This window comes from Rutidosis leptorrhynchoides, chromosome 3 (genome assembly GCF_046630445.1).
Source record: "Rutidosis leptorrhynchoides isolate AG116_Rl617_1_P2 chromosome 3, CSIRO_AGI_Rlap_v1, whole genome shotgun sequence".
Lineage (NCBI taxonomy): Eukaryota > Viridiplantae > Streptophyta > Magnoliopsida > Asterales > Asteraceae > Rutidosis > Rutidosis leptorrhynchoides.
Window position 1 is genome coordinate 75,061,339 of NC_092335.1, and position 72,089 is coordinate 75,133,427.

General features: G+C 35.2%; 3 protein-coding genes and 2 non-coding genes across 5 annotated transcripts; 2 read left to right on the forward strand and 3 right to left on the reverse strand.

Annotated features, from left to right (window-relative positions):
- Nucleotides 1-18,170: 18,170 nt before the first annotated feature.
- TRNAA-UGC (transfer RNA alanine (anticodon UGC)) lies at nucleotides 18,171-18,243 on the forward strand. Its single transcript has one exon. It is a non-coding gene; the product is annotated as a tRNA-Ala (tRNA).
- Nucleotides 18,244-21,603: 3,360 nt separating this feature from the next.
- LOC139896366 (protein CHLORORESPIRATORY REDUCTION 7, chloroplastic) lies at nucleotides 21,604-22,802 on the reverse strand. Its single transcript, XM_071879000.1, has 3 exons — nucleotides 22,726-22,802; nucleotides 22,032-22,159; nucleotides 21,604-21,942 (listed from the first exon to the last, which is right to left on the reverse strand). Exons 1-3 carry the CDS (start codon nucleotides 22,778-22,780, stop codon nucleotides 21,670-21,672), a joined length of 456 nt encoding a protein of 151 aa, XP_071735101.1. The 5' UTR covers nucleotides 22,781-22,802; the 3' UTR covers nucleotides 21,604-21,669.
- Nucleotides 22,803-26,215: 3,413 nt separating this feature from the next.
- Nucleotides 26,216-26,287, reverse strand: TRNAT-CGU (transfer RNA threonine (anticodon CGU)). The gene has a single exon. It is a non-coding gene; the product is annotated as a tRNA-Thr (tRNA).
- Nucleotides 26,288-26,449: 162 nt separating this feature from the next.
- LOC139896367 (uncharacterized) lies at nucleotides 26,450-27,984 on the forward strand. The gene is made up of 2 exons (XM_071879001.1): nucleotides 26,450-26,624; nucleotides 26,710-27,984. The coding sequence occupies exon 2, from the start codon at nucleotides 26,851-26,853 to the stop codon at nucleotides 27,934-27,936; it is 1,086 nt and encodes a 361-aa protein (XP_071735102.1). The 5' UTR covers nucleotides 26,450-26,624; nucleotides 26,710-26,850; the 3' UTR covers nucleotides 27,937-27,984.
- A 787-nt stretch (nucleotides 27,985-28,771) lies between these two features.
- On the reverse strand, nucleotides 28,772-31,884 carry LOC139896369 (protein LONGIFOLIA 1-like). Its single transcript, XM_071879002.1, has 4 exons — nucleotides 31,701-31,884; nucleotides 31,321-31,373; nucleotides 29,600-31,205; nucleotides 28,772-29,496 (listed from the first exon to the last, which is right to left on the reverse strand). Exons 1-4 carry the CDS (start codon nucleotides 31,852-31,854, stop codon nucleotides 28,772-28,774), a joined length of 2,538 nt encoding a protein of 845 aa, XP_071735103.1. The 5' UTR covers nucleotides 31,855-31,884.
- Between the last annotated feature and the right edge of the window lie 40,205 nt (nucleotides 31,885-72,089).

Here is a 72,089-nt window from a genome sequence, read left to right on the forward strand (position 1 = left end):
TCTGTCATTTTAGCTATGCACTACAACTAAAGGTTATGTGTAGCTATGTCGCATGTCGCTGTGAAGTTTCATTGTCCCTTTGTGGGTCTTAGTGGCTATCAAAATGGGAGTGGAAATGGGCTAGTTAGAAGTTCTCTTATCAAACATCTTAGTGATCGTCATTGTGGTATCGATGCGCGGGATATCACTCGACATTCTCTTACTTCTAATTTGGGTGTTTATACTGAGGCTGATGTTACTTTTAGGCGTATGGGGATTTGGTTATGTGGTGTTTGCTACAAAACACACACGGTACGTGCTAAGTGCCGTCATGGTAGGGGCCCGGATGTGCCGCCCCCCGATGATGGAAATGGTGTTGTTCGTTTTGTGCTTCATAATTTTACCAAGCCATTAGCTCCCTCTTCTCCTGCTCGACTTTGTATTGAGGATGGTTCGGTGTGTGATCATAACGATGGTTTTAATGTGGCTCTCCTTGATTGTTTGTTCTCTAAGGGGTTTCGCACGGTTAAGTCTATCCCTCCCAAGTGTCATTTGGGGTTTTCTCGGGTTTTGAAAGGTGCTCTTGATAAGGTAATCTCTAAGCCTGATGACATTTCTAGTTGGGTCTCTTTGTTGGTGTTACCCCTTTGTGCCCTTAAAACCTTCCGGCCACGGAGTAGTCCTGAGTCTAGGTCTTCGATAAAGCGTCGACATCAGGAAGAGAATATTTCCCGTGCTATTTGCTCTTGGGGGACAGCGGGTGGAAGTTTACAGCTTGTGAGGGAGTATTTGGCAGAGGATTGTAGTGACCCGAACTTTTCCATGTTTATATATATATTAAATGAAATTGTTATTTTACATGTTTAAGTGTTTCCAACATGTTAAGCAACCAAACTTGTTAAGACTTGATTAATTGAAATAGGTTTCATATAGACAAATGACCACCCAAGTTGACCGGTGATTCACGAACATTAAAACTTGTAAAAACTATACGATGACATATATATGGTTATATATATAGTTAACATGATTTTATTATAAGTATGTATCTCATTAGGTATTTTAACAATGAGTTATATACATAAAAATGAGACTATTAAATTAAGAAACTCGAAAACGATATATATAACAATTATCGTTATAACGTCTTACTAGGTACATATGAATCATATTAAGATATTGATACACTTGGTTAATTATGTTAAATGATAAGTAAATATATCATTAAGTGTATTAATAATGAACTACATATGTAAAAATAAGACTACTAACTTAATGATTTTGAAACGAGACATATATGTAACGATTATCGTTGTAACGACATTTAATGTATATAGATCATATTAAGAGATATTCGTACATCATAATATCATGATAATATAATAATTTAAAATCTCATTCGAGATTATAAACATTGGGTTAACAACATTTAACAAGATCGTTAACCTAAAGGTTTCAAAACAACATTTACATGTAACGACTAACGATGACTTAACGACTCAGTTAAAATGTATATACATGTAGTGTTTTAATATGTATTCATACACTTTTGAAAGACTTAAAGACACTTATCAAAATACTTCTACTTAAAAAAATGCTTACAATTACATCCTCGTTCAGTTTCATCAACAAATCTACTCGTATGCACCCGTATTCGTACTCGTACAATACACAGCTTTTAGATGTATGTACTATTGGTATATACACTCTAATGATCAGCTCTTAGCAGCCCATGTGAGTCACCTAACACATGTGGGAACCATCATTTGGCAACTAGCATGAAATATCTCATAAAATTACAAAAATATGAGTAATCATTCATGACTTATTTACATGAAAATAAAATTACATATCCTTTATATCTAATCCATACACCAACGACCAAAAACACCTACAAACACTTTCATTCTTCAATTTTCTTCATCTAATTGATCTCTCTTAAGTTCTATCTTCAAGTTCTAAGTGTTCTTCATAAATTCCAAAAGTTCTAGTTTCATAAAATCAAGAATACTTCCAAGATTGCAAGTTTACTTCCAAGTTTTCTAAATCCATTCCAAGTAATCATCCAAGATCAAGAAACCTTTGTTACTTACAGTAGGTTATCTTTCTAATACAAGGTAATAATCATATTCAAACTTTAATTCAATTTCTATAACTATAACAATCTTATTTCGAGTGGAAATCTTACTTGAAATTGTTTTCGTGTCATGATTCTGCTTCAAGAACTTTCAAGCCATCCAAGGATCCTTTGAAGCTAGATCCATTTTTCTCATTTCCAGTAGGTTTATCCAAGGAACTTGAGGTAGTAATGATGTTCATAACATCATTCGATTCATACATAAAAAGCTGTCTTATTTAACGTTATAAACTTGTAATCACTAGAACATAGTTTAGTTAATTCTAAACTTGTTCGCAAATAAAGTTAATCCTTCTAACTAGACTTTTAAAATCAACTAAACACATGTTCTATATCTATATGATATGCTAACTTAATGATTTAAAACCCGGAAACACGATAAACACCATAAAACTGGATATACGCCGTCGTAGTAAAACCGGGGGCTGTTTTGGTTGGGATAATTAAAAGCTAAGAAGAAATTTGATTTAAAAGCTATACTTCTGGAAAAATGATTTTTCTTATGAACATGAAACTATATCCAAAAATCATGGTTAAACTCAAAGTGAAAGTATGTTTTTCAAAATGGTCATCAAGATGTCGTTCTTTCGACGGAAATGACTACCTCTTTCAAAAACGACTTGTAACTTGTATTTCTGACTATAAACTTATACTTTTTATATTTAGATTCATAAAGTTAAGTTCAATACGAAACCGTGGCCACTGGAATCACTCAAAACGGATTAGAAACGAAGAAATGGCGAGTAAAAGATTGATAAAAACTACTCATTTTACCTACGTGAAAGTTAGTAATAAATCTATTCCAACCATAACCTAATCAACTTATATTGTATATTATGTAATCTTGAGATACCATAGACACGTATACAATGTTTCGACCTATCATGCCGACCCATCTATATATATATTGCGGAACAACCATAGACACTCTATATGTGAATGTTGGAGTTAGCTATACAGGGTTGAGGTTGATTCCAAAATATATATATAGTTTGAGTTGTGATCAATACTAAGATACGTATACACTGGGTCGTGGATTGATTCAAGATAATATTTATCGATTTATTTCTGTACATCTAACTGTGGATAACTAGTTGTAGGTTACTAACGAGGACAGCTGACTTAATAAACTTAAAACATCAAAATGTATTAAAAGTATTGTAAATATATTTTGAACATACTTTGATATATATGTATATATTGTTATAGGTTCGTGAATCAACCAGTGGCTAAGTCTTACTTCCCGACGAAGTAAAAATCTGTGAAAGTGAGTTATAGTCCCACTTTTAAAATCTAATATTTTTGGGATGAGAATACATGCAGGTTTTATAAATGATTTACAAAATAGACACAAGTACGTGAAACTATATTCTATGGTTGAATTATCGAAATCGAATATGCCCCTTTTTATTAAGTCTGGTAATCTAAGAATTAGGAAACAGACACCCTAATTGACGCGAATCCTAAAGATAGATCTATTGGGCCTAACAAACCCCATCCAAAGTACCGGATGCTTTAGTACTTCGAAATTTATATCATATTCGAAGGGTGTCCCGGAATGATGGGGATATTCTTATATATGCATCTTGTTAATGTCGGTTACCAGGTGTTCACCATATGAATGATTTTTATCTCTATGTATGGGATGTGTATTGAAATATGAAATCTTGTGGTCTATTGTTACGATTTGATATATATAGGTTAAACCTATAACTCACCAACATTTTTGTTGACGTTTAAAGCATGTTTATTCTCAGGTGAATACTAAGAGCTTCCGCTGTTGCATACTAAAATAAGGACAAGATTTGGAGTCCATGTTTGTATGATATTGTGTAAAAACTGCATTCAAGAAACTGATTTCGATGTAACATATTTGTATTGTAAACCATTATGTAATGGTCGTGTGTAAACAGGATATTTTAGATTATCATTATTTGATAATCTACGTAAAGCTTTTTAAACCTTTATTTATGAAATAAAGGTTATGGTTTGTTTTAAAAATGAATGCAGTCTTTGAAAAAAAAACGTCTCATATAGAGGTCAAAACCTCGCAACGAAATCAATTAATATGGAACGTTTTTAATCAATAAGAACGGGACATTTCAATTGGTATCAGAGCGTTGGTCTTAGAGAACCAGAATTTTGCATTAGTGTGTCTTATCGATTTTGTTAGGATGCATTAGTGAGTCTGGACTTCGACCGTGTTTACTTGAAAAATGATTGCTTAACAAATTTTGTTGGAAACTATATATTTTTAACATGTGAATATTATGTGATATATTAATCTCTTAACGTGTTTGATATTATGTGATAGATGTCTACCTCTAATACAAGTCCCATTGACTCACCTAATAATAATGAAGAGTCAAATGTAATTTGGAATGATTCGTGGACTGATTCACAAGTTCCCGAAGAGGAACCGGAAGAAGAATCGAAACCGGAAGATGAATCAGAACCGGAGGAGGAGGAACCAGAAGAAGAAATAGAACCGGTGGGGGAAATAATAAAACGGTTAAGTAAAAGAAAATCCTCAACCAACCGACCAAGGTTAATTATGATCAACGATGTTTCCGCCAAGGAAGCAAAATATTGGGAGGATTACCAATTCTCCGATGAATCGGATCCCGACGAGGATTCCGATGATGTTATAGAAATTACCCCAACTGAATTAAAAAAGGCAAAAGAGAACAATAAGGGAAAGGGCATAAAAATAGAGAAATCTGATTCCAACCCCGATGAACTTTATATGTATCGTCAACACCCGTATTTCTTAAGTTGTAACAATAACCCGGGAACCTCTAAACCACCAGGTTTTTCTAGACCAATGTGGAAAGCGACGGCTCGTATTAGGGAAACATCATATATCCCTAAAAACTTAGCAAAAAGAACCAAGTTTGAAAAAGAAGAAACGAGTGAGTCGGAATAAGATAGTTGTATTTATGCGGTGTAATATATGTAATATAGTGTGCTTATGCTCTACGATATATGTAAAAATTGCTTGTATTAATAAGTATCTTTTATGAATCTAACTCTTGTCTATTTTACAGTATAAAAACACAAAATGGATAGACAACCCAATATTTTAGAAGACTTACCCGGAGACATGATTGATGAAATCTTGTCTAGAGTCAGTCAGAATTCCTCGGCACAACTATTTATGGCAAAATCAGTTTGTAAGACATTCGAAGAACGTTCCAAGAATGCCTTGGTTTATAAAAGGCTTTCGTTTGAAAGATGGGGGATATCACATTGGGAAACCCATAAGTTACGATGTGTTTACTTTGACGCATATATTGCGGGGAACCCAAATGCTATTTTACGCAACGGGTTAAGAAATTATTTTGACTCAATGTATCCGAATATAGGACTTCATGATTTAGAAAAAGCGGCTAACATGCAACATAAAGAAGCATGTTATGCTTACGGGTTAGTAATGTTCGCTTCTCACCAAAGCGAGAAAAAGAACACCGGGCTACAACTATTAAACAAAACGTTTCCACAAGTGACGGAGTCGGTAATTGGGGTAAGAAATGAGGTTTTTAGGTTATTACGAGACTGTTGGTCATTACGTAACCTTCGTCCTTTTTACGATGTTACAATACGTTGTCATACTATCAGTCACAACGGTTACGTTCCACAAGACCAAGGATGGGAAGTGGTATTAGTAAAACCAGAATGCATGACTTGTTTCTGGACGTATGAATTATGTGTCTTTGTTGCCTTTGCTGAACGCCTTATTTATTAACTAGAATTATCTTCGCAACTACTTTGTATCAAAGTTTTATGTGCTATATTTCATGCTATATGTAAAATAGCGGTATTGTAAGTTTGCAAGTTATTGTATAAAGGTTTGAATATGATATATATTTTTTTGTGATTAGTTTTTCATATAGAATTGTAGTAGTTAAAATGGTATGTTAGCTACTAAGTATGAACTTAACGGGTAGGTACTACCCGAATTAAAGAGTATAAAACGCTAATATGAAGAAAGAGCTTTTATAAATAAGTTCATATTACGCTACGAAATACTATTGACTACTCTTGATATTCTATATGATTAACTCGTTTCATTTGACTATTTTGAAGGAAATGGCACCGACTACTCGACACACCTTGAATATGAGTGAAGAGGAATTTCGTGCCTTTCTTGCTTCAAACATAGCCGCAGTACAGGCCGCGCTACATACCAACAATAACCATGGATCTAGCAGTACAGGAAATCGTGTAGGATGCACCTACAAAGAATTCACTGCCTGCAAACCTTTAGAATTTGATGGAATCGAAGGACCGATCGAATTGAAACGGTGGACCGAGAAGGTCGAATCGGTGTTTGCCATAAGTAAGTGTACTAAAGAGGACAAAGTGAAGTATGCTACGCATACCTTCACAGGTTCTGCGTTAACATGGTGGAATACCTATCTAGAGCAAGTAGGACAAGATGATGCTTACGCACTACCGTGGTCAGCATTCAAGCACTTGATGAATGAGAAGTACCGTCCCAGAACCGAGGTCAATAAGCTCAAGACAGAATTTAGAGGGTTATGAACCCAAGGATTTGATATTACCACGTACGAAAGACGATTCACAGAATTATGCCTATTGTGTCCGGGAGCGTTCGAAGATGAGGAAGAGAAGATCGACGCGTTTGTGAAAGGATTACCGGAAAGAATCCAAGAAGATATAAGTTCACACGAGCCCGCCTCCATACAACAGGCATGTAGAATGGCTCAGAAACTAGTGAACCAGATTGAAGAAAGAATTAAAGAATAGACTGCTGAAGAGGCCAATGTGAAGCAAGTCAAAAGAAAGTGGGAGGAAAATGGTGATAAGAATCACCAATACAACAGCAATTACAACAATAATCGCAACAACTATCCTAACAATCGCAACATCAATTGCAACTACAACAAACAGCCCAACAACAACAACAACAACAACAACAACAGCAACTACAACAATCATCTTAACAACAATAATAACCGCAACAACAACAACAATCAGAAGCAGCTATGCCAAAGGTGTGAAAAGTATCACTCGGAGTTCTGCACCAAATTTTGCAACAAGTGTAAAAGAAATGGTCATAGCGCGGCGAAGTTTGAGGTCTACGGACCAGGGGTTAACAGAACGAAAGGAACAAATGGTGTCGGAACGAGTAATGGCGGAGCAAGTAGTGTCGGAGCAAGTTATGCCAATGTAGTTTGTTATAAATGTGGAAAACCGGGCCACATTATTAGAAATTGCCCGAACCAGGAGAACACGAATGGACAAGGCCACGGAAGAGTTTTCAATATTAATGCGGCAGAGGCACAGGAAGACCCGGAGCTTGTTACGGGTACGTTTCTTATTGACAATAAATCTGCTTACGTTTTATTTGATTCGGGTGCGGATAGAAGCTATATGAGTAGAGATTTTTGTGCTAAATTAAGTTGTCCATTGACGCCTTTGGATAGTAAATTTTTACTCGAATTAGCAAATGGTAAATTAATTTCAGCAGATAATATATGTCGGAATCGAGAAATTAAACTTGTTAGCGAAACATTTAAGATTGACTTGATACCAGTAGAGTTAGGGAGTTTTGATGTGAAAATCGGTATGGACTGGTTGAAAGAAGTGAAAGCAGAGATCGTTTGTTACAAAAATGCAATTCGCATTATACGAGAAAAAGGAAAACCCTTAATGGTGTACGGAGAAAAGGGAAACACGAAGCTACATCTTATTAGTAATTTGAAGGCACAAAAACTAATAAGAAAAGGTTGCTATGCTGTTCTAGCACACGTCGAGAAAGTACAAACTGAAGAAAAGAGCATCAATGATGTTCCCGTCGCAAAAGAATTTCCCGATGTATTTCCGAAAGAATTACCGGGATTACCCCCACATCGATCCGTTGAATTTCAAATAGATCTTGTACCAGGAGCTGCACCAATAGCTCGTGCTCCTTACAGACTCGCACCCAGCGAGATGAATGAACTGCAAAGCCAATTACAAGAACTTTTAGAGCGTGGTTTCATTCGACCAAGCACATCACCGTGGGAAGCTCCTGTTTTGTTTGTCAAGAAGAAAGATGGTACATTCAGGTTGTGTATCGACTACCGAGAGTTGAACAAACTTACCATCAAGAACCGCTACCCACTACCGAGAATCGACGACTTATTTGATCAACTACAAGGCTCGTCTGTTTATTCAAAGATTGACTTACATTCCGGGTATCATCAAATGCGGGTGAAAGAAGATGATATTCCAAAGACTGCTTTCAGAACACGTTACGGTCATTACGAGTTTATGGTCATGCCGTTTGGTTTAACTAATGCACCAGCTTTGTTCATGGACCTTATGAACCGAGTGTGTGGACCATACCTTGACAAGTTTGTCATTGTTTTCATTGATGACATACTTATTTACTCAAAGAATGACCAAGAACACGGTGAACATTTGAGAAAGGTGTTAGAAGTATTGAGAAAGGAAGAATTGTACGCTAAATTTTCAAAGTGTGCATTTTGGTTGGAAGAAGTTCAATTCCTCGGTCACATAGTGAACAAAGAAGGTATTAAGGTGGATCCGGCAAAGATAGAAACTGTTGAAAAGTGGGAAACCCCGAAAACTCCAAAACACATACGCCAGTTTTTAGGACTAGCTGGTTACTACAGAAGGTTCATCCAAGACTTTTCCAGAATAGCAAAACCCTTGACTGCATTAACGCATAAATGGAAGAAATTTGAATGGAAGGATGAACAAGAGAAAGCGTTTCAGTTATTGAAGAAAAAGCTAACTACGGCACCTATATTGTCATTGCCTGAAGGGAATGATGATTTTGTGATTTATTATGACGCATCAAAGCAAGGTCTCAGTTGTGTATTAATGCAACGAACGAAGGTGATTGCTTATGCGTCTAGACAATTGAAGATTCATGAACAAAATTATACGACGCATGATTTGGAATTAGGCGCGGTTGTTTTTGCATTAAAGACTTGGAGGCACTACTTATATGGGGTTAAAAGTATTATATATACCGACCACAAAAGTCTTCAACACATATTTAATCAGCAACAACTGAATATGAGGCATCGTAGGTGGATTGAATTGTTGAATGATTACAACTTTGAGATTCGTTACCATCCGGGGAAGGCAAATGTGGTAGCCGACGCCTTGAGCAGGAAGGACAGAGAACTCATTCGAGTAAAATATATGAATATAATGATTCACAATAACCTTACTACTCAAATAAAGGAGGCGCAACAAGGAGTTTTAAAAGAGGGAAATTTAAAGGATGAAATACCCAAAGGATCGGAGAAGCATCTTAATATTTGGGAAGACTGAACCCGGTATAGGGCTGAAAGGAATTGGGTACCAAAATTTGGAGATATGAGAGAAATGGTACTTAGAGAAGCTCATAAAACCAGATACTCAATACATCCTGGAACGGGGAAGATGTACAAGGATCTCAAGAAACATTTTTGGTAGCCTGGTATGAAAGCCGATGTTGCTAAATACGTAGGGGAATGTTTGACGTGTTCTAAGGTCAAAGCGGAGCATCATAAACCATCAGGTCTACTTCAATAACCTGAAATCCCGGAATGGAAATGGGAAAACATTACCATGGATTTCATCACTAAATTGCCAAGGACTACAAGTGGTTTTGATACTATTTGGGTAATAGTTGATCGTCTCACCAAATCAGCACACTTCCTACCAATAAGAGAAGATGACAAGATGGAGAAGTTAGCACGACTGTATTTGAAGGAAGTCGTCTCCAGACATGGAATACCAATCTCTATTATCTCTAATAGGGATGGCAGATTTATTTCAAGATTCTGGCAGACATTACAGTAAGCATTAGGAACTCGTCTAGACATGAGTACTGCTATCATCCACAAACTGATGGGCAGAGCGAAAGGACGATACAAACGCTTGAAGACATGCTACGAGCATGTGTTATTGATTTCGGAAACAGTTGGGATCGACATCTACCGTTAGCAGAATTTTCCTACAATAACAGCTACCATTCAAGCATTGAGATGGCGCCGTTTGAAGCACTTTATGGTAGAAAGTGCAAATCTCCGATTTGTTGGAGTGAAGTGGGGGATAAACAGATTACGGGTCCGGAGATAATACAAGAAACTACCGAGAAGATCATCCAAATTCAACAACGGTTGAAAACCACCCAAAGTCGACAAAAGAGCTACGCTGACATTAAAAGAAAAGATATAGAATTTGAAATTGGAGAGATGGTCATGCTTAAAGTTGCACCTTGGAAAGGCGTTGTTCGATTTGGTAAACGAGGGAAATTAAATCCAAGGTATATTGGACCATTCAAGATTATTGATCGTGTCGGACCAGTAGCTTACCGACTTGAGTTACCTCAACAACTCGCGGTTGTACATAACACTTTCCACGTCTCGAATTTGAAGAAATGTTTTACTAAAGAAGATCTCACTATTCCGTTAGATGAAATCCAAATCAACGAAAAACTTCAATTCATCGAAGAACCCGTCGAAATAATGGATCGTGAGAATAAAAGACTTAAGCAAAACAAGATACCAATTATTAAGGTTCAATGGAATGCTCGTAGAGGAACCGAGTTCACCTGGGAACGAGAAGATCAGATGAAAAAGAAATACCCGCATTTATTTCCAGAAGATACGTCAACACCTCCAACTGCTTAAAATTTCGGGACGAAATTTATTTAACGGGTAGGTACTGTAGTGACCCGAACTTTTCCATGTTTATATATATATTAAATGAAATTGTTATTTTACATGTTTAAGTGTTTCCAACATGTTAAGCAACCAAACTTGTTAAGACTTGATTAATTGAAATAGGTTTCATATAGACAAATGACCACCCAAGTTGACCGGTGATTCACGAACGTTAAAACTTGTAAAAACTATACGATGACATATATATGGTTATATATATAGTTAACATGATTTTATTATAAGTATGTATCTCATTAGGTATTTTAACAATGAGTTATATACATAAAAATGAGACTATTAAATTAAGAAACTCGAAAACGATATATATAACGATTATCGTTATAACGTCTTACTAGGTACATATGAATCATATTAAGATATTGATACACTTGGTTAATTATGTTAAATGATAAGTAAATATATCATTAAGTGTATTAACAATGAACTACATATGTAAAAATAAGACTACTAACTTAATGATTTTGAAACGAGACATATATGTAACGATTATCGTTGTAACGACATTTAATGTATATAGATCATATTAAGAGATATTCGTACATCATAATATCATGATAATATAATAATTTAAAATCTCATTCGAGATTATAAACATTGGGTTAACAACATTTAACAAGATCGTTAACCTAAAGGTTTCAAAACAACATTTACATGTAACGACTAACGATGACTTAACGACTCAGTTAAAATGTATATACATGTAGTGTTTTAATATGAATTCATACACTTTTGAAAGACTTAAAGACACTTATCAAAATACTTCTACTTAAAAAAATGCTTACAATTACATCCTCGTTCAGTTTCATCAACAAATCTACTCGTATGAACCCGTATTCGTACTCGTACAATACACAGCTTTTAGATGTATGTACTATTGGTATATACACTCCAATGATCAGCTCTTAGCAGCCCATGTGAGTCACCTAACACATGTGGGAACCATCATTTGGCAACTAGCATGAAATATCTCATAAAATTACAAAAATATGAGTAATCATTCATGACTTATTTACATGAAAATAAAATTACATATCCTTTATATCTAATCCATACACCAACGACCAAAAACACCTACAAACACTTTCATTATTCAATTTTCTTCATCTAATTGATCTCTCTTAAGTTCTATCTTCAAGTTCTAAGTGTTCTTCATAAATTCCAAAAGTTCTAGTTTCATAAAATCAAGAATACTTCCAAGATTGCAAGTTTACTTCCAAGTTTTCTAAATCCATTCCAAGTAATCATCCAAGATCAAGAAACCTTTGTTACTTACAGTAGGTTATCTTTCTAATACAAGGTAATAATCATATTCAAACTTTAATTCAATTTCTATAACTATAACAATCTTATTTCGAGTGGAAATCTTACTTGAAATTGTTTTCGTGTCATGATTCTGCTTCAAGAACTTTCAAGCCATCCAAGGATCCTTTGAAGCTAGATCCATTTTTCTCATTTCCAGTAGGTTTATCCAAGGAACTTGAGGTAGTAATGATGTTCATAACATCATTCGATTCATACATAAAAAGCTGTCTTATTTAACGTTATAAACTTGTAATCACTAGAACATAGTTTAGTTAATTCAAAACTTGTTCGCAAATAAAGTTAATCCTTCTAACTAGACTTTTAAAATCAACTAAACACATGTTCTATATCTATATGATATGCTAACTTAATGATTTAAAACCCGAAAACACGATAAACACCATAAAACTGGATATACGCCGTCGTAGTAAAACCGGGGGCCGTTTTGGTTGGGATAATTAAAAGCTAAGAAGAACTTTGATTTAAAAGCTATACTTCTGGAAAAATGATTTTTCTTATGAACATGAAACTATATCCAAAAATCATGGTTAAACTCAAAGTGAAAGTATGTTTTTCAAAATGGTCATCAAGATGTCGTTCTTTCGACGGAAATGACTACCTCTTTCAAAAACGACTTGTAACTTGTATTTCCGACTATAAACTTATACTTTTTCTATTTATATTCATAAAGTTAAGTTCAATACGAAACCGTGGCCACTGGAATCACTCAAAACGGATTAGAAACGAAGAAATGGCGAGTAAAACAAGATTGATAAAAACTACTCATTTTACCTACGTGAAAGTTAGTAATAAATCTATTCCAACCATAACCTAATCAAATTATATTGTATATTATGTAATCTTGAGATACCATAGACACGTATACAATGTTTCGACCTATCATGTTGACCCATCTATATATATATTGCGGAACAACCATAGACACTCTATATGTGAATGTTGGAGTTAGCTATACAGGGTTGAGGTTGATTCCAAAATATATATATAGTTTGAGTTGTGATCAATACTGAGATACGTATACACTGGGTCGTGGATTGATTCAAGATAATATTTATCGATTTATTTATGTACATCTAACTGTGGACAACTAGTTGTAGGTTACTAACGAGGACAGCTGACTTAATAAACTTAAAACATCAAAGTGTATTAAAAGTATTGTAAATATATTTTGAACATACTTTGATATATATGTATATATTGTTATAGGTTCGTGAATCAACCAGTGGCCAAGTCTTACTTCCCGACGAAGTAAAAATCTGTGAAAGTGAGTTATAGTCCCACTTTTAAAATCTAATATTTTTGGGATGAGAATACATGCAGGTTTTATAAATGATTTACAAAATAGACACAAGTACGTGAAACTACATTCTATGGTTGAATTATCGAAATTGAATATGCCCCTTTTTATTAAGTCTGGTAATCTAAGAATTAGGGAACAGACACCCTAATTGACGCGAATCCTAAAGATAGATCTATTGGGCCTAACAAACCCCATCCAAAGTACCGGATGCTTTAGTACTTCGAAATTTATATCATATCCGAAGGGTGTCCCGGAATGATGGGGATATTCTTATATATGCATCTTGTTAATGTCGGTTACCAGGTGTTCACCATATGAATGATTTTTATCTCTATGTATGGGATGTGTATTGAAATATGAAATCTTGTGGTCTATTGTTACGATTTGATATATATAGGTTAAACCTATAACTCACCAACATTTTTGTTGACGTTTAAAGCATGTTTATTCTCAGGTGAATACTAAGAGCTTTCGCTGTTGCATACTAAAATAAGGACAAGATTTGGAGTCCATGTTTGTATGATATTGTGTAAAAACTGCATTCAAGAAACTGATTTCGATGTAACATATTTATATTGTAAACCATTATGTAATGGTCGTGTGTAAACAGGATATTTTAGATTATCATTATTTGATAATCTACGTAAAGCTTTTTAAACCTTTATTTATGAAATAAAGGTTATGGTTTGTTTTAAAAATGAATGCAGTATTTGAAAAAAAAAGTCTCATATAGAGGTCAAAACCTCGCAACGAAATCAATTAATATGGAACGTTTTTAATCAATAAGAACGGGACATTTCAAGGATTCTCCTATGTTGTCAGTGGTTGATGATGAGGTCCTTGATTTGGAAGTGCGTAATATTAAGCAGTGTCGTAGGAAGATTTGTGATGGCCATTACACCGCTGCAGTTCGTGTTCTTTCTTCATCAGGCGTTGCTCCTTATAATGACGACACACTGGCGGACTTGCTCTCTAAGCACTCTTCTTCTATAGCTCCATCCTTGCCTAATATGCCGGTTGATCACCTTCACCTCGTTACGACTTCTGCTGTTGTTTTGGGCCAGATTAAAAGTTTTCCTCGAGGCACATCATGTGGTAGGGATGGTTTACGTGCACAACACCTTATGGATTGCTTGAGTGGTGCTGCTGTGGCAGTCTCGGATGAGTTGGTTGGCTCTATTACTGGGGTCGTTAATCTCTTTCTAGCTGGAAGGTGCCCTATGGAATTAGGAGAGTATATAGCTAGTGCTCCCCTCACACAGCTTGTCAAGCCCGGCGGAGGTCTTCGTCCTATAGCTATGGGTACTGTTTGGCGACATCTTGTTTCGAAGGTTGGCGCTGCTATGGTTGGCCAGTCTTTGGGAAGTTACTTCGATGGTCTTCAATTTGGTGTTGGTGTTTCTTCAGGTGGCGAGGCTATTCTTCATACAGTGAATCGGTTGATTGAGGATCGTGGCTCTGATGTTGGCCTCTCTATGTTATTAGTTGATTTTCAAAATGCATTCAATCTAGTTGATCGTACGGTCATGTTACGTGAAGTTCGCCGCCTTTGTCCGAGCATTTCTCGGTGGGTTAAATTTTGCTACTCTAATCCAGCCAGATTGTATTATGGGAACCACACCTTATGGTCTTCTCAGGGGGTGCAACAGGGTGATCCCCTTGGTCCGCTGCTTTTTGCTTTGGTCTTACAACCCTTGATTTCTAAAATCAGAGATAATTTTGAGGTTTGTCTTCAGGCGTGGTATTTGAATGATGGCACTATTATTGGGGACACTTTGGTGGTGGGGAAGGTTTTGCATTTGATTATGGAGGATAGGCCTCGTTTTGGGCTACATCTCAACGTTGAAAAAACTGAAATTTTCTGGCCTACGGAGGACCCTCGCAGCAGGCAAGTAGGTGTATTTCCTCCTAATATTGCTCGACCTTTAAATGGTGTTAAGTTGCTTGGGGCCCCCGCAAGTTCCGATCCTGGTTTTAGTAGTGAACTGGTGATGCAAAGGGTGACCAAGTCCATTGCGCTTATGGATAAGGTTGCTAAGCTTGATGATCCTCAGTGTGAGTTGTTGTTGCTTAGGGCATGTACGGGAGTTTCTAAACTCTACTTTACCTTGCATACTTGTCCTCCTAGTATATTTGAGGCGGCTCAACGCGCTTTCGATGGAGCCCTTCGATCTTCCTTGGAGCGTATTGTTACTGCTTCAGGGCCTGGGTTTGGTGATTGGCAGTGACGGCTTGCCACCTTGCCATTTGCATTTGGAGGGCTTGGTGTTTATTCTGCGGGAGATGTTCGTCATTATGCTTTTCTGGCTTCTCGATTACAGTCTGCTGGGTTGCAGACCAAGCTCCTACGTCATGCGGGTATTGTTGGTCTTGGCCGTGCTTTTGAAGATGCATTGGGTCTGTTTAATAAAACGATTGGGTTTGATATTTTAGGTAATCCGAGTGAGGTCGCTGCCCCAATACTCATGAAGAAATTGGCAGATGTTTATTTTACAAAGGTTACCGCTTCTGCATAATCCTCTTTGTCGTTATCTCCCCGACAATCGGCCTTATGGAAATCACAACAGGGTGATCACACCTCTGATTGGCTAAGGGCAGTCCCTATTTTGGGGTTGGGTCAGACGATGAACGCAAAGACTTACCGATGTGTGTTGTGCTACCGGTTGGGTGTTCCATTGTTCTCTATCTCGACGGCATGCTCTGCCTGTTCAAGGGTTTTTACTGGGGATATTTTCGGGGATCACGCGGTGTCTTGTGCTGGTGTGGTGGGTATTAAGCATCGACATAATGTTGTTCAGGATTCCTTTGTTGATGTTTGTTATCGATCTGGGATTTCAGCGAGAAAGGAGGTTGACATTGGGTTGTCTGGAGAGAACAACAAGGCCCTCAGACCTGCAGATGTGTTACTTTATTCCTGGGATTGTGGTCGCGATGTTTGTGTTGACTTGACAGGGTCTTCTCCTTTGACACAATCTGGGCTTTCTGACTTTGTCCCTGGACGTGCTGTGGTTGATGCGGCTCGTCAGAAGCGGGTCAAGTACGGATCTAGCTGTCAGGCGATTGGTTATGGTTTCATTCCTTTCTCATTTTCTTCCCTTGGGGAATTAGAAAAGGAGGCTGTTTCTTTGCTAAAGCGGGTTCAGAAGAGTTCGATGGCGCAAGATATTGGTGCCGGTGCTGCTGCTCATATTTTTACTAGGATAGGTTTTGCTATTGCTAGAGGTGTGGGGCCCAGATTGTCTCTAGGCTTCCTACTAATTTTTTGTAAGTTTTAAAACTTTTAAGTTTATTATAATTATAATTATAATAATAATAATAATAATAATAATAATAATAATAATAAGTTCTTGTTACATTATTACTTTTTGTTGGTTGTACAAGCTTTGGTATGACCCTGATATTCTTCACTAATTTACCTCTCATCAAAAATTGCAAATTTAAATTTTAATTATTTCTACAACCATTTCATCATCTCGATCTTTCGTTAACTTATGTTTTTATTTTTTGGACAACTGTTAGGATCACTCAGGAAGACTTAACCACACACGCGTTCATCTCTTACACAGTTATACCCGCCCCCAACTGCATACTCAGGAGAAAAACCGCACCAATCTCATACGGGGTATGGACGGTAACCCCCCTCCCCTTACTCCCCCAACGCGATGTGGGAAAGGTGTCATGGCTGGAATTTCATGGCATAGATGAAATTGTGGGTTAATATGTAGCCAACGGGGGTCGAACTCCTGACATCCCCTAAAGGAGGCAGGCCACCAACCGCTGGACCATATCACAACTTCTTCATTAACTTATGTTATCATTTAATTCTTGGGTTTTTTTTTTTTAGACAATTTGGCGAGTGTAATAATATGCCAACAATAATAGTTATATTATCTTCTTGATTTATATACTATAAAGTAGTTAATATCGTTTTGATCATATACAGAACTAACATGTTATGCATATTTCCTACAACCATAGGAAATATTAGGATATTGCACCCAAAGAAAATTCCCTAGAGAACCTTGTTAGATAGGGCAGAACCCACTATTTCCCAGAACTCCCAGATGACTTCATAACAAACTGTAAAGCAAATTGCATTATGAAATTTTTTTAAGTGAGACTCGAACTCGAGGCCTCTCAGACACCTACAATGACGGTAACTCCTCAGCTAAATGGAGATGGTTAAAAAACGAGTGTAATTATAGCGAGGTCAATAATGTATAATCTAGTGCCATTTAGAAAAGAAGGTTAATGTTTTGTAAATATCATGTTAGAATAGTCATTCAAGATAGTCTTCATGACTTGATCAATATTCAAAAACATGGAGTAATATATTTGATTGTTACATTACACGACATAAGAACAAATTTTAAAGTGCATAAGGAAATTTTGTGTGTGGGTTTTTCAGCTACTTCATGTTTGATATTATGTAAATTTGGTGTGACACACCCAACCCTTCTAACCATTTCTCACGTCAATGGTATTGCTTTTTTCATAGGTTAAATAGTTTTCAACAACATAAACTATTGGAATGTTTTCTGATAGAATGTTTGCAGCTTTCAATATTTTATATGAATCTTATGTTACTGTTATCATCTAAAGTACCATCAACATAGTTACCTTCATTTTCTTTATACAGAGTAGAAGAAAAAAAAAATACATCAAATATAGCAGAGAAATAGAGTACAAATATAATTGAATTATGCATCTAACAAATGGGGATGTAGCTCAAATGGTAGAGCGCTCGCTTTGCATGCGAGAGGCACGGGGTTCGATCCCCCGCATCTCCATTTATTTTTTATACTATCATATCTACAAAGCCATCTTTATTCAATTCGCATGGTACCTGTTCATCTTTTTTTTTTTTTTTTTTTTTTTTGTTGTCGTCATTTTACTATTATCATATCAAATTGATATACGGAGTACAAGACAAGGAGGCCTATCGGCCCGGGTCGATTTGGAAAGAAGAAAAAAAATACACTAATTTTTGTTTTATTACTAAAATATAAGGGTTTTTTTTAGTGTTACCCATCTTTCATTAGTTTCGCCCCATCTCAGGTTGGGTTCAAGTTCCGCCACTGAGATCGGATAATGTAATGTCATATGTTTCTGTAGGACTTTAGAACTAAGCCCAGGAAATCGTCCACTCGGTGTTGGTTAGTAGAAAACAATAGGAGAAGGTATGACCTCATGATTTTGGTGAAATCTGCATATTCAAGCTTTGATGTTTTAAGATCTGACGGCTGTTAGAACTTGACGAGACCTGCAGAATGTGAAATCCCGAATTCCTAAAATGGATTCAGATATTGTTAGTATTTCATCGTATTTGATAATCTTGAATCACTTTTAAAATTGATATGATGCTTGTAAAACTTGAATGGTATCAAGTGATTGCTGTTGCTCTCTTTCTATGCTCGTATTATGGATTGATGTTAAATTAGATTAAAGGGAAGAAGCTTAGCTTATGAATGAGATTAAGGGTTGCATTTATACGATTATTGTGATGACCCAGAAATTTCGACTAAATTTAAACTTAATCTTTGTATGATTAACATTTCCGACACGATAAGCAAAGTCTGTAAAACTGAATCTCAAAATTTTTGAATTACTTTTATATATTTAAATACCCTTCGGTTGTTTTCGACGATTCGCGAACAATTATATGTAAATAGATACATATATACTATAACATGAAAAGGTAACAATGTATTAATTGTTTGATACCGTACATTAAACTTATTGGTTTAAATATCTATTTGAATGTATATGATAAGTTGAAATATTTATTATTAAAATTTATTTATAAATAACTTCCAATGTGTATTTAAAAACTGATTTATGTATATTAAAAAGATATATACATATATATAATAAACGATAGTAACATTCGTTTATTGATTCAATTGATATTTAGATAAGTTAACTAAAACGTTTAAGATGAACCAGTTAAACACTAATTTGTTACAGTGTTTTCAAATTGCCACATTACTCAAAATGCTACAGTGTTTTCGAAAATCACTATTTGCTACAGTGAAATTGACTTTGCTACAGTAAAACGCTATTATAAAAATGTATTTTAACAAATAGCGAGACGATGATTTATAGAAGTAAATGACCAAAACACTCGAAAGTTTAAGATACACTTTGAGTGATATAATTAAGGGATAATTTAAGGCTATTGATAAGGCTAAAAAGGAACATATATTTCATAGCATTATCCCCCAAGAAAGACAGGATTTTAGTTGTAATTGTTCCATATTCAAGTAATATTCGTTTATATTTAATAAGTGCGAAGACAAAAGGCGAAAACGAAGAATTGAAGACGGAAAGGTCCAAAATGCTCAAATGTACAAGATACAATTAAAAAGGTTCAAATTATTGATGAAGAACGTCTAAAAATGACAAGAGTACAAGTTGCGGAACGCAAAGTACACGATATAAAATAGTACGCAAGGACGTCTGAAAATCCGAAACCGGGACCCGAGTCAAGAAGAAACGCCCGACGCAACGGACCAAAAATATCTAGTCTACTATGCACAAGAATAAAATATAATATATAAATAATTATATTAATTATTTATATATTTATATTTATTTTATATTATGTCGACAAGCTAGGAGCCAAAACAATGTGAGCTGTCTCTGGTCCTCATGCGAGTCGCATGGCCAGAAGGCCATTTCCATGCGAGTCGCATGACTCCAGATTTCAGGCCAGGTTCTATAAATTGCAACATTTTCTGCCGAGTAAAGAAAGAAAAAAAAAAAAAAAAAACACACACACATACATATTACTCCGTATTTATTTTATTTATTATTTATATTATTATTATTATTATTATTATTATTATTATTAATAAGATTATTATTAATCTTATTATTTTTTTTATTATTAGTGTTATTATTTTTGCGATACAAAAATAATAATGTACATCAAATATTACGACGGAGTGCTGTCCAAGTAATTTTCAAAATGAGTTTTCGAGCAAGCTAGAGCTAAGGAAATTATGGGTTATTGCCAAGGAGGTTATGGGTAATGTTCGGGGGTATTTTTTTGTGAATCAAACCTCGTGTTTATCATCTCCGATGCGTCTACGTGCTTTCCTGCAATATTGTATATCAATATTAAACAGTGAGTTTCATAAGATCCCTTTTACTCTCTACATTTTTGGGCTGAGAATACATGCAAATACTTTATTAACCGATATACAATATTTATATGTGTGAGTTTCATTTGCTCCCTTTTTAATTGCTTTTGCAATATATATTTTTGGGCTGAGAATACATGCACTTTATTTTAAACGCAATGGATACAAGTACATACTAAATTCTACACTGAGTTTGAACCGAAAATCCCTTAGCTTTGGTAACTGTTAACTGCCAGTTATAAGAACTGGTGGGCGCGAGTAGTAGTATATGGATCCATAGGGCTTGATATCCCCGTCCGAGCTAGAGCACTAGCCTTTAAACGGACGTATGCTATTTGAGAAGCATACACGTTGGTTTGCGTGTATTATTAAGATGATTATACAAAGGGTACAAATTATATATACGTTAAGTTTAGTTACCAGGGTGCTCAATTTCGTAGAATATTTTGATAAACGTTTCGGATGAAACAACTGAAATCTTGTGATCCACCTTTTATTTAAAACATAATGATAAACGTTTTGAATAAAACAACTGAACTTTTGTAATCCACATTGATATACGGATTATGTGTAATATTAAAACTATGAACTCACCAACCTTTGTGTTGACACTTGAAGCATGTTTATTCTCAGGTTTCTAGAAGTCTTCCGCTGTTTGCTCATACGTGATACAAGTTATGTGCTTGGAGTCATACATGCTATATACAAGAAACTTGCATTCATCAAACCATTACCATGTATCTTATTTTGACTGTATTGTCAATAGATGTATTATTGTAAACCATTTAAATGGTGATTGTCTATACGTAGGAATCATCAGATGTAAAAAAACCTGGAATTTATATATTCATTTATGAAATACCTTTTCAAACGAATGCAATGTTACAAAACGTAACACATAGAGGTCAAATACCTCGCAATGAAATCAATGAATGACGTGTTCGTCCATATGGATTTTGAGCGATCGTCACAATTATAAATGCAATAAACTAGTAACATTCGCTATCGCTAAACATGTTATAAAAGAAACAAAACATAAATCAACTTTGTTTTGGTTTTCATTGCAGATTGTCATTCCAAGCTAACTTCATACCACTGAATGGAGCCAACATCTCCATCGATTTCAAGTTCACAAACAGACTTTACAAGGAACGAAACGGCATCATCAATGGACTCGAATCTTGCAAGATCGGGAGGTAGTGATGTCCCTGGCCAATTTTCTAGCCATCCCTTTAATCTGAGTCTAAGTTCTTCTTCATTCACAAATTCTTCAGCCTTTCCTGGTTCCATTAGTACATATGTATCTGTCTCCATGTTTGATCTTCTTCTCCTTCCAGCATAAATCTGTTTACATACTTCAAAAATGCATAAATCAACTCATGTTTCTATAGGCACGCATAAATTTATTGTTTAAGAAATGGTAAAGACCTTGCCTTTGTTGCATTCTTGTGTTGCCTTTCAAAATAGGAAAAATTGGAGTAACTCAAACCTTGAGGTGCATAGCTTGACTCCAGGCGGACTGATGATGGCGGATTAGTATGGTTTCTTGATGCTTTCTTTGCTGAAAGTGAAGGCCAATCAATTAGCAAAATCTATACTACTAGTTTCCAAATATTTTTGGTAGTAACGGCCTGCAAAGCAATAGACTAATCGGATATTTTCAGGTTCCAACTAAACCATAACGATATACGGAGTATTAGTTAACCAGTGCTTTAAGTTCACGAGGACCCAATCTTCCTTTTTTGATCGGATGTGGGACATGTTATATTTTATGTTCAACTTATAATTAACAGTGCTATATTAGTTAATTTAACACCCATTCTAACAAAAAGTGTATTACGGATTACGAGTATACTTTTGAAGCTCCAGTGGCAATGACAACATGGTCGAATTAATAATCATCTTCAAGTTCGCATTTTTGATACGGCAAAATGTTAGACGTTCACATTTGATGCTTCCTGGATAACTTTTTTTCCCTTACAAATACTTACTTATCATGGCGTAAAAAGGTAATAATGTACGCGTAAGTCGTAACTAATTAACTAACTAAAGCAAAGTTTTTTAATTTGTATACCAGGGGAATGATAGAAAGCATAACATGTACGGAGTATTAATAGCGTAACTTACTTGTAAAGAGTTGAGTACTATGGCTGAAAACCTGTTTATACACAGCTGCTTCCATGGCTGTTATTTTTGCCAAACTATTTAATACGGAGTAGATAGAATTGAAGTTGTATTGTGAACTTCTATCATAACTTCCTCTATTTTTCAACTTACCCCCCTCATCTTTCAACAAGTTCTCTAAACCATCCCTCAAAACAGAAGTACCTGTCACACGAAGTTCTTCCCGCGTCTATATTTGTAAAACGGAAAAAAGATAAAACATATCAGCGTTTCCCTAAAATCGCGCTCAGCCTTCCGTTATACGATCAATCATCAAACCCTAACCCTAATCCCCCTTTTAGCATAAATTACATTTCCTTTTCGAGGTTTAATAGTATAATTCAGGGAAACATTGGTGTCACCGGCGATCCTAACCCCTAGGGTTTGATCTTCAGGGGAATGTTCATGTATGTTCAGTTACTCGATATTTTATAATTCTATCTCTATATATCGTTATATATGAATCATCCTTCATTTTAGATACATGAATCTGTTTGATTTTGATTCCTTAGATTAAACATTCAGTACAATTCGGCAATCTTAACAGTATGTTTCGCTTTTCGTTTGCTAATTTTGAAGTCTAAGATCATTCTATAATTGATACTAGTGAATAATTGTCATAAGAACTTACTTTAATCTATTACTTTCAGATGAATATGTAAACATCTCTGTATAATGTATATTTTACTAATACTAAATTCGAGAAATCAACCTTTAATTCGTCTCTACGGACGGATTTCACTTTGATCTACTGGAAAATATTATTAGCCATTGTAGAAATTTCGCATAGCTGTTGGTGTATAGAAAGCTTTGCTCGTATTACGATGTCTGTTGCTTGATAGTTACATTTTTAGCTTCTTTCATGACAGTGATTCACCAATATGCATTATAGAATGTCTGTCTGTTGCTTGATAGCGCTATCTTACTTTTTTACCTTTGCACTATGCAACGGTAAGAAATTAGATATATGCAACGGTAAGAAATTAGATATCAATTGTCTGATATGATTATGATATGAATGAACTGTTTGTAAGGATCTGTTAACCGGACCAAAATGGAACAAGAGAATGGGAGCGTTATCAGCGAGCATCCAAATTTCCCGATTGACGACGACTCCCATGATAATGAAGAAACGGTTGCCCGTTCTTCTTCCTCTTCGGTTTCTTCATCGTCTTCCTTTTTGTCTTTGAATCAGTCTGAGGCAGATACTGGTGAAAATGATATAACACTCCCAGAATCACCAACTACATCGCCTAAAGTAAGTACGATAAGTACAACACCACAGGCTGGAGAAGCATCATTAACTGATTCAAATACCTTATATACATCTCCGATACAGTCTCCGCCTCCAGTTCAAGTGATGGGATATGATCAAAACAGGACTACGTCATCAAAATTTCCTCGAAAACGTAGAAATGATTCAGAATGGAGTCTAGCTTCAAATGATTCCTTGTTCAGTATCCATATGGGGAGTGATAGTTTTTCTATGGATAATGGTTATATCATAAGTAAGTCCGGAAAACTTAACTGGAATGATGATGAGCTCGAATATTCACCTGGCCTGTCAACGGTGATGGACACATCAGCAGAAAATGAACGGAATTCTGAAGAGAGAGAAGAATTTCTCGAAATTCAAAATGATGATGAAAAGGAAAAAGAATGGGAGGGTACCGATTCTAGTGTTCCGAATGGGAAAGGAGCTAGTTCGACTCCCAATTCTGCAAATATTGCTTGCCTATCTGATGCGAGTTGTCAGAGCGCTAGTTCATTTGCATTCCCTGTGTATGTTATCTTCTTATATCAATTTATTACAATCACAAATTTGGGTAGTCAAACCGTTATTTAATGTAACGAATTATGTTTGCTCCTCTCAGGCTTGCAGGAGGTGGCAGTCCAGTTAAGGTAGAGTCTGATAAACCTCAGTCACCATCATCAATACCACCAGTAGACACACAAATTACAGCTAAAGATCCTTCTGCAACCCCTAAAACTGGTGGCAACCAATGGTTTCCTTGCTTCTCGTGTTTTCCGTTGTGTAGTTGATGTTTGAACATAAACTGTTAAACAATAACACCGTTCAGCGAGAAGACTCGAGTATTTGTTTGATCCCAGTTCGCTACCGCATCAAATTAAGAACTTAGATCCTTATTCTAATAAAAGCTAAGGTACATATGCATATCGGTCTCTTCTAAAGAAGGTATTTTTGTTGGCAATGATTGTAACTTCTTCTTGGCTTATGTTACCACTTTATCCAGTTCTTTACCGATGCTTACAAAAAGTGGTGGAATTTTACGCTGGGTATTTGAAAACTTGGTCAATATAGTCATTGTAAAGCGTATGTCATCTCTATCCAATCAATAATACAGTATGAATGGCAATTATGCTTGACATCAATATTCATTGTGAATGAAATGCGTTGGAGATATACGTATGCTTTTTTGTTTGCAAAATTGTTATCTATCTATTAAGTTCTTGTTTCATTTTTACCATTGTGATGTCTTGCAAAACTAGAGTAGTGTATAATATTTTGAACTATGGATAGTTTCGGATTAACCTTGCAATATATGGGAATCTAGCCTGTAATGTTCGTCAACACTTGATGTACAAACAATATTTTGCCGTGTCTTAGTATATTAGTAAAATTATACATATATATTATATTTATCGAAAACCATATTGCACCTTTGCAGGAATGGTTTTGTAATGTTTGATAATTGAATGAATACTGTAGCCTGTAGGTATTAATCTCTTATTCATGTGAGTAGGAAAAATGGTACGAGTGGATTTTGGGGCAATGTAAGTGGTGTCCTATACATTCTCATTATAGTTGTTGAAGGTTGGTCCATTATGAAAATTCCATTGTTTCATTTACAAACAAACTTGATATATTGGGATAATGAGACTATCAAATCCTTGTGTTTTGATCATTTGTGTAAGTTGGATAGTCAATCTTTTGAGGTCTGTGTAGGATTTGAACACATCTTCTATAGAGGGGTGAGATCAAAGACGATCAAGGAAGAAACCACTTTCTCTCATTGGAATTAAGTAATTCGATATAATTGATACTGAGATAATTCAGAATATGGAAGGTACGTGATAGTGGGTCCGAAATCTGCTTTTAGTGACGTGACTACGTCGTTGCTGATAGCAACTTGCTTTTTAGGCAAATTCTGTCTCGTTTGCACCCAACATTGTGTAGAATCGACATCTTTATGTATTATTAAGAAGTTGTATAAAAAAAAAAAAAAAAAGTTATAGTTATACACACTCATACCTACCTCCAAACTCTTGAGAATTACGAGTACATAATCAAGACACTTTTACTATATAAGGCAAACATTTGTAGCATGTGGGCCTTTGACAGACATCATTCCATTATGGTTGAACTTGATATTGGTTTAGAATTGATTATTAATTAATTAATTAATTAATGATAAAAAAAATAATTGTCAAAAGCTCCCGGCGAGGATCGAACTCGCGACCTTTCGCTTACGAAGCGAACGCAATACCACTATGCTACGGAAGCATTTTTGATTTGTGGTTTTATTAATAATTTAATATTAAAATATTAATTTTAATAGCAAATACCAGTATAATGAAACTGCCACAGGGCCCACAATACATAACCTCACCCAGAGGTTTTTTAATAAAACCAATATACGGAATGTCTTCCACTGAAAATCTCGGGTCATCTTTCTCCGATTCCGGGTTTTAATCGAGATTTTATTCGACCCGATCGATCTTGATTTCGTTAGCATATGTTGACACTCGTTTGAAATTCAGTTTATCAAAGTGTTTGATAACACTCTCATTTCGCAGCTTATTCGTGGAAACCCTAGCATAGTAGCATATACGTACAACCGGTAAGTTCAAAAATCCGTTACATTGAATCCATATTATCCTCATTTTTTCGTAAATATAGAGTGTAGCTTAATCTTCTGTTACTAGGAGTTGAATTATTGTGTGGGGAACGCATGAAGTGATCATATTTCCAATTTTTGAGTTAGGGTTTTTGTTAGCTGGTTTAGAAAATAAGGATATTTTCTTCTTGCAAGTATGTTTGAGCTGAATTGATATGATGTTGATAACATGAATGATGGAGGAGGTGGTGGAGACTGTTCGAATGGATCTTTGAAAGAGAAAAGTAAGAAAGAAGAATTCGCACATTCGCTTGCAAGAATTGCTGTAGCTCAGATATGCGAAAGTGTCGGATTACACGGGTTTCAGCAGTCTGCTGGCGATGTGCTGTCAGACGTAATGTGCAAGTATATTCAAGATATTGGCAAGATGTCGAATTTCTATGCGAATTTAGCTGGTAGGACTGAGTGTAATGTGTTTGATATTATTCACGCATTGGAAGATTTGGAACTTCCATCGGGATTTGTTGGCGCTTCTGATATAGATCGTTGTTTATCAGAATCCGGGGTTATTAAAGAGATCTCTCAGTATGTTGGTGTATCTGAAGAAGTAGGATTTGCCTATTCGGTACCACATTTTCCTGTAATTATGGAACGCGAATTGACACCGAGTTTCTTTCGTGCCGGAGAGACACCCCCAGTCGATAGTATCCCCTCTTGGTTACCGTGTTTCACTGATCCTAAGACGTTTGCTATCTCAACATCCAGTGTAGAGCAAATTGATGAAAGAAATGTTGACCAAGGTCAGAAGGTTTTAGAGCCACCAGTGTTGAAACCTGAACAACTTTTGACTAACAATGGGTTCAAGTCAACCATTGTCGAATTGGGAATAAGTGGTGGGAGTGAGAAGGTGTGCAATGCGTTTCTTGCACCGGTTTTACAATATGGGGAGAAGGATGTTGCTTTGGTTTCTCTTCCTGCTAGACTTGTGGAAGATGATGTGGCACAAAATCATAACTTATGGACAAACGATGTATCTGCATTGGGAACGTGTGTTCCGGTATTTCAAGATGTGAAGAGTAGTGTTCTTGATAATGATGAAGGGGTTAAAAAGGTTGATGTTCTAAAAAGACCAGCATTGCAATTTAAGTTTCACACGAGCAAAAAATACTTAGCTGCAGAAGATAGACACAGAAAAATAAGAGGTGCAGAAGGCAGGTCTTGGTTTGAGAATGATGACTTGATGGATGACAAGAAAAACAGAAAAGAGAACATTGTGACTCCATCGGAAAATGGAACACATGCAGTTGTAAATTAGGAACACTGTTATAATGCTTGTATACTAGTTTAGAGTTCAGATGCTGGTTCCAGAATCCAGATTAGTCTATGTCGGATGCATTTGTTTGTTACATGGGATTCATCCCCACTAACGTGTATTTTAGAGGTATGTTTTGTAGTTCCATTACTAGTTTTAAAAATTGACGATTCTTTTACATTCTGATTCTTTTCTTTTAGTGCCTTGTTTTATTTTTTTCCGTTGTGAATCAAGAACTAATTACATTTACATTCCATATTAAACGATCTTCATGCAGATCTAATTCTAACATTTGCTATATGAGCGTTTCTATATATCTGAAGAAGAAACAATCTTTTGAATGGCATCCAAACTAATTTAATATGCTGAAGTCAGGGACTAGCCATGTACTAGCTTGTTAGTAATCTCCTTGTGCCATGAAGTTTGCCGGATTTTATATTTTGGGTGTGTCTCATGATTGCAAAATACCCTTTTCTTGGCAAAATTAAGCTTATACACCTATTTGATTTTGACCCTGTGAATATAAGTAGTTAAGTACCAATGTTATATTCGAGTTTGGTTTACAAGATTACCTGCATTAATGTATAGCCAACTTCAAACACCTTTCGCTATGAATCTCATGATAGACAACATCACTAGTGGCCAAACACACCTGTTAATCTTAAAATTTTACAGGTTAAGCCTTGAAACCAAAATTATGTTCCCTATGTGGTTAACTAAGCCTGGAATGCATAGACAGTTTCAGGCAAAGGATATAAACATAAAAACAGTTAGTTTTGTATTATACTTATATGCAGTCAAACGTGCTTTTTCTTTGCACATATATGATTTCACTAATCTAATCTTGCAGATTTGTTACATGACCATTCACCACCTCATTAACCAAATCTTTAAAAATCATACGTTCTATATCTAACACTAGACCGGGAACCTGATAATAATACTCATCCCAATCTTGTGACCTTTTATTCGCATCTGCGTTTATGATGTTTATAACTTCATCATCCTCATCATATATGCATACCTCAGAGTTATTTTGAAGACTCTTAATTTCCGAACACATTTCTTTCATTAGCTTTTTTCCATTCAAAATCTTCCCTTTATGTGGTCCAAAAGGACCTACTGCCACTAATTTCTGGCCAAGAACATCATTCAAGGTATCAAATACCAATTTCCTTCTTAGTTTTGATCTCGTGTTCTTTTTGTTGTATCCATAATTTGTGCACCCTTTGGTCTTCTCCAAAACATGGAACAGCTCGGGGTTAATCAAGCCACCGGTCGGATTAAGCTGGACAATTGTGGTGGCCCGGTCCAGATCTTTTAAACATCCCGAGGCCGTAAGTATATCTTCTATGTATCTGTCATCTTCAGCCTCACTCTCATATGGAGATATCACTGTGTGATTTAAAGCAACACGATCAATGTTGGTATTCAGTAATTCAGTTTGATGAACGAGGTGCTTTACGCCTTTTAGTTTCATGTTATTGAACTCTGAATAGTGATCAGCTAGGTAATCTATCCTAGTTTGATCTTGTGCTTCTTCAAAGTGTAACTTCTCATCGTCTGATATAAACACGATGTAAAAATGTTAATTAGTATATTATATCAGTATATCAATATATAGTTGTATTAATTAAAGATTGAAAATCGAGTCTTGGGAATGTACCACTAAAAGCAAAAGATTTCTTCTTTACAGGAGACGGTGTGTCTTCTGTGTAGAATACATCAAGAACAGAGACAGGACTTGGTTGTTCCGTGGTATGCTTCGTATGGTCAACTGTTGACCTCTCTTGGAATGGGCTAATAACTTCATGGACCCACTCGGTGCTTGTGACTTCTGAATCATGTTGTGAAGCCCGGCTCGAGCTTTCTGATTGGAATGAAACCGTATCACTGACTTGACTTAAATTTCTTGTTTCAGTACTGTCTTGCAATGGATCCGTGGGTTTTGCCTTCGGGTTTCTGGTAGTTGACCCGAATAGAGTTGGTTGCTTACTGGGCTGCTTCTTGGGCCTGCTCGAATCAGGTAACGGGACACGTATACTGTTCTTTGATCTCTGCGTTCTCGGGCTCACGCTTCCAGAATGTTCTGGAAAGATTGAAGTTGACCGTGGTCTACCACTTCTCTTCGTTTCTCTCTGAGTCGCATCTGCATGTTGGACTTTATGAGGACTAATCACATTAACGATCGGGGAAACCGTTTGGTCACTTTTCTGGCTCCGCCTATCATCTATGCTGATATTTTCGAAATGACGCTCTTTGTTCTCTAACCTGCTCTTTGTTTTCTGCATTGCTTCTAGAATCTGCTTAAGAGCCCGGAGATCCTTCCCTGCGGTTTTATATTCATGTTCGGTTAACCGTTTCTCTATCTCACCATAAATAGAACGGGAAACAGCTTCAGTTTTCGCTGGACCTTCCTTACTCTTGAACAGTGACTTCTGTGGGCCCCGACCACCTTCCTGCTTCCATGGAGCCGTTTCCAGGGGTATTCTTGTAATTACATGACTGACTTTGACTCCCCTTTGAGGTGAAACAGACAAACAATCGTGCTTTAGTTTCTCATCTTTTTTTGGTGAATTTGAATTCAAGATGGATTCTTCACGTTTAGCTTTCAAGGTCTGATTATCGTCAGTGGTGGTCGTTAGAGCTTCCAGACCCATCAGTCTTGCCACAACACTTGATGACGTTCTTCTATTACTTATCGGATCATTAGCGGAATTACTGTTATACCCTTGTCTGCTATCAAGTGACAACCTTGGAAGCTCTTTAATCTTCATGTTGGATTTCAACTGATACCGTGATTCACGTCCATCACACGAGAACCGTGACATTTCCTTTGTTTTCTCGGGTCCCCATTGAATTTCTCGAAGCTTAGCAAGGTTTCGATCATTTCGGACGTTTCTTTCAAATGAAACTGGTTTTTGGTGTGGGAATGGTCTTGGGGAATCAATATGCTTCACTGCAGGGCCCACTCGTACTTCTTGTGCCGCTTTTTTAATTGATACCGCACGAGGTTCTCGGGTCATTGAATCCTTGACTACATCCCTGATATCAGGTGATGTCATAAACATTTCTGATTGTTTTCTGGGTATAAATGGAGATGAAGACGGTTCAGAGACGACGCTCTGGCAAGAAGAGGAAACTTCTTTTTGAACTTTTTTGCTACTTTCTAAAGATGACGTGGCGGTTGACGAGCTAGTAGAAGAAAACGAGTTTCTTGGTTTTTCAACTGAAACTCTGTTATCTTTCATGACCACTTTTGGGGCTTTTTCCTGTTAAACGGGTATGGGTCAGTCTTTCTTCAAATGAACTATAGTTTTGTAAATATGTATCTTTTTTAAAAAAAAAAAAAAATTCTCAAAAAGAACACAACTTTACTGTATTTACCTTGACTCGCTCTGATGGATTCCTAAGCTCTTTTTCACCATTGTCACTTTGTCCTACAGTGTGATTGACAATTTGTTAAGACATTGAAAAAGTTTAACATGAGATTTATTATATATGACTTGATTACTGCTTATAGTTGTTCATGTACACTGGTGAAGACATTATTAACATTGTTTTTCACGATAAACTTATTCAAATCTTTAAAGCTTGTGCATTAATCTTATAAACAATAATATCATTAGAATAAGTAATAAGTATGTTATGTTAGAACTTAGAAGCCTGTTATAGCAGTTATATGATTTTTTCTAATTTACACTCACCATATGGCAAAGAATACACATACATGTACAGGCACAAGAAGTAAAATAGTATTGTGATACCTGGAGATGGCCTCTTCTGGTTTTGGCCATGGCGGCGTTGACCAAGAAGGAACCGCCGGTCAAAGATTTGAAAAAGTCCATTCATGCATCCTAATTGCTTCTGTAAGTCTTGTTTATCATCTTTTAAGGTTAGCATAACCTCTTTTGTAGACATTATGCACCACCACAACTGCTTCTTTCTTCTACCTAATTTAAAGATGTTATAGAAAGTTCATTTAAATGATATCTGAGATGCTTTTCTTGACCAGTCTACTATTTTCTTATCTTGGGTTCAAACTAAATTCTATAAAGTTTGTTGCTTTTTTGGTTCTTGAAGGAGAAAGACTGTTAGAGGTGCAGAAAGGGGATTTGGAGGAATATATGGAGGCATTGTTCAAAGATATTTTTGGAAACTGAATTGGGTGTCAAATTTTAAGAATGAGAGGGAAAGTTGCTGTCAAATTTTCATAATAATATTTTAATTTTATATAAGAGTTTGTGGGTCAGATCTGCACTGGCTTTCCACTTATCCATGTGGATAAATAATGTGGGTAGGGTCTCAAATCTGGCTTCTTCATGTGGTGTTTGTCAGGTGAATCAAATTTTAGTAAAATGCATATATGCACTGGCAACTTCATGTTCTAAAGCCCTTTTGTAAACTTTATCCCTTTTACTATCCTGACCATATTAATCCTTGTTCTAACAACAACAATCTTGGTTTGTCATTTTACTCATTCAGTCAAAAAGCTTTAAATTTTCTGGTGGGTTGATACAGTTATTTAACACTACTTCATTAACTATTTACTGAGTCTCCCTTCAGAGTATTTAATGGAGAAGTGCAATGCATGCATCTTTTATTTAATTCCCTTCCCCTTGGGGTACATATTTCCTACCAAAGATTTTACGCAACATAAACTTGTATTATATACAGTACATTATGTTACATTACAAGTTTATACAGGGGTCCAACCCTACCATTTTATGCATCCCATCTTTGAAGTTAAATGCTTATTCAAGTCTCATATGACATTTAATATCTAGTTCCCCTTCCTCCCTTCGATGTTTATTGCTCATCTTTTCATGTTTTCTTTCTTTTTCTTATATCGTCAACTTTGTTTCCTTTTTAGGTTAGCTCTGAGTGAAACATTCATGAATTTAGCCTAATGTTCTTGAAAAATACAATGCATACAAGTTACTACGGAGTACTATACACAACGTCTATAATTTTGTACATTATACTTTAGTAGTAGTAATCTTGAAATGACAAACTGTGTAGTGAATGCTATGCTTTGTGGGGTCTACGTGTGATGTGGGCGGAAATCAAGAACCTCTCTTAGTGGTTAAGTTGGACCAGTACGGCAGTACCTATAGTTTGATTTTGGAATGTGATCAAGTTAGAATAGTACAGCATGTATTGAGAATTTGAGATGTCCTCTTGCTTCAGAATATTTACTTACGAACTTGTACACTAGACTAGAAATGCATTAGGTGCCAAATCCCCCATCTTCTTGAAGCCATACTATAAAAGGATGCATTACATTCATCATGTGCATATAGTACAATGTTTTACATGAGCCTTGAGGTACAAGTGATGCAAGCATTCATGCATTGCATGTATGTACTCCACTTCCTAACATTTTTGTAGTTGAAATGAAGGTACAACTCTCAAATGCATGAGTTACAAGTTAGTAATGGATTAATGTTTTTGTTGTTTAAATGTGTATTATTTTTTTGTTGTAGGCACATGACACCTTCAGAATCCTAACATTTATCCCCTACCATATCACCATGTGCATTAACACGTTTTAAAGTGTTAGTTTTGGTTGTCAAATCATGTATAGGTGTCATGGATGTCGGATTAAGTAAATCATTATATGATATTTAACGTTTAATTTTGGTCATTGATCAAATGCTTCATTGTTTTAACAAACCAACGAATCTTGTGAATCATGATTGATGGTATCATACCACCTAACTATTGGTTGAGTGGTAAAAAGACTCAGTTGATTTTGGGCCTGTATCCTTGAAAAAATAGATGCATGTTTAAATCCTGATGAGAGAGTTTTCTCCAAAGGTTGTGCATGTGTTATCCTTCACTCTGTGCGGGCCAATCAGTTAACCTAAAGCATTCCGGGTATGCTTTGCGCGATGGATGTGAGGAGTTTCTTCCTAACGGGTGCGTGAGTGGCAAATGAGAGGATTCGATGCCAAAAATTGACGTTCTAAAAAAAATGATTGATGGTATCATTATCGTACAATGATAGCATTATCTTACATGTTAAAATCAAATTGTGCATATAAAATAGGAAATGAGACTTGTAACTAATGAATGCTTAAAGTGTGCATTGCTAAATTATATAAGATTTTTCAATGTTTTTAGGTGACGACGTGATCCGTACACTACTAAATATATTTTATGATGATGTATAACACAGGTCTTAAAATATGCTTGTTAGTGTACAAATAAAAATTAATGGTATACGAATTTCAAAAAACAAATTAGAGGAAAAACAAGGTAGTCATTATCGTTAACTAAAAATACAAATTGTGAGTAAATAAATCTAATATAATGTCAATATGTCATGACTTAACTAATTATATTATATTATGTTATTTAACAAATACATATATGGTTAAAAGATGCCACACAAAAGTGGTATATAATACTCTGTATATGTTATTTTCGTTCTTTCATTCTTCTTTCTTTGTTATCGGGAAAAATTAATTGAAAATGCATTGAACTTTCACCAAATTCCTATTGTATGCATTCAACTTTCAGATCTCCTATTGTATGCATTCAACTATCTAATTTATTCTATTGTATGCATTTATCCTGTTATAACAGGTAAACTTTAGGTCACCTCAATTTCATTTCTAAACAAAATTACACCATTAGTCCTTCATATTTATAAGATATTGCATGTTAGTCATTTATGTTTATTTATAATGTTATTGGTCCCCCATATTTGTTCTCTTCTCACCCATCAACCACCCATCATCAACACCTGCGATTATCATCTTGTGATATAAATCAAGATCCGAAACAAAATTTAGTCTCCAAAAAATTGTAGAATCGTCTTGTGATATAAATCAAGATCCAAAATCCCAATAGTACAACTTATAATTTATTATGTTTCATCCATTCATATTTACAGATAACCAAAACACACTCATCGGATGAATTATTATATGAACAGAGATCCAAACCACATATTATAATTTATGATGTAATTTTAGTGCGAACAAGAACATCAAAGATGAAACGATTTCAAGACCAAAGTTCAGATCCGATCTTATTTTGTTTTGTTGAACGATTTCACAACCAAAGTTGAAACCTTGTTCATATCCGATTTAAATACCTAGTTCAGATCTAATTTTGTTTTGTTTTGTTGAAACGATTTCAAGACAAAAGCTGAAACGATTTTGTTGAACGAAGCCAAGTTAAGATCTGAAACGATTTTGTTAATAATCTAGTTCATCTTTTTCTGGGTTTAAGCAGCAAACCAGAGCAAAGAAGAGAAGATTGGGATGCAGAATCGGCATTATTACTGTGGATCTGTATATATCTTTTCAAGAAACCAATATTTTTTTAGTAATTTCGTGGTGGTTTAGTATACAAGGATTAATCATGCGAGAGATTTAGTATATAAGGATTAATCAATCGAATGAGATTAGTGTTCTTCTGGTATGTGACAGCTCGGAAATTTCTGACCAAATTTAAACTTTATCTTTATATTATTCCGACATGATAAGCAAAGTTTGTTAAGTTGAATCTCAAGAAGTGTAAACTGTATTCATACATTCATTTAACCTTGACCAAACTCTGAGGATTCACGAACCATTATAATTGGATTGGAAAATATACGTATATATGTATATTTTTGTAAATATTATATTTTTGTATATATATATATATATATATATATATATATATATATATATATATATATATATATATATAATATTAACTTAGTCATAAAACGTTTTGGATTTAAAATAGTATTATTATAATATATATTGATAAACAACGAGTCACTGATTTATAGAAGCAAATGACCACAATGCTCAATTTTATAAGTTACACTTTTTATAAGGTAATTTATTGATGAGTAAGTCAAATTATTAATAAGGGTACACATCGCGTAACGTAAAAGGCTAGTTTTCTAAACGTACGAAAGTGCGTTAGAAAAACCGAAAGTGGTGCATGAGTCGAGTATCAACGTACGAGTCAACGGACCTAAAATTACAAGTCAACTATGTACATGAATATAATATAATATATATATATAATTAATATAAATTATATATATATAATAATATGTCGACAAACAAGAAAACAAAAAAATTGTGAGCTGGATTTTGGGGCCATGCGACCGCATGAGAAATAGGCATAAAACCCATGCGATCGCATGGCAGTCAGAATTCAGAAACATTCTATAAATTGGCCAGTTTGCTCACACACACACATATATTAATATCTATATTACTCCGTATTATATTTTATATTATTATTTATATTTATTATTTATATTATTATTATTATTAAGATTAATATTATTATTAATCTTATAGTTAGGAGTATTATTATTAATATTATTATACATAAAATACTACGACGAGGTCATGAGCGAATTATTTTCAAACAAGCCTTCCGAGCGGGATAGAGCTAGGGAAACTATGGATTATAACTATGTACGTTATGGGTAATGTTCGTGAGTATTTTTCGCAAGTCAAGCTAGTATTTATCATCTCCGTTGCGTCTACGTACTTTTCTGCAATATTGAATCACAATATTGATACGTAAGCATTTATATCTTATCTTTTATATATTAATAGTGTATCCATGTCCAGTGCTCGAGTATATATGTTTATGCATGCATGTATGCTTTAATTTTGTCGTTAGATAGTTTATGATGAATCACGAATTTGATAAATATATTATTGATAAAAGGTATATGATATACATGTCATTGAAAAGTTGTCGAAAAATTAATAACTTTTCATTTAGAAATCGTATGTTTTCGATGAACGGATTAAAAGTTATGGTCAACTGAATTATAATTAACATTAATTGAAATTGCTTTTGAATCTGTAATTGATATTTAAACAACTTGTTTATAAGATTGATAAATTGGATTTTCAAATATTACTAATCGAGTAAATGAATTTCTATATAAGGCACGTCTCGTCTTGTTGAACAATTGTCAAAGTTGACTGTCTTATCATGTTTTAAAGCTTTATAAACACTATAATCTGATTTTTCAAGTATTGGAAAACTATATGAAAATCATGTTCGATTGACATGATAATTCAAATATAATATAGCCCCTGAAATAAATAATATTTTGAGTTTGATAAACTATAAATTCGTTCAAATTATCAAGAATTATACTATGTTAATAAACATGTATAGATTTAAAGATCATATTGGGTCAGGTTGACTTTTGAGATGACTTTTGTTAAACTTCTGCATGTCGGTCTCGAGCATTAGGATTGTGATACACTATGACCCAACCTAGTTTATTAGACATGTATTGACCAACATATGTTCTCTAGGTTGAGATCTACGGTTAATCTTGCATTCCGAGTTACGGTCACTTTTTGATGAATGACCTTATGTGCTGCTAAGGTGAGTTTCATTTGCTCCCCTTTTAAATGCTTTTGCAATCTATATTTTTGGGCTGAGAATACATGCACTTTATTTTAAACAATGGACACAAGTACATACTAAATTCTATACTGAGTTTGAACCGAAAATCCCTTAGCTTTGGTAACTAGTAACTGCCGGTTATAAGAACTGGTGGGCGCGAGTAGTAGTATACGGATCCATAGGGCTTGATATCCCCGTCCTAGCTAGAGCACTAGCCTTTTAACGGACGTATGCTATTTGAGAAGCGTACACGTTGGTTTGCGTGTATTATTAAGATGATTATACAAAGGGTACAAATTATATATACGTTAAGTTTAGTTACCAGGGTACTCAATTTCGTAGAATATTTTGATAAACGTTTCTGGATGGAACAACTGAAATCTTGTGATCCACCTTTATATACAGATTATGCGCAAGATTAAAACTATGAACTCACCAACCTTTGTGTTGACACTTTTAAACATGTTTATTCTCAGGTTTCTAGAAGTCTTCCGCTGTTTGCTTATACGTTATACAAGCTATGTGCATGGAGTCATAGATGCTTTATTCAAGAAAACTTTGCATTCACAAAATCATCACCATGTATCTTATTTTGACTGCATTGTCAACAGATGTAGTATTATAAACTATTATATACGGTGATTGTCTATACATAGAAATCAATAGACGTCGAAAACCTTGGATTTATATATTCATTTATGGTGTGCCTTTTCAAAAGAATGCAATGTTTACAAAACGTATCATATAGAGGTCAAAACCTCACTATGAAATCAATGAATGATGTATTCGTCCAAAGGGATTTGGAAGGATCGTCACAGTTGGTATCAGAGCTTGAGGCCATAGGAAACCAGAATTTGCATTAGTGTGTTTAACTGGTAATTGTTAGGATGAATTAGTGAGTCTGGACTATGACCGTATTTGTTTTTACCGAGTTTTTCTTATCATTTCTTGTCAGAAATTACATGCTTATCATTCCTAAGTCTAGACACGTCTTACTGCATTTAGTACACATTTAGTACATAGATAGTGTACCGACAAAATTCATATCTTAGCATATCTGTTACTGTAACTTTTCCTTACATCTTCCGAAAATTTCTCCGTAATTTACGGGATTTTGGTATTATATATACATATGTAAATTATGTATTTAAGAGTACCAATCTAAATTCTATAATCTATTTCATATCATAAATTATCTCTCTAATTATACAAGATGGATCCCGTATCTAGTTCAAATTCCTTAAACTCCGACAGCTATTCCGATATGGATATTCACCTGAACTCCGAAGACAGTGTAACCGGAATGGATCAACCAATTAGCCATCATCTATTCTGGATGAATTGGGGATGGGTTCATAGTCTACTTAATCATTGGAGACAAGAAGAAGGCGATCCCTTCCATCCACCACATTGCCCTCTTGGCGAAGAACCTGAAGCACTTACAGGCGAACATGTTCGTAATACCATTTTCTCTCTCATTTCTGGAGTATCTCATCATGATTATATAGTATCTCACATTCTAGATCTCATTCATCCACTCGTCCGAACCGACAATCATCCCAGTGTAATAGAAGAAGTCAACGAGCTTCGCGCTCAGGTAGTGGCTTTGGAGAATATGGTGCAAAGGTTACAAGCACCAGTAGCAGCACCGACAGTAACAGTACCACCATCAGCAACACCAACAGTACCATCACCACCACCAACAACAACATCCACATCCCACACTTCAATATCACAATTTGTACCTTGAGCATCAACGCCATACTCACCATAGATACCAAGGAGTACCAACAACAATAACCGATGAAGTATTGATTCATAACTTCATTGGAGAAATATTCTGCGGCGATTATGTAATATCTAAAATCTTAGAAATTATCTATTCCAGCCATAACCGTAAATCAGATGAGTGGACCGAAACGATAGAAGGAAGTGTAGAAACCCTAAACGGAATGGTGCACGATTTACAAGCTAGACTTGTTTTACCAGCAGCATCAACAGTACCGTCAGTATCACCAACACCGGAAAAACCTGTAGCACTACAAGTTCCGCCAATTCCATAAGCACCAACATCATCACAAATCAACAACGCGTATATTGTATCAACGGGTTATGAAGTATTTACTCATTTGCCCTGAAGAAATTATATGTATATTTAATATATATGAATTTTGAAATAAAAATAAATCTTTTCGTACTAAGCTATTACGTGTGAATCTTAACTACTCGGTTAGTTCATGTTATTAATATGCTATGATGTACATCCTTCGTTAATTACTTAAACAATCGTTAACTATAATCTCTGCTTCGACTTAATAGATTCCATTTCATAATAAATCAAGTGTATTATTCAAATACATGTTTGATTTTACACTTTCATTTTTGATGTACTCAAAACTTTCTAGAAAACATCATTCGTACCTTGCGAAGTTAGCAAGAGTTCCATAAGCACCAACATGATTCACTGAGGAAATATCAATAAAACTGAATAACAAAGTATTGATTACATTAGTGAAATACTACGCGAAGATTATTAAATCTTTAATGTTTTAGAGATTATTCATTTATAGTTCCAGCTGAAAATCAAATGAGCTTAATATGATATTAACTCATTAAATCTGTATTACATTTGAAGGAAATATACATACTAATATTTTCATAAAAATTGTAATAAAATTCTCTTGTACAAAATATTATTTGTGAAATTTTTAACGGGTAGGTAATACCCAAAAGATATATAAATTCACAAATAATATGTTACATTCTTCGATTCTGATTCAACAAATCATCAACTATACTCACTACTTTCACAACGATATACATTCTTTCCTAGAAATCAAAACAACCATTCGCATTCAAATTAGTTTACATATTCTGATTTTGAAAAATCAGAATCCAAGCCAAGATTTAACAGAAAACATCTGATGTGCGAGCGGAGGGATACGAAATACTATTATTTTTATTGCGAAATATTATACAAGTTTTATTATTTTATTTACAGATGGGATATACCTAAACCTTGCTACAACACTATAGGCAGTGTACCTAATCGTAGAGTAGTATAGTTTTTAGTAAGTACGGTTCGTTCCACAGGGAGCGGGCTTATTGTACACTATATTTTAATTAACTATATTTGTACAAAATATTTATAATTATATATAATAATATATAAAAGGGGGTTTACCGTTTAATGACCGGTTTGTCGATTTTAAAACTTTAGTCGCAGTTAAAACCTAATGTAAAATATTAAATAAATAAAAGACTTAATTTAAAGCGTAAAATAAATAACGATAATGAAATTGCAATAAATAAAAGTGCGATGAAATAAAATTGCGATAATTAAAAATGTGATAATTAGAAGTGCAATTAAATATGAAAATAAAGGAATTATGCTTATTTAAACTTCCGTAATCATGATGTTTGACGTGTTGATTTTATTTTATTCCCATGGGTTAATTGTTCTTTGTCCTGGATTATTCAATATGTCCGTCTGGTTTTTGTCCATAACAGTCCATCAGTCATAAATATAAAGTGCGAGTGTCCTCGTCAAATTATCCTTATACCTGAAGTCAAATATTCCAACTAATTGAGGACTTAAACTGTAACAAGGTCTTAATGCTTTGTTTAATAATTACACCAGGATATCGACTGAGTGTAACCCAAGGTTTTAATACTTTGTTATCAATTATGCCAAGTGTCCTTGTACATAATTTCACCCCTGTTTTAATAATTCTAGTGACTATTAATTCATTCCCGTGTCCGGTTAAATGAACGATTATTCATACATATAAATATCCCGCCCATCGTGTCCGATTTGAGTGTATATGGTTATTTATAGGTACGTCCAATTGTAAATCTTTATATTAAAATTAACAAACTATCATTTAGTTAAACAAATATAAAGCCCATTAATAGCCCATAGTCTAATTTCCACAAGTGTCGTTCTTTTGTCCAAACCCAAATTATGGTACAAAGCCCAATTACCTAATTTTAATATTTTTAGCCCAACATCATGATTACTTCGTCTTAAATAAGCATAATAATAACTGAAGTACGAGACATCAATTTAAAAAAGAGAACATAGCTTACATTGATTATTTATCGCGTAGGGTTGCACGGACAGAGCTTCGACTTTAAAACCCGTAAAATAACCTTTACATAACCCAAACTAATCTAATATAAAACTACCCTATACTATAATATATATATATATATATATATATATATATATATATATATATATATATATATATATATATATATATATTTATTATTATTAGAGGAGTATTATTATTATTATATATGTTTTTTACTCGTCGAATTCGTTGGTTATTTATAGATGTGGCCAGGATTTTGGCCCCATGCGATCGCATGGCTTTTTGCCTTCCAGGCCATGCGATCGCATGGCCAGCTGGATCCAGCCACATTTGCTTGTTTTCTTCTTTGTCGACATAATATATAAATATATATAATATATATATAATTTATATAATTATATATATATTATATTATATTCTTGTGCATAGTAGACTCATAATTTTTGGTCCGTTGCGTCGCGCGTTGATAGTTGGCTCAGGTCCCAGTTTCGGATTTTTGAACGTCCTTTCGTATAATTTAATATCTTGTACTTTGCGTTCCGCAACTTGTACTTTTGTCATTTTTAGACGTTTCTCATCAATAAATTGAACCACTTGGATTGTATCTTGTACATTTGAGCTTTTTGATCATTTGCGTCTTCAAATCGTCATTTTCGCCTTTTGTCTTCGCACTTATTTAATATAAATGATTACAACTTAAAATAGGACAATTACAACTAAATAATTTACATATTGGGAGGATATTGCTACTAAATATATGTTCATTTGGAGCACTATCAAATATCCCCACACTTGAACGTTGCTTGTCCTCAAGCAATACAGAACTTGAAATTAAATCACACGAATCACTTCTTTATTCTTCACACTTTATACATTAGTGATTTTGATACGGCGGTATAAACAATGATAGTAACGATGTGGTTTACAGTCCCACATGACTATAAAAATTTAGATCCTTAAGGAAATTGGATCTTTATGAAAACATTTGATCTTTTGAAAATTCATTCTAGCTTTTACTCTAGATAAGTTTTCCGGAATAACCCTTCACCGGTGTTTGCAAAATATTTTTGTGGGTTTTGTGGGTTTCAGATTTTAAAATTTTAGCTCAAAACTTACGGTTTTGTGTCACCCACTTGCTAACCTTGTATTAGGAAAGCAACACGTCCAGTATACTTGCTCCGTATATTACCTTTCGGCAAACTACCGTCCGGTTGTAAAGAAAAGCGTTGAACAAGCAAATGTTAAGGCAATGTCTAATGACATGCATTTGTTCATGGTCTAAAACGTGTCGGATGCAATTACTATCCTTTGTAGGAGCAATAGTAAAGATCATCCTATGATTTTTCGGTCTGGCACAAGGTCCTGTCTCCGACCATGCTATGCAACCACCGTTCTTACGGTTGACACCCGATTTGGTTCAGGTGACCTAATGAATTCCAGGTGAATTCCTAGGATTTTACGTTCAATGGTAATGAACGCATTGAAAATGGGTTTTAAGAAAATAAATCGGTTTGTAATTTTGATCAAAATATTTTCTCGTTCAAGCTCGAGTTTAGATATCATTGAATTCCATGAGTTTGTAATTCTCAATCTTTAAGGTCAATCTCTAGGATTGAGTAATATCAGTCTTAAAAGCTGATTTTTAATCTTTAAGGAGATTATCCTTTCTGGGGATCTGATTCATTAGTCTTATCCAGCTAATTTGCACGGTGTCCTCCCCATTTTACGAGACAGATCCTCTCATGGTTAGGATAAGTCTGACCACTTGGCGACCCTGTTTGATGCTGAGGTCCGTAGATTTCCTGCTGATTTTAGAGATGACTTTTCTAGATTTTTCGTCAACCTACAGCTGGTCTGGACGACAACTTCTTGACCTAAATCAAGAAGCGCGTGTCTTTTTCGGAAGACTTTACTTCCTTTTAATGATGGAATTGATTCATCGTGTAGATCCATCTTTTCTTTCAAAAGTATTACAATAAATCGGGTAAAACAGTTAATTTAGTCCAAAACAAAAGCACCTGCAATAAACTTTACAGAAACATGTGATAGATAGTTTTTAATTGAATAACTTGGTACATTCTCCCCACACTTGGCTTTTTTCATGCGTCTTTTTATATCTTAATAAATAAATTCAAGCGTTTTAGTTGTTTCTCAATTTATGTCATTTCCGAGGTAACAATAATTTCGGCATTAACACCTAGTTTTATCATTCATAAATATGTATAAACATGATTTTTAATTCATTTAGTTGAAATTTTTTCAAATTTTCATAAAATTTAGAAAATAAGCCAAGTATAAACCCGAGAGAATTTATAACCCTTCCCCACACTTGAGATCATGCAATGCCCTCATTTGCATGAAATCAGACTCTAATTATAAATTCATGAGGGTGATTAGTGTAGAAAAGTGATTAATAATACCCAGTTTGTAATTACAAAGGTCGTCGAATGATAGATGGTGCACCTCATCGTTCATTCCTTCTTGTTTTATCACACATATTTTTCTTCAAAAACGGTTGCTTTTCTAAACTGTTTGCTAATTTTTGAAAATGCGTCTTTTACCCTAATCGTGCATTTTTATTAACGAGTTATGCACTAACCCGAACCCCTAATTTAACGTTAAGTGGGGTTAGACTTCCCCACACTTAGCTGACGACATGTGAAGTCGGTAGAATAAGTTCCACGAATTAGAATAGTGAGCCAGTTATTTACATCTCGGGTGGTGTATAATATATCAATGGGTTTAAAGTTTAGAACCACCCGATCGTCACTACTTAATTCTTTTTTTAGTGTAGGTTTTAGTAAATGGAAATGTCTCTTTTCTGGTTCTTGGTCAAATGGATCGATATACACCGACATACTTATTTCTATAGGGTGGACAATTCCTAAAATTTCTTTCCGTTCATTCTCGGGATCAAAGGTTTCACCTCTATTACCCAATTGGGTGAAATCCGAGGTGTCATTATCTATTACAGCTCGTAGTTCATCTTCAGTAGATGACTCGTCTATTGAGAATATTAGATTGGAAGGTTGTGGAATGGTGAATTTCGGGATCGAAGCAAATTCTTCTTTATTAATGGTACTTATCGGTCCCACCACTTTGGTCTCGGGAGTAAAATTTCAACGTTATCGTTTTCCCAAGAGTACCAATTTGTCACCCTTACTTCTTCTTCATTTATTGATTGATTGATGATTTCGTTGGTAGAGGCTAATGTGTCGATATGTTGTGAAATTGGTAAAGTTGAATAAAAAGTATCATCGGGATAATTGGTGATATCGTAGCTCTCGAATTCATCAAAATTCGATGATATGAGATTTTCTTGCACAATACTCCTCAGATCAACAGGTGTGTAATCTGATAGAGTTTCAGCTTGCCGATTTACAAACTCTCTCATTTGTTCATTTTGAGCATCGAGTTCTTCGAGTTTGATTTTCATATAATCTAAAGAATTTTCAGGCACATAATTTTCCTCGTCTTCTGGTTGTTGAGTTTGGATATATTCTTGGGAATAATCCCAATTTGAATTGTATTCTCATAATCATTCCATTCAGGTTCCATGGGTGCATAATTTTCCATAAGAACGTAATAATAACATTCCCATGTTGAGTGATAATCTCCACAGATTTCACAACCAGTTATTGTTTCGTCATTCATGATCCAAGATTGACCGAACGAATTGTCATCAACACTCGGTTGAGTGTATTGATTTCGTATGTCGTAAAGAGTTTCCAAAATATCTTCGAGACTTTTCATAATGCGCTTATTACCAAATTTTAATTATCCTATTAGTTATAAATATAAAAATTATATAAGTTATCAAATTAATAGACTTTTCTGCTTTTGCTCACGTTTCGAATAGCCAATAGATGCAGCAAGGAGCCAGAACCCTTTAAATCGGAAGCTCACAACTCAGCCACTAACAAATCCAACTATTACTACGAAGCAGAAAATTTGGATGTCTATCAATTTAATCGCTTAAAATAATTTTTTGTTTTGAATTATTAGAGAAGAAATAGAGAAAATTCTAAGTCCTAAAAACTAGAATGGCGAGAAATAAGAAAGAAAAAGAGCGCGTCAAAAAATGTTGACAAATAAAAATAAGAAAATAGCGCGTCGTAACTTAAAAGTCTAAAAATTAAATCTAAAAAGTTACGCCTAAAGGTATTAAAGCTTAAAGGAATTCTATATCCAAAACGGAAATAACTTAATTAGGCACTAAGATCTAAAAACGGCGTCGCAAAATTCTAAAGCATCTAAATCTTAGTCTAAAGAAAAAGCACTTAAGGGATTTTACGGCAATACCTAAAAATCTAGAAGTAAAAATAACTACGGCAAAAACTAAGTTTAAAACTAAGTACGAGCGATAAAATACAAATATTACGCTAAAACAAACAAAAAGATACAAAATATAAAAATAATCTTAAAGTTGTAAAAAGTACAATTTTTATAAAAATATTATTTTTATATTATTTATTTTATAAAACTATTAATTTTAAATTTTATAAAACTAATTAAACTTAAAAATACAAATTAAATAAATAAAACTAAAGTAATTAATATTAATTAACTAATAAACCCTAATTAGGGTTTTAATAATAATAATTAAAATATACTCCGTAATTAATGCAGTTGCAGAGTCAAACCTGGCGTGTCAGTTGGCTTCATGCGATCGCATGGTTTTACGGCACCTGGTTCATGCGATCACATGGGTCTGGGTTCCAGGTTTTTTTTTTTTTTTTTTAAATTTTATATTGTTTTTCTAAAAATGAAATATAAATATATGAATACAAATATATATTAAAAATATAGCGTTTCGCCGAGTCCCCGGCAGCGGCGCCAAAAACTTGATGTGCGAGCGGGGGGATACGAAATACTATTATTTTTATTGCGAAATATTATACAAGTTTTATTATTTTATTTACAGATGGGATATACCTAAACCTTGCTACAACACTATAGGCAGTGTACCTAATCGTAGAGTAGTATAGTTTTTAGTAAGTCCGGTTCGTTCCACAGGGAGCGGGCTTATTGTACACTATATTTTAATTAACTATATTTGTACAAAATATTTATAATTATATATAATAATATATAAAAGGGGGTTTACCGTTTAATGACCGGTTTGTCGATTTTAAAACTTTAGTCGCAGTTAAAACCTAATGTAAAATATTAAATAAATAAAAGACTTAATTTAAAGCGTAAAATAAATAACGATAATGAAATTGCAATAAATAAAAGTGCGATGAAATAAAATTGCGATAATTAAAAATGTGATAATTAGAAGTGCAATTAAATATGAAAATAAAGGAATTATGCTTATTTAAACTTCCGTAATCATGATGTTTGACGTGTTGATTTTATTTTATTCCCATGGGTTAATTGTTCTTTGTCCTGGATTATTCAATATGTCCGTCTGGTTTTTGTCCATAACAGTCCATCAGTCATAAATATAAAGTGCGAGTGTCCTCGTCAAATTATCCTTATACTCGAAGTCAAATATTCCAACTAATTGAGGACTTAAACTGTAACAAGGTCTTAATACTTTGTTTAATAATTACACCAGGATATCGACTGAGTGTAACCCAAGGTTTTAATACGTTGTTATCAATTATGTCAAGTGTCCTTGTACATAATTTCACCCCTGTTTTAATAATTCTAGTGACTATTAATTCATTCTCGTGTCCGGTTAAATGAACGATTATTCATACATATAAATATCCCGCCCATCGTGTCCGATTTGAGTGTATATGGTTATTTATAGGTACGTCCAATTGTAAATCTTTATATTAAAATTAACAAACTATCATTTAGTTAAACAAATATAAAGCCCATTAATAGCCCATAGTCTAATTTCCACAAGTGTCGTTCTTTTGTCTAAACCCCAATTATGGTACAAAGCCCAATTACCCAATTTTAATATTTTCAGCCTAACATCATGATTACTTCGTCTTAAATAAGCATAATAATAACTTAAGTACGAGACATCAATTTAAAAAGGAGAACATAGCTTACTGATATCGCATATTTCATATGCATTTTCCTTAGCGATATCGGTTACATTTTGGTCCTTATGGATACGATTTGGAGTTATTTCGGTTAAAGTTGTGAAAGTTTGAGTTCCAAGACCAAGAAGGTTAAATTTGATGTTATTTGATGGTTTTGGACGTGTTTCGTTGTTTACAAGTGAAAAGGTTTGATTCGGTTCGAGTTTGGGTGTTAATATTGAGTTTTCAGCTTCGTTTCAGCATTTGTTACATGGAGCGCCGCTCCAAATAGGCGCGCGCCGCGCCATTTAACTATAAAATCAGTTCGAGCCTTTTCAAGAACCAAATGTCAGCTCACAGACAATCGGCGCGCCGCGCGGTATTATGGCGCGCCGCGCGGGGTTGTGCCCGGGTTCAGAATTTCCTCCTATAAAAGCCCGAATTATACCCTAACTTATCATAATCGTATCCTGACGAATTCCAGCCACTTTTTGACGAACTTAGGTGATTTTTGGAGATCTTCAAGGTCATTCTAAGGTACTAATCATTCCGGGAACAAGTCTCGATTCGTGTATCTTTCAGATTTCAATCTTTGATTAGGTTTATTCTTTTGTTATCAACAATGAATTTCTCTATGTTTTTGATTGTTATTTTGATTTCAGCCATGATTGTAGGCTAAACTCTTAATGTTTGTCTAGATTGAATATTTGCAAGTGTTTGGATGTTACTTTGAGGTTTTATTAATTGATGCATGATAATTATGAGTTTTGATTAAGAACCATTCTTGTGGGTGTTAATTATTGATACTAGGTTGATTAGTGAATCTTGTTTGAACAAAGGGAACCCTGTTTCAATTTAGTGATCTAATTTCCAATTGATTTGTCTTAACCGATTGGGTGCTTACCGGACCAAGGGGGTAAACCGGGAATGGTAATTAAATAAAACAGGGGTGAATTGTGTGGAGCGAAAGCGTAACCAATTGAATCTTAATCTTGTAATTAGTTAGTTACTAAGTCACAAACGAAAGATAGTTTTTGGTGAAAGGGAACCCTAAGCCAATAAGTCCTAGTTTGATGTGTTTGCTAAAAGAGAACTCTGGGTAAACCGACTCTGTAATTGCGTGCATTGATTAATAGAACTAGTGCTTAATAACAAATCATCCAACACTGCGAATAGGATATCTAGGCGAACATTCTTTTATCCATTGAATTCAAATATCTTTATTTTTCTGTCGAGTCTGCATTTCTTTTATTTAAACTTAAAAACCAAAAATATTGTCTTTTATTTTCAAAGCTATCTTGATTTGGCTAATCGTTAAATAGCCGCAAAACAAACTATCTCGTACTTTCGATTTTCATAGTTTAACTTAGTTTACTTTTATTTACAAACTTAATTCTCACGTTAATACTGTCCTTGGAACGATCTTGGAATTACCATCTTTATACTATTGCACGATCGGGTACACTGCCCGTTAGTGTGTAGTAATCTTTAAACCAGGCATATTTCCAGTGATAAATTTATATACTAGATTTCACACATCAAGTTTTTGGCGCCGCTGCCGGGGACAGTTGTGTTGAAAATTAAGTTTGATAATTAAGTTTGTTCTTAGTTAATTTTAACTGTTTAGTTTAATTTAATTCTAATTGAGTCGGTGCGTTTAATCGGTTTGTTAGCTGTGTTCTTGCAGTTACAGGTAGTGCATGCAACATACGCGTTCTTCAGATTCTCCAATTGTTAAACCATTTGACGAGCCTGAAAGAGAGTTGTTTAAAGCTTTAAGTCAGAAGCAAAAGTTAACAGTGGATTCATCAGTTTTATCGGGTGATACTTACGTTAATTTGGGTAGTACTTCTGAGACTGTGGTGCCCGAGACACCACCTGAAATTTTTAACGAAGAAGACTCTTACGCTTCGTCTGATACTACAGAAACTGAAGAAATGGCCGAAGGAGAAGCACCCCGTCCTCAGACTATGGCTGAAAAGTTAAAGGCCACCCGAGGAGGCCAAGGCAATTCGATTACTCAACCGAATATTACTCAGCCTTTTCAAATTACAGGGCCGATCCTGAATTTGATTTCTTCTGATTGCCGATTCTATGGCAAAGATACCGAGGATGCTAACGAGCATCTTCGTAATTTTAATGATGTTTGTAACTTGTTTAAGCTACATGAGGTTGCCGACACTTCAATTAAGACAAGACTTTTCCCTTGGACTCTTAAGGGAGAAGCTAAGAGATGGTTAGATAAGCAACCTGAGGGTACGATTAGATCTTGGGAGACTTTGGAGGATAAGTTTTTGTCAAAGTTTTTCCCTGCATCTCGAGCTGCTCGACTTCAAGCAGATATTTCTCAATTTAGACAAAAGAGCAGTGAGACATTGTTTGATGCTTGGGACCGTTTTGCTACTTTGTTACGCTCGTGCCCGCAACACGGGTTGAATGATTTACAGAAGGTTCAGATTTTCTACAAAGGTTGTGATATTCCTACGCGTCAGAGTATTGATCAAGCTGCAGGTGGTACGTTAATGGATAAGACTGAAGAAGAGGCGTTAGAGATCATTGAAAAGCAAGCTGCTTATTCTCATGAGTGGCATCAGGATCATGAGTCTTTCCATTCTGCTTCAGTTAAGAGAACAGAGACTACAGGTACAGGTGCTTATGATGATTTTGGGTCTATCAGTGCTAAGTTGGATTCGTTTGGTAGGAATTTGGAGAAGATGAACAAGGATATTCATGGTATGAAGGTTGGTTGTGAATACTGTGGAGGTTTGCATCTGGGCAAAGATTGTGATGCGGGTTTGACTATGAATCAGAAAGAAGAGGTCAACTATATTAGTCAGCAGAATAACAATCAGTTTCAGGGACGTGCTCAGTTTAATAGGAATTTCAATAATCCTTATAATCCGCAAGGTAATCAGGGTTCGAGGTTCCAACCGGGTTCTAGTGGAGGTTTTCAGCAGCAAGCTCCCGGTTATTTTCAGAAACCACAGGTCGAAGAGAAAAAGTCCAACCTTGAGGCTATGCTTGAGAAGTTAGTGATATCTCAGACTCAACTTGTCACTACCGTTACTCAGAATAATGAAAAGAATGACCAAATGTTTCGAAATCAACAAGCAGCTATTCATAATCTTGAACAGCAGATTGGTCAACTTGCTAATAAGAGTAGTGAGAGGAAACCAGGAGAGTTACCTAGCAAGACGGATACTAACCCGAAAAACGGGCATGTTAATGCTATCACCACCCGAAGTGGTTTAGCGTATCATCCACCGAGGAAGCCCGACGAGTATGATTTGAGGGTACCGTTAGTTAATGATAGTGAGCCGGTTCTTGAAAGTGAACCGGCAAAGGAAAAGGAGCCGGAACAGGTGGCTGAAAAAGTTGTTAAGGAACCGGTTACTGTTGCTGCTAAACCGGTAGTTAGAGAGTATCAACCACCGCTCCCATTCCCGAGGAAACAGCGATTGGAGAAGCTAGAGGCCGAAAAGTCCAAGTTCATGGACTTGATTAAAAAAGTTAACATAAATATGCCTTTTATTGATGTTATTGCAGGTGTGCCTAAGTATGCGAGGTTTCTTAAGGATTTGCTGACTAACAGGCAGAAGCTGAAGAACGTGTCTTCAGTCAGGTTGAATGCCGCATGCTCAGCGGTTGTTGCAAACAAGCTTCCCGAGAAGCTTGAAGATCCTGGAAGTTTTACCATTCCTTGTTTACTTGGTAATTTGGACTGTATGAGGGCTTTGGCGGATTTGGGGGCTAGCATTAATTTAATGCCTTATTCTATTTACTTAAAGCTAGACCCCGGGGAGTTAAAACCTACGCGTATGGCTGTGCAGCTAGCCGACCGCTCTATTAAATTCCCTCGTGGAATCATAGAGAATATGCTAGTGAAGACCGGGTCGTTAGTTTTTCCGGCGGATTTTGTGGTTTTGGATATGGAAGTGGATGAAAGGATTCCACTAATTTTGGGTCGGCCATTCTTAAATACTGCTAGGTGTATGATTGATGTGTATGGCCAAAAGTTGACCCTTAGGATAGATGATTTGAGTGCAACATTCTCAATCGACCATGCTTTGAAATACCCTGGCTACACTGATGATACATGTTATTTTCTTAACACTGTGAATGTCCAGTCTGAGTTTTTGCAGGAATTCCCAGAGTTACAGGGTTCAGGAGAATGCTCATTGGTTGAGATTGATGAGGATGTGCAGGTTGAGGAGGTGGATATTTTAACCACCTTGATGGAAAACGGCTATGAGCCGACTGAAGAGGAGTTCAAAGAACTCGAACGTGATTCAATTTACCGGAGCAAGTCTTCAATTGAAGAACCTCCCGAGCTTGAATTGAAGCCACTTCCAGATCATTTGGAATACGCTTACTTGCATGAGGAATCTAAGCTTCCGGTAATTATTTCTTCTTCTCTTTCAGCAGGTCAGAAAACTGAGCTTGTAACCATGCTAAAGGCCCATAAACCGGCCATTGCATGGAAGATTCACGACATTAAGGGTATTAGTCCCTCCTATTGCACCCACAAAATCCTAATGGAGGATAACTCCAAACCTGTGGTGCAACGTCAAAGGAGGTTGAACCCGCACATGCAAGATGTCGTGAAGAAAGAGATAATAAAGCTCCTTGATGCAGGTCTGATTTACCCGATTTCTGATAGCCCGTGGATTAGCCCGGTACACTGTGTACCTAAGAAAGGTGGTATGACTGTTACCACCAATGATAAAAATGAGTTAATTTCCACCCGGACTGTCACGGGGTGGCGTGTTTGTATCGACTACCGTAAGTTGAACGACGCCACACGTAAAGACCACTTCCCGCTACCTTTCATGGATCAAATGCTAGAGAGGTTGGCGGGAAACAGTTTCTATTGCTTTCTCGATGGTTTCTCGGGGTATTTTCAAATTCCTATCTCGCCCGAGGACCAAGAGAAGACTACTTTCACGTGCCCGTATGGCACGTTTTCTTATCGACGCATGCCCTTTGGCCTTTGCAATGCTCCGGCCACTTTTCAAAGGTGCATGATGGCCATATTCCATGACATGATCGAAGATTGCATGGAGGTGTTCATGGATGACTTCTCGGTCTTCGGTGACACTTTCGATTCATGCCTTATTAATTTGGAACGGATGTTGGTCAGGTGCGAAAAATCTAATCTTGTGCTCAACTGGGAGAAGTGCCATTTCATGGTTCAAGGGGGCATCGTTCTCGGGCACAAGATTTCTAAAAACGGTATAGAGGTGGATCCCGCAAAGGTTACCGCTATTAAGAACCTTCCACCTCCTACCGATGTTAAGGGTGTTAGGAGTTTTCTCGGGCACGCCGGTTTTTACCGGCGATTCATTAAAGATTTTTCTAAGATCGCAAACCCGATGAATAAACTCCTTGAAAAGGACACCCCGTGGAATTTCTCCGACGAGTGCCAAAAGGCATTCGAGCTTTTGAAGGAGAAACTCATCAATGCGCCAATCATAATTGCTCCGAATTGGTCCCTTCCGTTCGAGCTTATGTGCGATGCATCTGATTTCGCTGTTGGCTCAGTTTTGGGTCAAAGGGTCGAGAAGCATTTCCGACCCATCTACTATGCAAGCAAGACCTTGCAAGGAGCACAATTAAATTATACTACCACTGAAAAAGAGCTCCTTGCGGTGGTCTTTTCGTTTGATAAGTTCCGGTCCTACTTAGTCTTATCTAAGACTATTGTCTTTACGGACCATTCTGCTCTAAAGTACCTTTTTGCCAAACCGGATGCAAAACCACGACTTCTTAGGTGGATCTTGCTTTTGCAAGAATTTGATGTGGAGATCCGGGATAAAAAGGGTGCTGAAAACTTGGCGGCCGATCACCTTTCACGTCTTGAGAACCCCTCCCGTGAGGTTCTCGATGAGACGACCATTCGTGATGATTTTCCCGACGAATATCTCATGAAGGTAGATAAGGTTGATGAGCCGTGGTACGTGGACATTGCTAATTATCTAGTTGGGAGATTCTTGGAGAAAGGGTGGTCACATCAAAAGAGGAAGAAATTCTTCAGTGACCTTAAGTACTATTTCTGGGAGGATCCCTATCTTTTTCGTTGTTGTCCCGATGGAGTTATCCGCCGGTGTGTTTCCGGTGATGAGTGTATGCGAATTCTAACCGAGTGCCATAGTGGGCCTACCGGTGGGCATTTTGGACCCCAAATTACGGGGCGTAAAGTTTATGATGCCGGCTTTTATTGGCCGACAATCTTCAAAGATGCCCACCTGGTTTGTAAGTCATGTGATTCGTGCCAAAGGGCCGGTAAAGTCACCAAACGTGATGAGATGCCTCAACAAAGCATCCAGGTTTGCGAAGTATTTGACGTTTGGGGAATTGACTTTATGGGGCCATTTCCGAAATCTCAGAATTATAGTTACATCCTCGTTGCCATCGACTACGTGTCTAAATGGGCCGAAGCGCAAGCTTTACCCACAAATGATGCACGAGTTGTGATTTCGTTCCTTAAGCGTTTATTCTCTCGATTTGGAACTCCTAAAGCTTTAATTAGTGATAGGGGTACTCATTTTTGTAACGCTCAAATGGAGAAGGTATTGAAGCGATATGGAGTTGTCCATAAAGTTTCTACTTCATACCATCCCCAAACGAGCGGACAAGTTGAGAATACCAATCGAGCTCTTAAAAGTATTCTTGAGAAAACTGTGGGTTCGAATCCGAAGGAGTGGGCAAATAAGCTCGATGAAGCTTTGTGGGCGTTTAGAACCGCCTTCAAAACGCCACTTGGTACCACTCCTTATCGGTTGGTTTATGGGAAAGCGTGCCATCTCCCATTGGAGATTGAGCATAAAGCTATGTGGGCACTTCAAAAGTGCAATTTAGATTTGAAGGAAGCCGGACGCCTAAGGGCGGGGCAATTGAATGAGCTTGGTGAGTTACGCCTTGATGCGTACGAGAATTCATTGATTTATAAAGAAAAGACCAAGCAATGGCATGATAGGAAGTTAAAGGGTCCAAAAGAGTTTAACGAAGGCGATCGAGTGCTTTTGTTTAACTCAAGGTTAAAGCTTTTACCGGGAAAACTTAAGTCCCGGTGGACGGGACCATTTGAGGTTGTTAAGGTGTACCCATACGGTACGATCGAGTTAAAAAATGCGAATGGTATTACCTTTAAGGTTAACGGACATCGTGTGAAGAAGTATGTTGATGGTCCGTTAGTGATTGATGACGAGGTCCACGTTGAACCCGATCCCAACGCCACTTGAAGTTGGGGACGAGTCGTGTGAACGACTCGTTAAATAAGGTTCACGTTGTTGTAAAGTTTGTATATTTTGGTGCTAGTTTGATAATATGTGCAATACGATCATGTTTGGTTTTTATTGGGGATAGTTTGGTGATATTATGGTGAGAGAATTGGGTTTTATTGCTTAAAAATGCGGATTTTTGATGATACAGTAAGTGGAGCGCCGCTCCAATAAGGGGCGCGCCGCGCCACTTGAGTATATCTGATGTACCAGTTTCTGAAAACAGCTCGGCATGAATTTTTAGTTATTCGGCGCGCCGCGCAGCTCTTTGGAGCGCCGCACGATCAATCTGCGTGCCGCGCGAGCTTTTGGAGCGCCGCGCGGAACCTTGTCAGCCAGCTGTTTTTGGGTTTTTATTTAAAGTCAATCCGAATTTTTACATCCCCACAATTTAGAAACGGGTGACCAGCTGTATTTAGTCCTTTTTACTTCAATTATTTTCATTCTTACATCTCTTAAACACCTACAAATCCTTTGATCTTTCAAAACCCTAATTCTACAAAGTTTAATTTCTTGTTTCAAGTAACCTTAATCTTTCAAGAATGGCACCTAAGAAGGTCCGAATTTGTTCCTTTCTTTACTAATTTCATCTTATTATATGTTAATTGCTTGTTTAATTCTTAATTGTCTTGATGAATTAGTGTGGGGTTGCTTTAATTTGGGTTATATGATTCAATTAGTCATGGGTTTTTGTTAGATATTGTTTATATGCTTTGATTTTATGCTAAAGTTGGTGTTTTAAGAAGTTTAACATGAACCTAGGGTTTGTAGGGTTAAAGGTCCGAATTTTGTAAGTAAAAAGGGGGTAATTGCTTGAAGGTGTGTTGTTCTTTGAATTGTTCATGTGTTTTTGAACTAGTGTGGGGTAGTGTCCATATGGGCGGGTCACTTTGTTTTGAATGACTTATGCTACATTGTTCCAATTATGTGATATGCCATGCTAATGATGATTAAACATATGATTTTAATTGAGATAAAGCTTTGTTTAATGGTTGTTGAATTTGATAAAAGTTGCTAACATGATGAAGTTGATTGGATTTTTGGAATTTAAAGGAGTTATAAGTAATCATGTTGGTCGTGTTTTGGTTATGTTGTTTGATGAATAAGGTTATGAATTATTTGTTTATGGATAATGTGATTTGGTTGAGAGTTAGTTTTTGAAAAGTTGTCAAAAGAGTTATTGGTTTAAATGGTTATTGTATTTGAAAGTGATTTAGCATGAAACAAGGATTGATTGTAAAGGTGTTTGGTGCTTATTATGATGACTAACACTAACTTTTGAGTTTTGTGTTTGTTTTCTTTACTTGTTTCATGAATGCAGAGAACAAGAGGTAACCCACCACAGCAACCACCGAACAACCCTGAATTGTGGTTGTCCCAAGTTGGTAATATTGAGGATTTGGAAAAAGGTTTAACATCAATCTTGCTCGTCCGATTGAGCAAACCTACTACTTGGATTGGACGCAACTTCGAAATGAAAGTGTTCAAGCTTATCGAGAATTGCGTGGTTACTTATGGGTTACTTATAGCGGTAATGAGTTGAGACCGTATGAGCGTTTGTTTCAGATTAACGAAGATGTTTATGAGCAATTGACTGTCGAGTTCTTTTCGACTGTAAGTTGTCGGCCCCGAGTTGCTCCTCGTGATTCGGACTTTTTGACATTTAGGCTTGGCGGGGCGGACCGTCAAATGAGTAAAGTTGAGTTAGCTCGGGCGTTGGGTTTGTACCCCGAGTTAAATGATGATATAGATTTACAGTACCACTTGTTGGGGTGCCGGGTTTTCGGTGACGGCGAGTTTAGTGAAAGTGAGTATTGGCCGACGATTATTAATCCGGGGGTTAGGGCTTTCAGTTCTAGTAGAAGCATTCAGTCTAATCTTCGACGTCCGGTGGACCGTATTCTTTTTAAAATGATTGCTACTATGTTCATGGCCCGGAGAAATGCAAACAAAATCAAACGAAAGGATCTTTGGATCCTCCAGCAGATAAAAGCGAGAGAGGCAATTGATGTGCCGACTATGTTGGGGTCCTGGTTTCAGGAAATCGGTGAAGATAATCGTCCCGAGCGCCCGTTGTTAGGGGGCCATTTAGTGACACGGATGGCTGAGGCATTTTCTGTGCCTACTGATAGGTGTACTATCGCGGGGGTCGAAGCAATGGTAACAAACATTTTGTTTTTCGCTAAAGCCGATTTTATTAGGCGAGGACCGAACGGTTGGGTTTTGGTAGAGGATGAAGAGCAACAACAGGGTCAAGGTCAACAACAACAGCAAGAGCAGGGTCAAGGTCGAGGTCAAGGTAGAGGACGTGGTATTGGGTCCACGTATGAAGCAGGGAGTTCTAGTGGTAATGTTCGGGGAGTATGGACTCCCGATGAGGAAGCTTTTAATGGGTTGGTGAATAGTGTTGACGGGCTGCATCTCGAGTTCCAAGATAGTCGTACATTTTATAATGATCAGGTTGCGCATAATCAGCGTATGTATGACGAGCAGCGCCGTCATAATCAGGAGTTGATGACGTGGCACCAGGGTAACTATGGGTCGCTCAACACGAGTTTGGGTCAGGTTCGGACAGAGGTTGGTAATTTGGGCGACCGTGTTGACAGGATAGAGTATGATGTTCGAGGGATTCGGGCCCACAATCAGTGGGAAATTCATCAGAGGCAGCTCCAACGGCAGATGCGTCATGTGCCGGATGCGTACATTCCTACGCAAACCACTATTCCGGACTACACCGCCGTGACGCCTCCGAGACCGGATCCGTCTTATGACCCGTATCAAGCGTGCCAAGATACTTATGGCGTGACTTGGGACCCGTTGAGAGATTTTTGGCCGGGAAGCGATTGATGTGTTGCACGTTTTATTGTTGTATTTGTTTAGACACTTTCCATTTCGATTTGGTTGTACTTGACTATTTTTATTTTTCGTATGATGTACTTTGAAACCTATTTGGGGCAAGGCGTTTCGGTACCGGGTGGTACCACCTTGCCCATTTATGTATTTGGTGTGTTTTTCTTTTTGTTAGGTGTGTTGGTGAAACGGTTTTTCAAGTCTGGCATTAAGTTCAGCAAAACTACTTGAGTGATGATATTTGTGTGAGAATCGGGAATGGACGATGTTCTTATGCTGGCAGTCAGTTCAGCGCCATCTGTCACTGTCATTCCACGATCTGTGGTTAAGCTCGATAAGTTTTTATTTTTCTTACCCTTTTGATTTTAATCCATTTTTGATCTCAAGTGATGGGGACATTACTTGATCTCAAGTGTGGGGTGGGGGATGTAAAATCTCTCGGGTTGGTTATTAATAGAATCATCATTATTTTGGTTTTGATATTTAAAAGACTTGACGTTTCACGGGGTTTTGGTCGTAAAAAAAAATTGAAAAATTTAGGGAAAAATATAAAAAAAAAAAAAAAAAAAAAAAAGAAACAAAAATATATAAAATGTAGTTAAAAATTCGACCAAAACCTTTGTTTAAGGTATGGCTTGGTATTTATATTTTATGATGTTTAAAGAAGCCAAAGTTGTTCCACATGTTCATTACCATTGAACATGAAATCCTACTAGTTCGGGGAACTAAATAGTAGGTCACCTGTACCAAAACGGGTGTAAACCGTGAGAGAGCGGTGATTGCATAGCGTGATTGTGACCGAATCACGTGCCAGATCAAAAACTTTTGGTTACTTGGTATAGCATACTTCCGAAACTATATCATTTTATTATTGCATCATTTAATGATGTGATACTGTGGGAAGAGGAGCCTTGAGCTTCACCAGTGCTGTCCTTTTCAGGAGCAATAGCTACGTGCTTGTGTTTGCTTAGACAACACAACCCATAGCCAAAAGCTATGGAACCCGAAGGTTTTCGGGATTTTTCAAAACCGGTGTCAATTGAAACAGATTGGCACTTCCGAGTGACTCAGATCCACTCATTTAAGGAAGTAAAGTCTTCCGACCGTCCTACTTGGTACGTATACCTCTTAAGCGTGCCATTTCATTACCCATCATTTCACGATGAGGTACTGTTAGAGGAGAAAGTCTTGAACTTTCAAAACACGTTCATTATTTTGAATGTGAAATCCTACATGAACATTCAGTTCATACGTAGGTCACTTGTACAAAAACGGGTGTCAACCGTATGAACGGTGATTGGATCGTGTGGTCGAAGCCGGGCCATACGCTAGATCGAAAACTTTTTAGGGCGGTCTTCATTGTTTCTCCTAACAAGGACAATGTATGCGCTCGACCACCTTTTATGACCATACAGGATGTATCTATTCCATCCTAAAGGGAGTCAAGTCTCCCGAACGACACACTTGCTGATTTATTTTAGAAGTTGTAGTCCAGACCAGTTGTAGGGTGACGAAAAGTCTTGAAAAGTCATTGCTAAAATCGACTGGAAATCTACCAGGCCTCAACATCAAACAGGGAAACTGGTAGTCGAAGCTTTTCTCAATGAGGGAGATTTGCTAGCCAAATGGGAAGCGCACCATGATACACAAAATGTCAGTGATTGATCAGATTCCCAGTGGATAACCTCCGGAAAGGTAAGATATCAGCTTTTAAGCCTGATGAACCTCAATCTTTATGGTTGACTTAACGGATTAGACGGTTACCTCATAACCATCGATGATATCTGGACGTAATGTGTATCCTCCTAAGCACATTATTTTCTACCGACATCTCGCGATGTTAGGTACTGTGGGAGGCTTGGCTTGACCAATTGCGGGGTACCCCGTACGTTCTCTTGGCACACATGGTTTGATTGTTACATCTTTGGTGCTTGGTTCCTACTTGATTCCCGGTTTCTTTGAAGACTTTTATTATGGTTCGAGATTCTCTATTTCATCAGTATGGTACGTTATCGAGATTATTTTTGGTTACTATTTTGATTCATATTGATTGCGGTTTGGGAAGTTACATCGGGGGAATGCAAGTGGGAACCATGGTTGTTATTTACTCCAAATCGTGCCCACGCTAGTTGCTTGTTTGGTTCTTGTTCGTTTGATTCTACATATTTGCTTGAAGACGTTATTTTATTATAGAAGATTATTATCGAGTTCATTGCTTGAGGACAAGCAAAACTCTAGTGTGGGGTTGTTTGATATCGCATATTTCATATGCATTTTCCTTAGCGATATCGGTTACATTTTGGTCCTTATGGATACGATTTGGAGTTATTTCGGTTAAAGTTGTGAAAGTTTGAGTTCCAAGACCAAGAAGGTTAAATTTGATGTTATTTGATGGTTTTGGACGTGTTTCGTTGTTTACAAGTGAAAAGGTTTGATTCGGTTCGAGTTTGGGTGTTAATATTGAGTTTTCAGCTTCGTTTCAGCATTTGTTACATGGAGCGCCGCTCCAAATAGGCGCGCGCCGCGCCATTTAACTATAAAATCAGTTCGAGCCTTTTCAAGAACCAAATGTCAGCTCACAGACAATCGGCGCGCCGCGCGGGGTTGTGCCCGGGTTCAGAATTTCCTCCTATAAAAGCCCGAATTATACCCTAACTTATCATAATCGTATCCTGACGAATTCCAGCCACTTTTTGACGAACTTAGGTGATTTTTGGAGATCTTCAAGGCCATTCTAAGGTACTAATCATTCCGGGAACAAGTCTCGATTCGTGTATCTTTCAGATTTCAATCTTTGATTAGGTTTATTCTTTTGTTATCAACAATGAATTTCTCTATGTTTTTGATTGTTATTTTGATTTCAGCCATGATTGTAGGCTAAACTCTTAATGTTTGTCTAGATTGAATATTTGCAAGTGTTTGGATGTTACTTTGAGGTTTTATTAATTGATGCATGATAATTATGAGTTTTGATTAAGAACCATTCTTGTGGGTGTTAATTATTGATACTAGGTTGATTAGTGAATCTTGTTTGAACAAAGGGAACCCTGTTTCAATTTAGTGATCTAATTTCCAATTGATTTGTCTTAACCGATTGGGTGCTTACCGGACCAAGGGGGTAAACCGGGTATGGTAATTAAATAAAACAGGGGTGAATTGTGTGGAGCGAAAGCGTAACCAATTGAATCTTAATCTTGTAATTAGTTAGTTACTAAGTCACAAACGAAAGATAGTTTTTGGTGAAAGGGAACCCTAAGCCAATAAGTCCTAGTTTGATGTGTTTGCTAAAAGAGAACTCTGGGTAAACCGACTCTGTAATTGCGTGCATTGATTAATAGAACTAGTGCTTAATAACAAATCATCCAACACTGCGAATAGGATATCTAGGCGAACATTCTTTTATCCATTGAATTCAAATATCTTTATTTTTCTGTCGAGTCTGCATTTCTTTTATTTAAACTTAAAAACCAAAAATATTGTCTTTTATTTTCAAAGCTATCTTGATTTGGCTAATCGTTAAATAGCCGCAAAACAAACTATCTCGTACTTTCGATTTTCATAGTTTAACTTAGTTTACTTTTATTTACAAACTTAATTCTCACGTTAATACTGTCCTTGGAACGATCTTGGAATTACCATCTTTATACTATTGCACGATCGGGTACACTGCCCGTTAGTGTGTAGTAATCTTTAAACCAGGCATATTTCCAGTGATAAATTTATATACTAGATTTCACACATCACTTACATTGATTATTTATCGCGTAGTGTTACACGGACAGAGCTTCGACTTTAAAACCCGTAAAATAACCTTTACATAACCCAAACTAATCTAATATAAAACTACCCTATACTATAATATATATATATATATATATATATATATATATATATATATATATATTTATTATTATTAGAGGAGTATTATTATTATTATATATGTTTTTTACTCGTCGAATTCGTTGGTTATTTATAGATGTGGCCAGGATTTTGGCCCCATGCGATCACATGGCTTTTTGCCTTCCAGGCCATGCGATCGCATGGCCAGCTGGATCCAGCCACATTTGCTTGTTTTCTTCTTTGTCGACATAATATATAAATATATATAATTTATATATAATTTATATAATTATATATATATTATATTATATTCTTGTGCATAGTAGACTCATAATTTTTGGTCCGTTGCGTCGCGCGTTGATAGTTGGCTCAGGTCCCGGTTTCGGATTTTTGAACGTCCTTTCGTATAATTTAATATCTTATACTTTGCGTTCCGCAACTTGTACTTTTGTCATATTTAGACGTTTCTCATCAATAAATTGAACCACTTGGATTGTATCTTATACATTTGAGCTTTTTGATCATTTGCATCTTCAAATCGTCGTTTTCGCCTTTTGTCTTCGCACTTATTTAATATAAACGATTACAACTTAAAATAGGACAATTACAACTAAATAATTTACATATTGGGAGGATATTGCTACTAAATATATGTTCATTTGGAGCACTATCAACATCACTCTTAGATTCTTACATCTTTCAAAGCTATACTTTGAATTTAAAACTGTACTAGAACATCATATGTATACATATAACATTCATCTCTTAGAATTATGAGCTTTCATTCAGAAAATCTGAAAAGCAACCAGTCTATGAATCAATACTCTGAATGTAGAAAAAGCTGATGAACCAGCAAAAACTGTAAACGAACTTAACAGTAAAAAGGTTGATGATAAAGAATAGTGTGCTGGCAAAGCTCAGAAAAAGAGAAAGTTTGGAACTGAAAAATGGATTGAGCAAAGTATGAAGGAGGCTGTGGATAAATCACAAAGACTAAACCTACCTTCAAAGAATCCAAATGATTCAGTATCTGCTGAAGTCATTGACGAATACCTTGCTCCTGACTCTAAACCTTTACGGACAAATCTTCTTTATCATCTTTCGATATTAGAAATTCTAAGATATCATCGTATCTTTCATTATAAATATCCTCGATATTTCTGAAGATAATTTCATAACTATTGTTATCTGAAACAATTAACCTTTCGCGATATCTGCGTTACATCATAAAGGAAACTATTTTAGTTTCTAATTTCTCAAAAATTCGAATTTAAAATATGAATGTTTTGAAGTAGTGTTGGGAACTGAAGCATGAGTTAGTATAATATAATGACACTTAATCAACGTAATTATATTACAGTAAGTCATGCTGAGTTTCTAATGAAACGTGATGATTCACAGATCATAACGTCATTTTGTGCCATGTTACATGACTCATACACTCTATATAGTATATAAACATATCAAGAACATAATTTCTTGATTGTCCTATCTTTTCTTTTGAATTCTGGTAATTTGACAAGTCAGATTGTGCTATTACCGTTTCTTTCTTAGAACATTAATTATGTTCATTCCGAAATTCATACCTACGAATTCTAGACCATTATTTGCTTGATTTAAAGTCGGGAAGATAAAACAAAAGCATGAAGCTTCAAAATATCAATGGGAGTATAAATCATAGTAAATTGGAAAGAGTATTAACTGTGGATGTCAATGATTATGGAAAGACAGAAGCAGAGACATCGAAATATAAGGGAAGATATAAAACCTAACAACCACCTTGAAATTATAAACCGTATATATCGATGAATATAGCAATATAAAGACAAGGGAGGACTAGAAACACTATAAAACCAAGAGTATAGTAGAAGTGAATAGATTCTTCTGGCGGCAGATGAAAAAGAAGAATGACGGATATGAAAGTTAGGAGTATATCAAGAATCAGAACTGGATGAAGCATATTGACGAATACTTTAAACTATGAGTTGAGGGAGGAAGAATAGAAGGTGAGCTGTGGAAATAAAGAAACGAAGGGAGTGGATTTATAGCGAAAAATATGACAGAGCAATCGTGACAGGTTATCGCATTTAATCAAAGAAGATCCTAATTTCCTTAATTATCGACGAATCAAATCTTATTACGAAGATTTTCTCTAAATCCCTTGAAATCCGAAAATCAATCCTATCTACGTCAAAAGATATGACGAATCTACATTTATTCATTTCACTCTTTTGTGATAACTACACTCGTACTCTTCCCATAATCAAATTGTTTTATCTATGTTACTCAATGATAATAAAACTATATTTATCAATTTTTATTCGTCATGAAAACATACTTATTATCAGCCATGACCATCCCAATCAAATTTCGGGACGAAATTTCTTTAACGGGTAGGTACTGTGACAGCCCGGAAATTTCTGACCAAATTTAAACTTTATCTTTATATTATTCCGACATGATAAGCAAAGTTTGTTAGGTTGAATCTCAAGAAGTGTAAACTGTATTCATACATTCATTTAACCTTGACCAAACTCTGAGGATTCACGAACCATTATAATTGGATTGGAAAATATAAGTATATATATGTGTGTGTATATATATATATATATATATATATATATATACATATATATATATATACAAAAATATAATATTAACTTAGTCGTAAAATGTTTTGGATTTAAAATAGTATTATTATAATATATATTGGTAAACAACGAGTCACTGATTTATAGAAGCAAATGATCACAACGCTCAATTTTTTAAGTTACACTTTTTATAAGGTAATTTATTGATGAGTAAGTCAAATTATTAATAAGGGTACACGTCACGTAACGTAAAAGGCTAGTTTTCTAAACGTACGAAAGTGCGTTCGAAAAACCGAAAGTGGTACACGAGTCGAGTATCAACGTACGAGTCAACGGACCTAAAATTACAAGTCAACTATGTACATGAATATAATATAATATATACATAATTAATATAAATTATATATATATATATATTATATATATATATATAATAATATGTCGACAAACAAGAAAACAAAAAAATTGTGAGCTGAATTTTGGGGCCATGCGACCGCATGAGAAATAGGCATAAAACCCATGCGATCGCATGGCAGTCAGAATTTAGAAACATTCTATAAATTGGCCAGTTTGCTCACACACACACACATATTAATATCTATATTACTCCGTATTATATTTTATATTTATTATTTATATTATTATTATTATTAAGATTAATATTATTATTAATCTTATAGTTAGGAGTATTATTATTAGTATTATTATACATAAAATACTACGACGAGGTCATGAGCGAATTATTTTCAAACAAGCCTTCCGAGCGGGATAGAGCTAGGGAAACTATGGGTTATAACTATGGAGGTTATGGGTAATGTTCGTGAGTATTTTTCGCAAGTCAAACTAGTATTTATCATCTCCGTTGCGTCTACGTACTTTTCTGCAATATTGAATCATAATATTGATACGTAAGCATTTATATCTTATCTTTTATATATTAATAGTGTATCCATGTCTAGTGCTCGAGTATATATGTTTATGCATGCATGTATGCTTTAATTTTGTCGTTAGATAGTTTATGATGAATCACGAATTTGATAAATATATTATTGATAAAAGGTATATGATATACATGTCATTGAAAAGTTGTCGAAAAATTAATAACTTTTCATTTAGAAATCGTATGTTTTCGATGAACGGATTAAAAGTTATGGTCAACTGAATTATAATTAACATTAATTGAAATTGCTTTTGAATCTGTAATTGATATTTAAACAACTTGTTTATAAGATTGATAAATTGGATTTTCAAATATTACTAATCGAGTAAATGAATTTCTATATAAGGCACGTCTTGTCTTGTTGAGCAATTGTCAAAGTTGACTGTCTTATCATGTTTTAAAGCTTTATAAACACTATAATCTGATTTTTCAAGTATTGGAAAACTATATGAAAATCATGTTCGATTGCCATGATAATTCAAATATAATATAGCCCCTGAAATAAATAATATTTTGAGTTTGATAAACTATAAATTCGTTCAAATTATCAAGACTTATACTATGTTAATAAACATGTATAGATTTAAAGATCATATTGGGTCAAGTTGACTTTTGAGATGACTTTTGTTAAACTTCTGCATGTCGGTCTCGAGCATTAGGATTGTGATACACTATGACCCAACCTAGTTTATTAGACATGTATTGACCAACATATGTTCTCTAGGTTGAGATCTACGGTTAATCTTGCATTCCGAGTTACGGTCACTTTTTGATGAATGACCTTATGTGCTGCTAAGGTGAGTTTCATTTGCTCCCTTTTTAAATGCTTTTGCAATCTATATTTTTGAGCTGAGAATATATGCACTTTATTTTAAACAATGGACACAAGTACATACTAAATTCTATACTGAGTTTGAACCGAAAATCCCTTAGCTTTGGTAACTAGTAACTGCCGGTTATAAGAACTTGTGGGCGCGAGTAGTAGTATATGGATCCATAGGGCTTGATATCCCCGTCCGAGCTAGAGCACTAGCCTTTTAACAGACGTATGCTATTTGAGAAGCGTACAAGTTGGTTTGCGTGTATTATTAAGATGATTATACAAAGGGTACAAATTATATATACGTTAAGTTTAGTTACCAAGGTGCTCAATTTCGTAGAATATTTTGATAAACGTTTCTGGATGGAACAACTGAAATCTTGTGATCCACCTTTATATACAGATTATGCGCAACATTAAAACTATGAACTCACCAACCTTTGTGTTGACACTTTTAAACATGTTTATTCTCAGGTTTGTAGAAGTCTTCCGCTGTTTGCTTATACGTTATACAAGCTATGTGCATGGAGTCATAGATGCTTTATTCAAGAAAACTTTGCATTCACAAAATCATCACCATGTATCTTATTTTGACTGCATTGTCAACGGATGTAGTATTGTAAACTATTATATACGGTGATTGTCTATACGTAGAAATAATCAGACGTCGAAAACCTTGGATTTATATATTCATTTATGGTGTGCCTTTTCAAAAGAATGCAATGTTTACAAAACGTATCATATAGAGGTCAAAACCTCACTATGAAATCAATGAATTATGTATTCGTCCAAAGGGATTTGGAAGGATCGTCACATAGTATATGATTTAAAGAATTTCAAGTTGACTTATTTATCAATAAACTGTTGAAAAGCCATCTCCATGTTGTTGCTTCTCAGCCTTTGTGTTAATTCTTTTTCTAATTATGTACGCATTCTCAATTTTTTATTCCAGAGTAATTAAGGTTCAACCACAATCAGAAATTGTTTGTGATGTGATTTTGGCATGTAAGTTGTATCCAATAGTTAACGAATCATATACTCCATATTGCAAAATTTGGTTTTGTGATTCGAATACATTGAGGGTCATACGACGTTCATCGTCGAAGTCGGGGCATAAAAATATTCTTTCAATTAAAATTCAGGTAGTGATATTTTTGATGTTCTTCACATCTTAACTATTTTCTTTAATGATATCAAAAGACATTAACACTTGGCTAATTACTTAAAAAAGAGAAGAAAAAAAAAGTTAGAAGTGTTTTGAATGTGTTTTTGAAATTGTTAGTGATAAAGTGTTTTGAAGATGAAGGTATTCTTAAAGACTAAAATGTTCTTGAAAATGATGAAGGAAATGGTATCAGATAAGATTTAATGAAAAAATTAAACGGACGTTAAGTGGAGGGACCAATCACGTAACTTTTTCCACATGTTGACCGGCTACCTGAGTTATAAGTAATTCGATGCATACAATAGTATAGATTTAAAAGTTGAATGCATACAATAAGAGATCTGAAAGTTGGATGCATACAATAAGATTTTGGTGAAAGTTCAATGCATTTTTAAATAGTTTTCCCTTATTATCGTGTTGTTGAGTCCGTTGTCTCTCGTCTTTCTCAACTTAAGGTAGCGAGCTCTCTTTTTTATTTTATTGTTTAGTTAGTACGGACATTACTCTACATACTAACTGTGGTAAATGACACCCAATAGGGACCCGTCACGTACCCAAAATCACTGTTATACTGCCGCACTTTTTTTTTTATAACCAAAACTGATTTTTATTTTTATTACACATAAATAAAAGACACACCACCCCTACCACCACCAACCTCCTACTGCTACCACTACCACCATACTGATCTCCGGCGACGACAGGCAATCACCAACATTAAACTCTAACTGTGGTAAATGACACCCAATAGGGACCCGTCACGTACCCAAAATCATTGTTATACTGCCGCACCTTTTTTTTTTTTATATATAACCAAAACTGATTTTTATTTTTATTACACATAAATAAAAGACACACCACCCCTACCACCACCAACCTCCTACTGCTACCACTACCACCATACTGATCTCCGGCGACGACAGGCAATCACCAACATTAAACTCCGGTTGGTGACATCGTTCATTCAGACCACCACTGGCAGCAACTTCCGACATCATACCACCGTCTGTAACGGCCACCGACAGACACATGTTGAGAAAAAAATGGTAACATATGAAAATGTAATTAAAACACAAAAAAGATACGAACAGAAAAAAGATATGAACACAAAACAAAATTAAATCTTAAAAAACTCAACTCTAGATAAAGAAAATCAACACTTTCAGCAACAAACCACGTTGATAACCATCACCGCAACCCGGATCTGAAAAAGACAAGAAATAATTGTAAAACCTGAAAATGTAATTGAAACATGGAAATAAGACATAGACACAAAACAAAATGAGATCTTAAAAAAAACTCAGATCTAAAGAAAATTAATCATATCCATACATGGAGAAGAATAAGAATAAGAGGCGGCAGAAAAGAAGTTATCGTCGATCAATGGTGGTGGTGGTGGGGTGCCGTATGATGAGACTGTGGCGATTGTGATGGAGTCTATAAATCCGTATATGAAACAAGAAATTGACGGACGAAATTGTGAAGATTCATGAGTTGGCATTTTGAATTTTGAAGAATATAATAGAAAGAGTTATAAATGATTTTTGAAATATGATTTGGAGTTCGCAAGGAAAGTGTGGACATCAAATGTTTTATGAACTGGATTGGAATGTTTATTACTCCGTATTTATTAATATTATAATTATATTATATTATATTATACTTACTCCATCACATATTAATAGTTCACGGACAATAAATACACAGTTTAAGAAAATATCATAAAAGTACTGTATTTTTTGTTTACTTTCCAGTTTTACCTTTACATTTTCTTTTTCCTTTAATCATATCCACATACAATAACTGCATAATATAACTTAAGTTTCTTATTTTTTTTTCTATTTATGGAAGTGAACTATTAATTTGGGACATCCCAAAATGAAATACTGGACTATTAATAAGGGACAGTGGGAGTATAATATAATACTACAATGATAATGATATACTCTAGGGATGAGATCGATACAGGTACCGTACCGTACCGATACCGAAAATCCCGATACCGAAAATAAGGAAAACCAAATACCGATAACGGTACCGGTATCAATATTTTCGGTAATGTACTCAGTACATTATGGCACCCAAATAAGGACATAGAGAGGCATTATGCTAAATAATCCTTACTTCTGGCTGTTAGTTCTAAAAACATGACCTCTAACTTTTTAATTTATGTAACTCTTATGTTTTGGGATACTATGTGTAAATGAAATTATTCATAATGAAATTTGTTGATGTATGTTTGGTTAGAAGATACAGAGTCTAGCCTCAGTGAAAACTATTTTTTTTTTCAAGATAATAACTTTAAGTTTAATCAAAAATCTTGGAATTATGGACAAATTTACATATTAACTAACACACAAAAGTTATGAATAGTATCAGGGGCATTTTCAACTTTTCAAATTTTTTTTATTTTTAGTTTTAACTATATTTCATTTTACCAACAAATGTCCCCACATTTTTTTGAAAAATTCAAATCGACCCTCCAAAAAGAGGGTAAAGTGTCAAATAACCATTTTCATAAAAACCTTAAATAAACTCCACCCAAATATTCAACGGGTCATATCTTCTCGCTCGCAACGAGTTAAATTTTTTCGACACCATCGTTAAACTCGAAATAATTTTAGGAACACAATGTCACTAGATATACGCAAAACGGACGCTTTTTAAAAAACGCTAAATATTTGAGGTACTTTTCATACACGTTGATTTTGCGTTAAATTTTTAAAAGTGGACAATTCCATAGCGAAACGCGGAGATGCACATATATTGTTAATTTAAAATAACATTTAAATCTCTCACGGGTTATACCTTTTAGTTCGACTCGAGTTGCGCTTCAACGACATCATCGTTAGCCACAAAATAATTTTACTAAACGCAATATCGAACCCCCGACGCGAAGTGAGGGTTCAATAACTAGTTTCTATCATTAGCAAGATATAGATATCTATTCAGATTAGAAGACCTTAGTTTAAAGTTTAATTGTTTCGTAGTGCCTACATATGAACATTCGTATATAATTCAGCTTGATTTTTCTAAAAAACGATACTTATATAGTTTTGTGTGCGATTTACAAAATTCATTACACATCATGAAGAAACATAAGTTTTGTAAAACGATAAACTAAGTAAAAAGGTAACCAACTGTGAAGACCCGTCCTAATTCATCCGGACAAAGTCCATATCGATTACAAACGATTCACAATAGTTGGTTACATCGCGAGGTACTTGACCTCTATATGATACATTTTACAAACATTGCATTCGTTTTTAAAAGACAAACTTGCCTTATATCGAAAATTGAAAACATGCAAATCATTTCATAATATATTCAACCATAATTGACTAAATAATAATCTCGATGAACTCGACGACTCGAATGCAACGTCTTTTGAAATATGTCATAAATGACTCCAAGTAATATCTTTTAAATGAGCAATTTCACAGCGGAAGACTTCTTTCATACCTGAGAATAAACATGCTTTAAAGTGTCAACCAAAAGGTTGGTGAGTTCATTAGTTTAACATAAATAATCATTTCCATCATTTTAATAGACCACAAGATTTCATATTTCCATTTGTCATAAATATACGTCCCATACATAGAGACAAAAATATCATTCATATGGATTGAACACCTGGTAACCGACATTCACAATATGTATATAAGAATATCCCCATCATTCCGGGATCCTCCTTCGGACATGATATAAATTTCGAAGTACTAAAGCATCCGGTACTTTGGATGGGGCTTGTTGGGCTCGATAGATCTATCTTTAGGATTCGCGTCAATTAGGGTGTCTGTTCCCTAATTCTTAGATTACCAGACTATAAAGGGGCATATTCGATTTCGATCATTCAACCATATAATGTAGTTTCGATTACTTGTGTCTATTTCGTAAAACAGTTATAAAAAGTTGCGCATGTATTCTCAGCCCAAAAATATAAAGGGTAAAAAGGCAAATGAAACTCACAGTACTGTATTTTGTAGTAAAAATACATATGACGACATTTGAACAATGCAAGGTTGGCCTCGGATTCACGAACCTATTTCATTGTATATAAGTTAAAATATATATTTGTAATCGAACAAGTTTATACATTATCTTAAATTATATATTATACTTATTTAGTTTGTATATATATTCAAAATGTTTAATATATATATATTTAGTTATATTAATATAAAAAATATCATTAGTTTGTTATATATAAGTATTTATATAGATTTTGTTATTATGTTTGCTATGTAGGTATATAAACTATTATTGTAATTATAATATATATATATATATATATATATATATATATATATATATATATATATATATATATATATATATATATATATATATATATATATTAAGTATATTTTAGGTAAGAATATAGTTATTGGTAACAAAATGATAATTTTGATAATAATAACTTACTAATAACAATAACTTTCTTAATATCGATAATACTAATAACAATAACGAATTTGTTAAAAATTGATACTTATGTTAATAATAATAGTAAAACTAAATAAAAAAATGATATTAATACCAATAATTGTGAAAAATAATAATAACGATACTTTTAAAATATTGATAATAATGATAATCCTTAATAATACTAGAAGTAGTAATAGTAACTAATAATAACCATATTAGTATCAATAATCAATAATAATAATATTTGATAGTAATAATCACACTAATAATAATAAGTGTTATATAATAATAATACTAATGATTATATTACTAATAGTAATAATTACAATCAAATTAATAATAACACAATTGATAGTAATTTAATTATAACAAATAATAATAATAATAATAATAATAATAATAATAATAATAATCATCATCATAATAATAATAAAGATAGCATAATAAAAAAAAAATCTACCTTCAAAAAAAAAAGAATGCCTCAAGCGAGGCTCGAACCCTCGACCTCTCAAATACACGAACACCTACACAACCATCCCTCCGTTCCTTTTTATCTGTTTTAATATGGAAAACAAATACTTTTAACTCGTTATTATTTCAGTTTCTTCTTCATCTTCAAACTCGACCACAGATCAAACCATACTAACCACAACACACAGAGTTGATCTTAGATATTCAAACAACACATAAACGATCCCTTCTAGTTGTTTGAATTAATTAAAATAGAAAAAAAAAACACTGACTGTAACAGTCGGTTTTGGGTTT

What these genes read in the sequence shown, in the direction of transcription:
- LOC139896366 (XM_071879000.1), bottom strand. Translation starts at nt 22,780, where the DNA reads ATGGAAGCAGCTGTGTATAAACAGGTTTTCAGCCATAGTACTCAACTC. An exon ending in TAGTACTCAACTCTTTACAA is followed by an intron (nt 22,160 to 22,725) that starts GTAAGTTACGCT and finishes CTTCACTTTCAG; the next exon opens with CAAAGAAAGCATCAAGAAAC. An exon ending in AACACAAGAATGCAACAAAG is followed by an intron (nt 21,943 to 22,031) that starts GCAAGGTCTTTA and finishes GTATGTAAACAG; the next exon opens with ATTTATGCTGGAAGGAGAAG.
- LOC139896367 (XM_071879001.1), top strand. Translation starts at nt 26,851, where the DNA reads ATGAATGATGGAGGAGGTGGTGGAGACTGTTCGAATGGATCTTTGAAA.
- LOC139896369 (XM_071879002.1), bottom strand. Translation starts at nt 31,854, where the DNA reads ATGTCTACAAAAGAGGTTATGCTAACCTTAAAAGATGATAAACAAGAC. An exon ending in CCAGAAGAGGCCATCTCCAG is followed by an intron (nt 31,374 to 31,700) that starts GTATCACAATAC and finishes ATCACACTGTAG; the next exon opens with GACAAAGTGACAATGGTGAA. An exon ending in GAAATCTTTTGCTTTTAGTG is followed by an intron (nt 29,497 to 29,599) that starts GTACATTCCCAA and finishes TGTTTATATCAG; the next exon opens with ACGATGAGAAGTTACACTTT.